Source organism: Petromyzon marinus, unplaced genomic scaffold (genome assembly GCF_048934315.1).
Source record: "Petromyzon marinus isolate PM22_M1 ecotype Great Lakes invasive population unplaced genomic scaffold, UKy_Petmar_22M1.pri1.0 PM_Scaffold_34, whole genome shotgun sequence".
Taxonomy (NCBI): Eukaryota; Metazoa; Chordata; class Hyperoartia; order Petromyzontiformes; family Petromyzontidae; genus Petromyzon; species Petromyzon marinus.
The window spans coordinates 39,145-111,233 of record NW_027423324.1 but is presented as its reverse complement, the minus strand read 5'-3'; the positions used below and the strand labels follow the sequence as shown (position 1 = coordinate 111,233).

At 44.6% G+C, this 72,089-nt stretch overlaps 1 protein-coding gene across 2 annotated transcripts; it reads left to right on the top strand.

Moving 5' to 3' along the window:
- The first annotated feature begins 22,659 nt into the window (after positions 1-22,659).
- Positions 22,660-55,918, top strand: LOC116938257 (uncharacterized). 2 transcript variants are annotated; one of them, XM_076064147.1, is made up of 17 exons: positions 22,660-22,827; positions 26,784-26,977; positions 29,915-30,008; positions 30,466-30,594; positions 32,318-32,431; positions 35,340-35,450; positions 37,981-38,048; positions 38,173-38,458; positions 39,576-39,851; positions 42,398-42,465; positions 42,590-42,875; positions 43,993-44,268; positions 46,482-46,549; positions 46,694-46,967; positions 47,189-47,464; positions 48,272-48,450; positions 49,128-55,918. In XM_076064147.1, the coding sequence occupies exons 2-17, from the start codon at positions 26,921-26,923 to the stop codon at positions 49,284-49,286; spliced, it is 2,721 nt and encodes a 906-aa protein (XP_075920262.1). In that variant the 5' UTR covers positions 22,660-22,827; positions 26,784-26,920; the 3' UTR covers positions 49,287-55,918. The 2 variants fall into 2 exon arrangements, with proteins under 2 accessions (XP_075920262.1, XP_075920263.1); XM_076064148.1 differs by having other exon boundaries at positions 22,661-22,827; positions 47,189-47,332.
- Positions 55,919-72,089: the final 16,171 nt, after the last annotated feature.

Below are 72,089 nucleotides of genomic sequence, written 5' to 3'. Positions count from 1 at the left end.
CACTAACTCACTCTCTCTAAATAGCTCACTGTCTCTCACTAACTCACTGTCTCTCACTAACTCACTAACTCACTGTCTCTCACTAACTCACTGTCTCTCACTAACTCACTAACTCACTGTCTCTCACTAACTCACTGTCTCACTATCTCACTAACTCACTGTCTCTCACTAACTTACTGTCTCACTAACTCACTGTCTCTCACTAATTCACTGTCTCTCGCTAACTCACTGTCTATCACTAATTCTTTGTCTCTCACTAACTCACTGTCTCTCACTAATTCACTGTCTCTGACTAACTCACTGTCTCACTAACTCACTGTCTCACTGTGTCTCACTAACTCACTGTCTCACTAACTCTCTCTCTCAATAACTCTCTCTCACTAACTCTCTCTCACTAACTCACTAACTCACTGTCTCACTAACTCACTCTCTCTCACTAACTCACTATCTTCACTAGCTCACTGTCTCTCACTAACTCACTGTCTCTCACTAACTCACTCTCTCACTAACTCTCTCTCTCTCACTAACTCACTGTCCCACTAACTCACTCTCTCTAACTCAATGTCTCTCACTAACTCACTGTCTCACTAACTCACTCTCTCACTAACGTACTCTCACTAACTCACTCTCTCACTAACTCACTCTCTCACTAACTCACTGTCTCTCACTAACTCACTGTCTCTCACTAACTCACTGTCTCACTAACTCACTATCTCACTGTCTCTCACTTACTCACTGTCGCACTAACTCTCTCTCTCAATAACTCTCACTAACTCTCTCTCACTAACTCACTAACTCACTGTCTCAATAACTCACTCTCTCACTCTCACTAACTCACTCTCTCTTACTAGCTCACTGTCTCTCACTAACTCACTGTCTCTCACTAACTCACTGTCTCTCACTAACTTACTGTCTCACTAACTCACTAACTCACTGTCTCTCACTAACTTACTGTCTCACTAACTCACTAACTCACTGTCTCTCACTAATTCACTGTCTCTCGCTAACTCACTGTCTATCACTAATTCACTGTCTCTCGCTAACTCACTGTCTATCACTAATTCACTGTCTCTCAGTAACTCACTGTCTATCACTAATTAACTGTCTCTCACGAACTCACTGTCTCACTAACTCACTGTCTCACTGTCTCTCACTAACTCACTGACTCTCTCTCTCAATAACTCTCTCTCACTAACTCTCTCTCACTAACTCACTATCTCACTAACTCACTGTCTTTCACTAACTCACTCTCACTAACTCACTGTCTCTCAATAACTCACTGTCTCTCACTTACTCACTGTCTTACTAACTCACTATCTCACTGGCTCTCACTAACTCACTGTCTCACTAACTCTCTCTCACTAACTCTCTCTCACTAACTCACTATCTCACTAACTCACTGTCTCTCACTAACTCACTGTCTCACTAACTCACTCTCTCTCTCACTATCTCACTGTCTCTCACTAACTCACTGTCTCACTAACTCTCTCTCTCTCTCACTAACTCACTCTCTCTCACTAACTCTCTCTCACTAACTCACTCTCTGACTAACTCACTCTCACTAAATCACTGTCTCTCCCTAACCAACTCCCTCACTCACTATATCTCACTAACTCACTGTCTCTCACTAACTCACTGTCTCTCACTAACTCACTGTCTCACTAATTATCTCTCACTAATTTACCCTCTCTCACTAACTCAGTCTCTCTCACTAACTCACCCTCTCCCTAACTCACTCCCTCACTTACTCACTATTTCTCACTAACTCAGTGTCTCTCACTAACTCACTGTCTCTCACTTACTCTCTCTCTCACTAACTCACTGTCTCTCACTAACTCACTGTCTCACTAACTCTCTCTCTCACTAACTCACTGTCTCTCACTAACTCACTGTCTCTCACTAACTCACTGTCTCTCCGTAACTCACTCCCTCACTTACTCACTATCTCTCACTAACTCAGTCTCTCACTAACTCATTGTCTCTCATTCTATCACACTCACTGACTCACTCTGCCACACTCACTCCAGCTCTAACCCACTCACTCACTCACACCCACTCACTCAATCTCTCAAAGATTCACCCACCCACTCAATCTCACACCCACTCACTCTGCCACACTCTCTCTCACTAACTCACTGTCTCTCACTAACTCACTGTCTCACTAACTCTCTCTCACTAACTCACTCTCTCTCACTAACTCACTCTCTCCCTAACTCACTCCCTCACTTACTCACTATCTCTCACTAACTCACTGTCTCTCACTAACTCACTGTATCTCACGAACTCACTGTCTCACTAGCTCACTCTCTCTCACTAACTCACTGTCTCTCACTAACTCATTGTCTCACTCTCTCTCTCAATTACTCAATCTCTCTCACTAACTCACTGTCTCTCCCTAACTCACTGTCTCTCACTAACTCACTGTCTTTTACTAACTCACTGTCTCTCACTAATTCACTGTCTTTCACTAACTCACTACCTCACTAACTCACTGTCTCTCCCTAACTCACTGTCTCTCACTAACTCACTGTCTCTCACTAACGCACTGTCTCACTAACTCACTCTCTCACTAACTCACTGTCTCTCACTAAGTCACTCTCTCTCACTAACTCACTCTCTCACTAACTCACTCTCTCACTAATTCACTCTATCTCACTTACTCACTGTCTCAATATCTCACTAACTCACTCTCTCTCACTAACTCACTCTCTCTCACTAACTCACTGTCTCACTATCTCACTAACTCACGCTCTCTCACTAACTCACTGTCTTTCAGTAACTCACTATCTCACTAACTCACTGTCTCTCACTAACTCACTCTCTCAGTAACTCACTCTCTCACTAACTCACTGTCTCTCACTAACTCACTGTCTCACTAACTCTCTCTCACTAACTCACTCTATCTCACTAACTCACTCTCTCACTAATTCACTCTCACTAACTCACTGTCTCTCCCTAACTCACACCCTCACACACTAACTCAGACTAACTCACTGTCTCTCACTAACTCACTGTCTCTCACTAACTCACTGTCTCACTAATTATCTCTCTCACTAACTTACTCTCTCTCACTAACTCACTCCTCTCACTAACTCACTCTCTCCCTAACTCACTCCCTCTTACTCACTATTTCTCACTATCTCACTGTCTCTCACTAACTCACTGTCTCACTAACTCTCTCTCTCTCTCTCACTAACTCACTGTCTCTCACTAACTCACTGTCTCTCCCTCACTCACTCCCTCACTTACTGACTATCTCTCACTAAATCAGTCTCTCACTAACTCACTGTCTCTCATTCTATCACACTCACTGACTCACTCTGCCACACTCACTCCAGCTCTAACCCACTCAATCACTCACTCACACCCACTCACTCAATCTCTCAACGATTCACCCACCCACTCAATCTCACACCCACTCACTCTGCCACATTCTCTCTCACTAACTCACTGTCTCTCACTAACTCACTGTCTCACTAACTCTCTCTCACTAACTCACTCTCTCACTAACTCACTAACTCACTCTCTCACTAACTCACTCTCTCACTAACTCACTGTCTCTCACTAACTCACTGTCTCTCACTAACTCACTGTCTCACTAACTCACTATCTCACTGTCTCTCACTAACTCACTGTCTCACTAACTCTCTCTCTCTCAATAACTCTCACTAATTCTCTCTCACTAACTCACTATCTCACTAACTCACTGTCTCAATAACTCACTCTCTCTCTCACTAACTCACTCTCTCTTACTAGCTCACTGTCTCTCACTAACTCACTGTCTCTCACTAACTCACTAACTCACTGTCTCTCACTAACTCACTGTCTCATTATCTCACTAACTCACTGTCTCTCACTAACTTACTGTCTCACTAACTCACTAACTCACTGTCTCTCACTAATTCACTGTCTCTCGCTAACTCACTGTCTATCACTAATTCTCTGTCTCTCACTAACTCACTGTCTCTTGTTGTATATATAGGTGTTATGAAAATTGATGAAAATAATGAAAATTAAATGAAATTTGAGATTTGCATAATTTATCCGAAATTATGTTAATCAGTGTAATTATGCGCATAAATTATGCTGATTCGAGAGATAATCGTATTAATTTATGCGAGTGGGCGTGGTTATGATGATGCAGGTCGTTATGGATTATAAGGTCGAGCCTCGGTGACGAGGATTGTGTTATGAATTGGAATGACGCAATTGATCGTATGCAGTGACGCAGGCGTTGTGAGCGTGAATGAGAGAGAGTCGATTCGACTCTGCTCTTTAATTCCGTATTATCGATAAGGATACGATTACTCTCGATTGAACATTACGAATTATGTGTGTTATGGATTATGTGTGGTGATAGTGTGCTTATGATAGGTCCCCAGGATTCAGATCTCATACGCAGAACAATATTATGCAGAATTTCAGGAAGAATCACACACAAACCTTCTGCTTTGATCAATTTTATTTTCTAGCTAACTTTAATTTTTGGCTAATATGAAAACTCTCGACCTTGGAATTTCAACACAGCGTTAACATGATACCATCACGATTGCGTTGTTTCACCTCGATAGCGGCACCTGTGGTTAATTCCCGACGCGTAACACAATCAATCGGTTGTCGAGAGAGAGATTAAAACATGCAACTATTCTATCAAAACCTTAACCTTATAATATGTAAATTCGTGTTTAAACATTGCCCACACAGTACCACATCCATTCATAGACCTTCAAGTCAATTCGTATCACGTTGTTAACAGGACGATTGGTTATTATGCAACTCAATGACAGCAGTATTTTCTTTTATGAATTGATTTTTAATGCACCACCTTGGAGTGGCACCCTTCTTGATTATCCCGATATGCGTATCGTGTGTCTTCTTTATCACTGGTTCAATTCTTTGCGTAAAGCAGACGCCGAGGTTAGCATCTCTTGTGTCCAAAATGTGTTTCCTGTGTGTTGCGGCGCGGTGGGGGAGTGAGGGGGAGAGTGTGGAGGAGGGGTTGCATACGACCGGCTGCCAGTTTCTGTCCACCGCTGGTTGGATGAGTCAGCACGACGCTCGCCGTCGTCGCGCCGATCGGTGTTGAGTGCGGGGCCGCTGCCCTCTCAGCGCTGGTGACGCGAAGTTGCGCACTGTGGCACGCTGGTGGCACGCTGGTGGCACGCTGCTGGCACGCGCTGGTGCTGATGGCACGCTGGTGGCACGCGCTCCCTCTCCTTGAAGATGCGCGAACGCGCCCGTGCTGGTTCGCTGATAGCAGTTTCTCTCCACTGCTGGCTGAGCTGCTGCACGCTCTTGCTTGGCGTTGCTGGCTGCGCTCTTTCTCCTTGAAGATGCGCGAAAGCGCCCGTGCTGATTCGCTGACAGCAGTTTCCTCCACTGCTGGATGAGCTACGCCGGCGCGCGCTCTTTCCGCTGCTGTAGTATCTGACGCTGCGCTCGCGAGCGACAGGTCAAGTTTTTCTTCTGCTGAGTGAGCCGAGTCGCACGCGCTCTCTTTGTTGAGGTTGCTGGCGGCTCTCTGACAGCAGGTTTCCTCCACTGCTGTATGACTCAAGTCGCACGCGCTTGGTCACTGGTTTGCTGAAGTTGTTGGCGGCTGCCCAAGCTTTTCCGCTGCTGGTTGAGCCACGTTGCACGTGCTTGCTTTGTGGAGATGCTCGAGCGCTCTCAGCGCTGATTCGCTGATACTTTGTTGGCGGCTGGCCAAGCTTTTTCTTCAGTTGAGTGAGTTGAGTCGCACGTGCTCTCTCTGTTGAAGTGCGCGAACGCGCCCGTGCTGGTTCACTGACAGCAGGTTTCCTCCACTGCTGTATGACTCACTTTTGTTGATACATCGCGACTCAGCGATCCTCGCTACTCAGCGAGGCTCGGAGCCAGCCGCTCCATGCGACTGCTCGTCCTGTGGACGTCTTGACTCGCTGATCTGTCTTGACTCTTGACTTAACTTCACTGACTTTTGAAAAATGCGGCTGACCGTTATATTCAAAGACAATTCTCTCTGCGCAGTGGAAAAGGGGGGGGCGGGGTCTGTGTGTGTGAGTTCGTGTGTGTGTGTACAGATGGCTCCTGCGATAACGATCTGTTTGCCCTGACGTGAAATTCCTCTCTCGCGCTCTTCGAGAGAGACAAAGGTGGTCGGGAGCACCTATCTCTTTATACTTTCGACTTATATTTCTCAAATACCATTTGGTCCCATGTTCGCCACGACTCGTGTTTGTAACTACGTCCTCCCGACACCTCTCGGTTTACCGAGGTTCGAAATGTTATGATGGAATTATTAAAAAGAAAAATAATTTTCATCCTGAGTTTAAGAGGTCCGTTTCCAGATTGTTGGAATCCATATCCCTTGGTTCTGTAAGGTTCTATAATGGAATATCGTTTAAGGTTAACACATTATTATTAATGTTATTTTGCAATTTCTTTAAAACTTGTTTGTCTGGTTGCCGTGTGTGGGGTGGGGTGTGTCTCCTCATCAAATCCGGCTGGCTTTTCCAGATGGCCCCTTGTGATAAGGTTTAATTCCTGCTTCTCTGCGCTGTGAGAGAGACAAAGGTGGTCGGGGTTGCTTGGGATATTGTTTAAACTCTTTCGTAAGTTTGCCCGTTCGCCTCATTCCTTCTCGATAACCTTTGATGTGACTCGGTATTTTGTCTCCAAGCTTTGTTTTAACAGTAAAAGTATTAAAGGTGAAAATCATTTGATAGCGAATTAATTATTGGATAATAATTCACTGATGTATCTGGTGGCCTGGTCTTGATTGGAGTGAGCGCGAGGACCGCTAACTTTAGCTCATTCTTGTTATTGCATTTTAAATTTGAACCGTTGTTTTAAAAAAAATAGTTTAACCCGTGGGCGTCCTCATTTCTGGCTTGCGGGAGGGCTTCCCTCTGCTTGACCTCCCTTAGGGCACATCAAACTCTTGTTCATCTGGAGATCTTCGCAGATAGCTGCTAACATCCTCGCCTCGAGAGTTTTATTATTTCTTTATTTATTAATGGCCTGTTTATGACCGACACCTGTTTTTTTGTGTGCCGGGCTTACGGGTTTTATTAATTATTTTGTTTCGTTTGTTAAAAAAAATATGATATATATAACGGCAAATATTATTGTTAATATCAATTTTGGAAAAGGTTCATATACAACACTCTCACTAATTCACTGTCTCTCACTAACTCACTGTCTCACTAACTCACTGTCTCACTGTGTCTCACTAACTCACTGTCTCACTAACTCTCTCTCTCAATAACTCTCTCTCACTAACTCTCTCTCACTAACTCACTAACTCACTGTCTCACTAACTCACTCTCTCTCACTAACTCACTATCTTTCACTAGCTCACTGTCTCTCACTAACTCACTGTCTCTCACTAACTCACTCTCTCACTAACTCTCTCTCTCTCTCACTAACTCACTGTCCCACTAACTCACTCTCTCTAACTCAATGTCTCTCACTAACTCACTGTCTCACTAACTCACTCTCTCACTAACGCACTCTCACTAACTCACTCTCTCACTAACTCACTCTCTCACTAACTCACTGTCTCTCACTAACTCACTGTCTCTCACTAACTCACTCTCTCCCTAACTCACTCCCTCACTTACTCACTATTTCTCACTATCTCACTGTCTCTCACTAACTCACTGTCTCACTAACTCTCTCTCTCTCTCACTAACTCACTGTCTCTCACTAACTCACTGTCTCTCCCTAACTCACTCCCTCACTTACTGACTATCTCTCACTAAATCAGTCTCTCACTAACTCACTGTCTCTCATTCTATCACACTCACTGACTCACTCTGCCACACTCACTCCAGCTCTAACCCACTCAATCACTCACTCACACCCACTCACTCAATCTCTCAACGATTCACCCACCCACTCAATCTCACACCCACTCACTCTGCCACATTCTCTCTCACTAACTCACTGTCTCTCACTAACTCACTGTCTCACTAACTCTCTCTCACTAACTCACTCTCTCACTAACTCACTAACTCACTCTCTCACTAACTCACTCTCTCACTAACTCACTGTCTCTCACTAACTCACTGTCTCTCACTAACTCACTGTCTCACTAACTCACTATCTCACTGTCTCTCACTAACTCACTGTCTCACTAACTCTCTCTCTCAATAACTCTCACTAATTCTCTCTCACTAACTCACTATCTCACTAACTCACTGTCTCAATAAATCACTCTCTCTCTCTCACTAACTCACTCTCTCTTAATAGCTCACTGTCTCTCACTAACTCACTGTCTCTCACTAACTCACTAACTCACTGTCTCTCACTAACTCACTGTCTCTCACTAACTCACTAACTCACTGTCTCTCACTAACTCACTGTCTCACTATCTCACTAACTCACTGTCTCTCACTAACTTACTGTCTCACTAACTCACTGTCTCTCACTAATTCACTGTATCTCGCTAACTCACTGTCTATCACTAATTCTTTGTCTCTCACTAACTCACTGTCTCTCACTAATTCACTGTCTCTGACTAACTCACTGTCTCACTAACTCACTGTCTCACTGTGTCTCACTAACTCACTGTCTCACTAACTCTCTCTCTCAATAACTCTCTCTCACTAACTCTCTCTCACTAACTCACTAACTCACTGTCTCACTAACTCACTCTCTCTCACTAACTCACTATCTTCACTAGCTCACTGTCTCTCACTAACTCACTGTCTCTCACTAACTCACTCTCTCACTAACTCTCTCTCTCTCACTAACTCACTGTCCCACTAACTCACTCTCTCTAACTCAATGTCTCTCACTAACTCACTGTCTCACTAACTCACTCTCTCACTAACGCACTCTCACTAACTCACTCTCTCACTAACTCACTCTCTCACTAACTCACTGTCTCTCACTAACTCACTGTCTCTCACTAACTCACTGTCTCACTAACTCACTATCTCACTGTCTCTCACTAACTCACTGTCGCACTAACTCTCTCTCTCAATAACTCTCACTAACTCTCTCTCACTAACTCACTATCTCACTAACTCACTGTCTCAATAACTCACTCTCTCACTCTCACTAACTCACTCTCTCTTACTAGCTCACTGTCTCTCACTAACTCACTGTCTCTCACTAACTCACTGTCTCTCACTAACTTACTGTCTCACTAACTCACTAACTCACTGTCTCTCACTAACTTACTGTCTCACTAACTCACTAACTCACTGTCTCTCACTAATTCACTGTCTCTCGCTAACTCACTGTCTATCACTAATTCACTGTCTCTCGCTAACTCACTGTCTATCACTAATTCACTGTCTCTCAGTAACTCACTGTCTATCACTAATTAACTGTCTCTCACGAACTCACTGTCTCACTAACTCACTGTCTCACTGTCTCTCACTAACTCACTGACTCTCTCTCTCAATAACTCTCTCTCACTAACTCTCTCTCACTAACTCACTATCTCACTAACTCACTATCTCACTAACTCACTGTCTCTCACTAACTCACTATCTCACTAACTCACTATCTCACTAACTCACTCTCTCACTAATTCACTGTCTCTCACTAATTCACTGTCTCTCGCTAACTCACTGTCTCTCCCTAACTCACTGTCTCTCGCTAACCCACTGTCTCTCACTAACTCACTGTCTCTCACTAACTCACTCTCTCATTAACTCACTGTCTCTCACTAAGTCACTCTCTCTCACTAACTCACTCTCGCTCTCACTAACTCACTGTCTCACTATCTCACTAACTCACGCTCTCTCACTAACTCACTGTCTCTCCCTAACTCACTGTCTCACTAACTCACTGCCTCTCCCTAACTCACTGTCTCTCACAAACTCACTGTCTTTCAGTAACTCACTATCTCACTAACTCACTGTCTCTCACTAACTCACTGTCTCTCATTAACTCACTGTCTCTCACTAACTCACTGTGTCTCACTAATTCACTGTCTCTCACTAACTCACTCTCTCACTAACTCACTATCTCCCTAACTCACTCCCTCACTCACTATCTCTGACTAACTCACTGTCTTTCACTAACTCACTATCTTACTAACTCACTGTCTCTCACTAACTCACTCTCTCTCACTAACTCACTATCTCACTAACTCACTGTCTTTCACTAACTCACTCTCACTAACTCACTGTCTCTCAATAACTCACTGTCTCTCACTTACTCACTGTCTCACTAACTCACTATCTCACTGTCTCTCACTAACTCACTGTCTCACTAACTCTCTCTCACTAACTCTCTCTCACTAACTCACTATCTCACTAACTCACTGTCTCTCACTAACTCACTGTCTCACTAACTCACTCTCTCTCACTAACTCACTGTCTCTCACTAACTCACTGTCTCACTAACTCTCTCTCACTAACTCACTCTCTCACTAACTCACTAACTCACTCTCTCACTAACTCACTCTCTCACTAACTCACTGTCTCTCACTAACTCACTGTCTCTCACTAACTCACTGTCTCACTAACTCACTATCTCACTGTCTCTCACTAACTCACTGTCTCACTAACTCTCTCTCTCAATAACTCTCACTAATTCTCTCTCACTAACTCACTATCTCACTAACTCACTGTCTCAATAAATCACTCTCTCTCTCTCACTAACTCACTCTCTCTTAATAGCTCACTGTCTCTCACTAACTCACTGTCTCTCACTAACTCACTAACTCACTGTCTCTCACTAACTCACTGTCTCTCACTAACTCACTAACTCACTGTCTCTCACTAACTCACTGTCTCACTATCTCACTAACTCACTGTCTCTCACTAACTTACTGTCTCACTAACTCACTGTCTCTCACTAATTCACTGTCTCTCGCTAACTCACTGTCTATCACTAATTCTTTGTCTCTCACTAACTCACTGTCTCTCACTAATTCACTGTCTCTGACTAACTCACTGTCTCACTAACTCACTGTCTCACTGTGTCTCACTAACTCACTGTCTCACTAACTCTCTCTCTCAATAACTCTCTCTCACTAACTCTCTCTCACTAACTCACTAACTCACTGTCTCACTAACTCACTCTCTCTCACTAACTCACTATCTTCACTAGCTCACTGTCTCTCACTAACTCACTGTCTCTCACTAACTCACTCTCTCACTAACTCTCTCTCTCTCACTAACTCACTGTCCCACTAACTCACTCTCTCTAACTCAATGTCTCTCACTAACTCACTGTCTCACTAACTCACTCTCTCACTAACGCACTCTCACTAACTCACTCTCTCACTAACTCACTCTCTCACTAACTCACTGTCTCTCACTAACTCACTGTCTCTCACTAACTCACTGTCTCACTAACTCACTATCTCACTGTCTCTCACTAACTCACTGTCGCACTAACTCTCTCTCTCAATAACTCTCACTAACTCTCTCTCACTAACTCACTATCTCACTAACTCACTGTCTCAATAACTCACTCTCTCACTCTCACTAACTCACTCTCTCTTACTAGCTCACTGTCTCTCACTAACTCACTGTCTCTCACTAACTCACTGTCTCTCACTAACTTACTGTCTCACTAACTCACTAACTCACTGTCTCTCACTAACTCACTGTCTCACTAACTCACTATCTCACTGTCTCTCACTAACTCACTGTCTCACTAACTCTCTCTCTCAATAACTCTCACTAATTCTCTCTCACTAACTCACTATCTCACTAACTCACTGTCTCAATAAATCACTCTCTCTCTCTCACTAACTCACTCTCTCTTAATAGCTCACTGTCTCTCACTAACTCACTGTCTCTCACTAACTCACTAACTCACTGTCTCTCACTAACTCACTGTCTCTCACTAACTCACTAACTCACTGTCTCTCACTAACTCACTGTCTCACTATCTCACTAACTCACTGTCTCTCACTAACTTACTGTCTCACTAACTCACTGTCTCTCACTAATTCACTGTATCTCGCTAACTCACTGTCTATCACTAATTCTTTGTCTCTCACTAACTCACTGTCTCTCACTAATTCACTGTCTCTGACTAACTCACTGTCTCACTAACTCACTGTCTCACTGTGTCTCACTAACTCACTGTCTCACTAACTCTCTCTCTCAATAACTCTCTCTCACTAACTCTCTCTCACTAACTCACTAACTCACTGTCTCACTAACTCACTCTCTCTCACTAACTCACTATCTTCACTAGCTCACTGTCTCTCACTAACTCACTGTCTCTCACTAACTCACTCTCTCACTAACTCTCTCTCTCTCACTAACTCACTGTCCCACTAACTCACTCTCTCTAACTCAATGTCTCTCACTAACTCACTGTCTCACTAACTCACTCTCTCACTAACGCACTCTCACTAACTCACTCTCTCACTAACTCACTCTCTCACTAACTCACTGTCTCTCACTAACTCACTGTCTCTCACTAACTCACTGTCTCACTAACTCACTATCTCACTGTCTCTCACTAACTCACTGTCGCACTAACTCTCTCTCTCAATAACTCTCACTAACTCTCTCTCACTAACTCACTATCTCACTAACTCACTGTCTCAATAACTCACTCTCTCACTCTCACTAACTCACTCTCTCTTACTAGCTCACTGTCTCTCACTAACTCACTGTCTCTCACTAACTCACTGTCTCTCACTAACTTACTGTCTCACTAACTCACTAACTCACTGTCTCTCACTAACTTACTGTCTCACTAACTCACTAACTCACTGTCTCTCACTAATTCACTGTCTCTCGCTAACTCACTGTCTATCACTAATTCACTGTCTCTCGCTAACTCACTGTCTATCACTAATTCACTGTCTCTCAGTAACTCACTGTCTATCACTAATTAACTGTCTCTCACGAACTCACTGTCTCACTAACTCACTGTCTCACTGTCTCTCACTAACTCACTGACTCTCTCTCTCAATAACTCTCTCTCACTAACTCTCTCTCACTAACTCACTATCTCACTAACTCACTATCTCACTAACTCACTGTCTCTCACTAACTCACTATCTCACTAACTCACTATCTCACTAACTCACTCTCTCACTAATTCACTGTCTCTCACTAATTCACTGTCTCTCGCTAACTCACTGTCTCTCCCTAACTCACTGTCTCTCGCTAACCCACTGTCTCTCACTAACTCACTGTCTCTCACTAACTCACTCTCTCATTAACTCACTGTCTCTCACTAAGTCACTCTCTCTCACTAACTCACTCTCGCTCTCACTAACTCACTGTCTCACTATCTCACTAACTCACGCTCTCTCACTAACTCACTGTCTCTCCCTAACTCACTGTCTCACTAACTCACTGCCTCTCCCTAACTCACTGTCTCTCACAAACTCACTGTCTTTCAGTAACTCACTATCTCACTAACTCACTGTCTCTCACTAACTCACTGTCTCTCATTAACTCACTGTCTCTCACTAACTCACTGTGTCTCACTAATTCACTGTCTCTCACTAACTCACTCTCTCACTAACTCACTATCTCCCTAACTCACTCCCTCACTCACTATCTCTGACTAACTCACTGTCTTTCACTAACTCACTATCTTACTAACTCACTGTCTCTCACTAACTCACTCTCTCTCACTAACTCACTATCTCACTAACTCACTGTCTTTCACTAACTCACTCTCACTAACTCACTGTCTCTCAATAACTCACTGTCTCTCACTTACTCACTGTCTCACTAACTCACTATCTCACTGTCTCTCACTAACTCACTGTCTCACTAACTCTCTCTCACTAACTCTCTCTCACTAACTCACTATCTCACTAACTCACTGTCTCTCACTAACTCACTGTCTCACTAACTCACTCTCTCTCACTAACTCACTGTCTCTCACTAACTCACTGTCTCACTAACTCTCTCTCACTAACTCACTCTCTCACTAACTCACTAACTCACTCTCTCACTAACTCACTCTCTCACTAACTCACTGTCTCTCACTAACTCACTGTCTCTCACTAACTCACTGTCTCACTAACTCACTATCTCACTGTCTCTCACTAACTCACTGTCTCACTAACTCTCTCTCTCAATAACTCTCACTAATTCTCTCTCACTAACTCACTATCTCACTAACTCACTGTCTCAATAAATCACTCTCTCTCTCTCACTAACTCACTCTCTCTTAATAGCTCACTGTCTCTCACTAACTCACTGTCTCTCACTAACTCACTAACTCACTGTCTCTCACTAACTCACTGTCTCTCACTAACTCACTAACTCACTGTCTCTCACTAACTCACTGTCTCACTATCTCACTAACTCACTGTCTCTCACTAACTTACTGTCTCACTAACTCACTGTCTCTCACTAATTCACTGTCTCTCGCTAACTCACTGTCTATCACTAATTCTTTGTCTCTCACTAACTCACTGTCTCTCACTAATTCACTGTCTCTGACTAACTCACTGTCTCACTAACTCACTGTCTCACTGTGTCTCACTAACTCACTGTCTCACTAACTCTCTCTCTCAATAACTCTCTCTCACTAACTCTCTCTCACTAACTCACTAACTCACTGTCTCACTAACTCACTCTCTCTCACTAACTCACTATCTTCACTAGCTCACTGTCTCTCACTAACTCACTGTCTCTCACTAACTCACTCTCTCACTAACTCTCTCTCTCTCACTAACTCACTGTCCCACTAACTCACTCTCTCTAACTCAATGTCTCTCACTAACTCACTGTCTCACTAACTCACTCTCTCACTAACGCACTCTCACTAACTCACTCTCTCACTAACTCACTCTCTCACTAACTCACTGTCTCTCACTAACTCACTGTCTCTCACTAACTCACTGTCTCACTAACTCACTATCTCACTGTCTCTCACTAACTCACTGTCGCACTAACTCTCTCTCTCAATAACTCTCACTAACTCTCTCTCACTAACTCACTATCTCACTAACTCACTGTCTCAATAACTCACTCTCTCACTCTCACTAACTCACTCTCTCTTACTAGCTCACTGTCTCTCACTAACTCACTGTCTCTCACTAACTCACTGTCTCTCACTAACTTACTGTCTCACTAACTCACTAACTCACTGTCTCTCACTAACTTACTGTCTCACTAACTCACTAACTCACTGTCTCTCACTAATTCACTGTCTCTCGCTAACTCACTGTCTATCACTAATTCACTGTCTCTCGCTAACTCACTGTCTATCACTAATTCGCTGTCTCTCAGTAACTCACTGTCTATCACTAATTAACTGTCTCTCACGAACTCACTGTCTCACTAACTCACTGTCTCACTGTCTCTCACTAACTCACTGACTCTCTCTCTCAATAACTCTCTCTCACTAACTCTCTCTCACTAACTCACTATCTCACTAACTCACTATCTCACTAACTCACTGTCTCTCACTAACTCACTATCTCACTAACTCACTATCTCACTAACTCACTCTCTCACTAATTCACTGTCTCTCACTAATTCACTGTCTCTCGCTAACTCACTGTCTCTCCCTAACTCACTGTCTCTCGCTAACCCACTGTCTCTCACTAACTCACTGTCTCTCACTAACTCACTCTCTCATTAACTCACTGTCTCTCACTAAGTCACTCTCTCTCACTAACTCACTCTCGCTCTCACTAACTCACTGTCTCACTATCTCACTAACTCACGCTCTCTCACTAACTCACTGTCTCTCCCTAACTCACTGTCTCACTAACTCACTGCCTCTCCCTAACTCAATGTCTCTCACAAACTCACTGTCTTTCAGTAACTCACTATCTCACTAACTCACTGTCTCTCACTAACTCACTGTCTCTCATTAACTCACTGTCTCTCACTAACTCACTGTGTCTCACTAATTCACTGTCTCTCACTAACTCACTCTATCACTAACTCACTATCTCCCTAACTCACTCCCTCACTCACTATCTCTGACTAACTCACTGTCTCTCACTAACTCACTATCTTACTAACTCACTGTCTCTCACTAACTCACTCTCTCTCACTAACTCACTATCTCACTAACTCACTGTCTTTCACTAACTCACTCTCACTAACTCACTGTCTCTCAATAACTCACTGTCTCTCACTTACTCACTGTCTCACTAACTCACTATCTCACTGTCTCTCACTAACTCACTGTCTCACTAACTCTCTCTCACTAACTCTCTCTCACTAACTCACTATCTCACTAACTCACTGTCTCTCACTAACTCACTGTCTCACTAACTCACTCTCTCTCTCACTAACTCACTGTCTCTCACTAACTCACTGTCTCACTAACTCTCTCTCACTAACTCACTCTCTCTCACTAACTCTCTCTCACTAACTCACTCTCTCACTAACTCACTCTCACTAACTCACTGTCTCTCCCTAACCAACTCCCTCACTCACTATATCTCACTAACTCACTGTCTCTCACTAACTCACTGTCTCTCACTAACTCACTGTCTCACTAATTATCTCTCACTAACTTACTCTCTCTCACTAACTCACTCTCTCTCACTAACTCACTCTCTCCCTAACTCACTCCCTCACTTACTCACTATTTCTCACTAACTCACTGTCTCTCACTAACTCACTGTCTCTCACTAAGTCACTGTCTCTCACTTACTCTCTCTCACTAACTCACTATCTCTCACTAACTCACTGTCTCACTAACTCTCTCACTAACTCACTGTCTCTCACTAACTCACTCTCACTAACTCACTGTCTCTTACTAACTCACTGTCTCTCACTTACCCTCTCTCTCACTAACTCACTGTCTCTTACTAACTCACTGTCTCTCACTTACCCTCTCTCTCACTAACTCACTGTCTCTCACTAACTCACTGTCTCTTACTAACTCACTGTCTCTCCCTAACTCACTCCCTCACTTACTCACTATCTCTCACTAAATCAGTCTCTCACTACCTCACTGTCTCTCATTCTATCACACTCACTGACTCACTCTGCCACACTCACTCCAGCTCTAACCCACTCAATCGCTCACTCACACCCACTCACTCAATCTCTCAACGATTCACCCACTCAATCTCACACCCACTCACTCTGCCACATTCTCTCTCACTAACTCACTGTCTCTCACTAACTCACTGTCTCACTAACTCTCTCTCACTAACTCACTCTCTCACTAACTCACTAACTCACTCTCTCACTAACTCACTCTCTCAGTAACTCACTGTCTATCACTAATTCACTGTCTCTCACGAACTCACTGTCTCACTAACTCACTGTCTCACTGTCTCTCACTAACTCACTGTCTCACTGACTCTCTCTCTCAATAACTTTCTCTCACTAACTCTCTCTCACTAACTCACTATCTCACTAACTCACTATCTCACTAACTCACTGTCTCTCACTAACTCACTATCTCACTAACTCACTGTCTCTCACTAACTCACTATCTCACTAACTCACTATCTCACTAACTCACTCTCTCACTAATTCACTGTCTCTCACTAATTCACTGTCTCTCGCTAACTCACTGTCTCTCCCTAACTCACTGTCTCTCGCTAACCCACTGTCTCTCACTAACTCACTGTATCTCACTAACTCACTCTCTCATTAACTCACTGTCTCTCACTAAGTCACTCTCTCTCACTAACTCACTCTCTCTCTCACTAACTCACTGTCTCACTATCTCACTAACTCACGCTCTCTCACTAACTCACTGTCTCTCCCTAACTCACTGTCTCACTAACTCACTGCCTCTCCCTAACTCACTGTCTCTCACAAACTCACTGTCTTTCAGTAACTCACTATCTCACTAACTCACTGTCTCTCACTAACTCACTGTCTCTCATTAACTCACTGTCTCTCACTAACTCACTGTGTCTCACTAATTCACTGTCTCTCGCTAACTCACTCTCTCTCACTAACTCACTATCTCCCTAACTCACTCCCTCACTCACTATCTCTGACTAACTCACTGTCTCTCACTAACTCACTATCTTACTAACTCACTGTCTCTCACTAACTCACTCTCTCTCACTAACTCACTATCTCACTAACTCACTGTCTTTCACTAACTCACTCTCACTAACTCACTGTCCCTCAATAACTCACTGTCTCTCACTTACTCACTGTCTCACTAACTCACTATCTCACTGTCTCTCACTAACTCACTGTCTCACTAACTCTCTCTCACTATCTCTCTCTCACTAACTCACTATCTCACTAACTCACTGTCTCTCACTAACTCACTGTCTCACTAACTCACTCTCTCTCTCTCTCACTAACTCACTGTCTCTCACTAACTCACTGTCTCACTAACTCTCTCTCTCTCTCTCACTAACTCACTCTCTCTCACTAACTCTCTCTCACTAACTCACTCTCTCACTAACTCACTCTCACTAACTCACTGTCTCTCCCTAACCAACTCCCTCACTCACTATATCTCACTAACTCACTGTCTCTCACTAACTCACTGTCTCTCACTAACTCACTGTCTCACTAATTATCTCTCTCACTAACTTACTCTCTCTCACTAACTCACTCTCTCTCACTAACTCACTCTCTCCCTAACTCACTCCCTCACTTACTCACTATTTCTCACTAACTCACTGTCTCTCACTAACTCACTGTCTCTCACTAAGTCACTGTCTCTCACTTACTCTCTCTCTCACTAACTCACTGTCTCTCACTAACTCACTGTCTCACTAACTCTCTCACTAACTCACTGTCTCTCACTAACTCACTCTCACTAACTCACTGTCTCTTACTAACTCACTGTCTCTCACTTACCCTCTCTCTCACTAACTCACTGTCTCTTACTAACTCACTGTCTCTCACTTACCCTCTCTCTCACTAACTCACTGTCTCTCACTAACTCACTGTCTCTTACTAACTCACTGTCTCTCCCTAACTCACTCCCTCACTTACTCACTATCTCTCACTAAATCAGTCTCTCACTACCTCACTGTCTCTCATTCTATCACACTCACTGACTCACTCTGCCACACTCACTCCAGCTCTAACCCACTCAATCACTCACTCACACCCACTCACTCAATCTCTAAAAGATTCACCCACCCACTCAATCTCACACCCGCTCACTCTGCCACACTCTCTCTCACTAACTCACTGGCTCTCACTAACTCACTGTCTCACTAACTCTCTCTCACTAACTCACTCTCTCTCACTAACTCACTCTCTCCCTAACTCACTCCCTCACTTACTCACTATCTCTCACTAACTCACTGTCTCTCACTAACTCACTGTATCTCACGAACTCACTGTCTCTCACTTACTCACTCTCTCTCTCTCACTAACTCACTGTCTCTCACTAACTCACTGTCTCACTAGCTCACTCTCTCTCACCAACTCACTCTCTCTCACTAACTCATTGTCTCACTCTCTCTCTCTCACTAACTCAATCTCTCTCACTAACTCACTGTCTCTTACTAACTCACCGTCTCTCCCTAACTCACTCCCTCATTTACTCACTATCTCTCACTAACTCACTGTCTCACTAACTCACTTTGTATTGAACCGGACCAGGATCTTGTGTTTGTTTAGAATTTTGGAAATCTTTTTAGTAAACAAACACAAGATCCAGGTCCGGTTCAATACAGTACACAAAATTCGTGATCTGATCCCATCCGTGAAGGATGTCATTCCTGATTTACAGTACCCCGGGGTTTACAAATTGAGTCATTAACTCACTGTCTCTCACTAAGTCACTCTCTCTCACTAACTCACTCTCTCTCTCACTAACTCACTGTCTCACTATCTCACTAACTCACGCTCTCTCACTAACTCACTGTCTCTCCCTAACTCACTGTCTCACTAACTCACTGCCTCTCCCTAACTCACTGTCTCTCACAAACTCACTGTCTTTCAGTAACTCACTATCTCACTAACTCACTGTCTCTCACTAACTCACTGTCTCTCATTAACTCACTGTCTCTCACTAACTCACTGTGTCTCACTAATTCACTGTCTCTCGCTAACTCACTCTCTCTCACTAACTCACTATCTCCCTAACTCACTCCCTCACTCACTATCTCTGACTAACTCACTGTCTCTCACTAACTCACTATCTTACTAACTCACTGTCTCTCACTAACTCACTCTCTCTCACTAACTCACTATCTCACTAACTCACTGTCTTTCACTAACTCACTCTCACTAACTCACTGTCCCTCAATAACTCACTGTCTCTCACTTACTCACTGTCTCACTAACTCACTATCTCACTGTCTCTCACTAACTCACTGTCTCACTAACTCTCTCTCACTAACTCTCTCTCACTAACTCACTATCTCACTAACTCACTGTCTCTCACTAACTCACTGTCTCACTAACTCACTCTCTCTCTCACTAACTCACTGTCTCTCACTAACTCACTGTCTCACTAACTCTCTCTCTCTCTCACTAACTCACTCTCTCTCACTAACTCTCTCTCACTAACTCACTCTCTCACTAACTCTCTCTCACTAACTCACTGTCTCTCCCTAACCAACTCCCTCACTCACTATATCTCACTAACTCACTGTCTCTCACTAACTCACTGTCTCTCACTAACTCACTGTCTCACTAATTATCTCTCTCACTAACTTACTCTCTCTCACTAACTCACTCTCTCTCACTAACTCACTCTCTCCCTAACTCACTCCCTCACTTACTCACTATTTCTCACTAACTCACTGTCTCTCACTAACTCACTGTCTCTCACTAAGTCACTGTCTCTCACTTACTCTCTCTCTCACTAACTCACTGTCTCTCACTAACTTACTGTCTCACTAACTCTCTCACTAACTCACTGTCTCTCACTAACTCACTCTCACTAACTCACTGTCTCTTACTAACTCACTGTCTCTCACTTACCCTCTCTCTCACTAACTCACTGTCTCTTACTAACTCACTGTCTCTCACTTACCCTCTCTCTCACTAACTCACTGTCTCTCACTAACTCACTGTCTCTTACTAACTCACTGTCTCTCCCTAACTCACTCCCTCACTTACTCACTATCTCTCACTAAATCAGTCTCTCACTACCTCACTGTCTCTCATTCTATCACACTCACTGACTCACTCTGCCACACTCACTCCAGCTCTAACCCACTCAATCACTCACTCACACCCACTCACTCAATCTCTAAAAGATTCACCCACCCACTCAATCTCACACCCGCTCACTCTGCCACACTCTCTCTCACTAACTCACTGTCTCTAACTAACTCACTGTCTCACTAACTCTCTCTCACTAACTCACTCTCTCTCACTAACTCACTCTCTCCCTAACTCACTTACTCACTATCTCTCACTAACTCACTGTCTCTCACTAACTCACTGTATCTCACGAACTCACTGTCTCTCACTTACTCACTCTCTCTCTCTCACTAACTCACTGTCTCTCACTAACTCACTGTCTCACTAGCTCACTCTCTCTCACCAACTCACTCTCTCTCACTAACTCATTGTCTCACTCTCTCTCTCTCACTAACTCAATCTCTCTCACTAACTCACTGTCTCTTACTAACTCACCGTCTCTCCCTAACTCACTCCCTCATTTACTCACTATCTCTCACTAACTCACTGTCTCACTAACTCACTTTGTATTGAACCGGACCAGGATCTTGTGTTTGTTTAGAATTTTGGAAATCTTTTTAGTAAACAAACACAAGATCCAGGTCCGGTTCAATACAGTACACAAAATTCGTGATCTGATCCCATCCGTGAAGGATGTCATTCCTGATTTACAGTACCCCGGGGTTTACAAATTGAGTTGTACCTGCGGCGATTGCTATATCGGGGAGACTAAGGGACATGTCTCTGACCGAATTCGCGAGCACAAATCAGATTTGAAACACGGCAGAACGAATTCTTCTGCCGTAGCTGATCACTGTTACAACGCTGTGGGTGATCACGATATAATTTTCTCCGATACCAAGGTTCTTTGCAAACCCACGGGTTTTATCAGAGATTTGTTGACGAGGCAATTCAGATTTACAAATACAGACACAATTTCAACCGAGAAGATGGTTTCAAATTAAGCAACCATTGGAAAGATGTTCTAAATCGAACCAAACATTAAACTAATTTTCAATGGTACAGTATATTTTTTTTCAAGTAGTGGTACCCCAAACATTCGCAGCTCTTAAAATTCCCTTTTCACACCATCGAAGTGTATACCCAGTTGCTGTTAATAGCTCAGCTTATTGAAGAATATATTGAGTACATTTATTATATTGATGTAATTTAGACTTAGTTTTTTCACATCGGTTTACTGTATGATAGTTGGGTAGCGCAGCCCCTTTGGCGCCCATGTACTAGGTGCTTCTGTGGATGTGTAAACTTTGACTTGAACATAGCTATTTCTGTAACCAGTCACAAGCTAATCCCTCAGGTATTTCAATGCTAAATTCTCATGTTTGATATGTAAACTCCTTTAACAAAGTGCCTCACTTCTCTCACCCAGCTTAAAAAGACGCCACGAATCTTAGCAGCGTTCATTGAAGCTCTGTCGTCCCGACAGTTCTGTTCCTTCACCTGAAGAAGGCTACTTGTGTTGTGGCTGAAACGTCGTGATTTTTGTTGTTTTATTTTTTACCTACGTGACTTTACCGAAGAGAACCAAAGAGTATGGATCCTTGCAGTCACGAAAGCTTCAAATCTAGAACCTGTGTAATATTTACACAACCCATCGGCACTCGCCCACACCCTCATGAAATGTGGGGAAAAATCCCACAGAACCGGTTTGGCCGTTGAAAGGGAGAGGTGTCAGTCGTTTCTCGACGCCTCTCTACACAGCAGCAGCAGCGTTCTGCAATGCGAGGCTCTTTTGAGTGTCGCAGCGCCGTACAACTCCAAAGTACGTGAGGCAACCAAGAACAAAATAAGTCTGAGAGGAGATGGAGCGATGAAATCATCCCGTGTGCAGGTACTGGGAGGATTCTCGCGTCGCAGATCCGTGAGAGATGGTTATGGCTCTGGGAAGTCTTCATCCAGCAGTTGATCGCTCATGGCATGTGATGGTTAATGTTACGTCTCATGTTCTTAGCACGACACGTGTTGGAGTGACATGGGGCAGCACGTTTTAACACGTAGTCTTTCGCGACCAATATCATCCATAATAGAGTTTTTTTGGGGTTAGATGGCATAACTATATAAATGTGTCGTTAAAACTTGCCACCACCCGACACATCCAACTAGTAAGGTTTGTCACGGAAACAAAACGTGGCCAATTCGTCACTAGTACAGCACACCGGTGTGTTGGAGTACTCAGATTAGATAGTTGTAATTACTGGCGAAACGTTGTACTTAGATTGTAAATGTTGTGGCTTGGCTCTCCAACACACCGGTGTGTGGTACTATTGACGAATTGCCATGTTTACGTAACAACCCTTACAAGTTGGCTGTGTTGGGTGGTGGCGGATTTTAACAACACATTTATATATTTATGCGATCTAACCAAAAAAACCTCTTATTGTTTAAAGCTTCCGTGACTGTGAGGATTCATCTTCTTTGGTTCTTTCGGTAAAGTCACGTAGAATGAGAATAAAATAATAAATTGATAAAATAAAATAACACAATGATATTCTCACGACGTTTCAGCCACAACACAAGCGGCCTTCATCAGGTGAAGGGGACGAGACTGTCTGGAGGACACCACTCCAGCGCTGTCCTCCAGACAGTCTCGTCCCCTTCACCTGATGAAGGCCGCTTGTGTTGTGGCCGAAACGTCGTGAGAATATTATTGTGTTATTTTATTTTATCAATTTATTATTTTATTTTCATTCTACGTGACTTTACCGAAAGAACCAAAGAAGATGAACCTCTTATGGGTCAGCACGTTATTTATTTGGGTATAAGCACATTTCAGGGGTTGAATAAAGGATGCGTGCATATGCATTTTAACTATATATTTTATACTGCTGTGAAGAAGGTGCAGTGGTACAGCAATGGAGAAGGTCTAGTGGTACAGCAGAAGAGAATGTGTTGTGGTACAGCAGTAGAGAATGTGTAGTGTTACAGCAGTAGAGACCGTGTAGTGGTACAGCAGTGTAGAAGGTGAAGTGGTACAGCAGTAGAGAAGGTGTAGTGGTACAGCAGTAGAGAAGGTGTAGTGGCACAGCAGTGGAGAAGGTGTAGTGGTACAGCAGTGGAGAAGGTGTAGTGGTACAGCAGTAGAGAAGGTGTAGTGGTACAGCAGTGGAGAAGGTGTAGTGGTACAGCAGTAGAGAAGATGTAGTGGTACAGCAGGAGAGAAGGTGTAGTGGTACAGCAGTAGAGATGGTGTAGTGGTACAGCAGTGGAGAAGGTGTAGTGGTACAGCAGTGGAGAAGGTGTAGTGGTACAGCAGGAGAGAAGGTGTAGTGGTACAGCAGTAGAGCAGGTGTAGTGGTACAGCAGTGGAGAAGGTGTAGTGGTACAGCAGTAGAGAAGATGTAGTGGTACAGCAGGAGAGAAGGTGTAGTGGTACAGCAGTAGAGATGGTGTAGTGGTACAGCATTAGAGAAGGTGTAGCGTTACAGCAGTAGAGAAGGTGTAGTGGTACAACAGTAGAGAAGGTGTAGTGGTACAGCAGTAGAGAAGGTGTAGTGGTACAGCAGTAGAGAAGGTGTACTGGTACAGCAGTAGAGAAGGTGTAGTGGTACAGCAGTAGAGACCGTTTAGTGGTACAGCAGTGTAGAAGGTGTAGTGGTACAGCAGTAGAGAAGGTGTACTGGTACAGCAGTGGAGAAGGTGTAGTGGTACAACAGCAGAGAAGGTGTAGTGGTACAGCAGTAGAGAAGGTGTACTGGTACAGCAGTAGAGAAGGTGAAGTGGTACAGCAGTAGAGAAGGTGTAGTGGTACAGCAGTAGAGAAGGTGTAGTGGTACAGCAGTAGAGAAGGTGTAGTGGTACAGCAGTAGAGAAGGTGTAGTGGTACAGCAGTAGAGAAGGTGTAGTGGTACAGCAGTAGAGAAGGTGTAGTAGTACAACAGAAGAGAAGGTGTAGTGGTACAGCAGTAGAGAAGGTGTAGTGGTACAGCAGTGGAGAAGGTGTGGTGGTATTGCAGTGTAGAAGGTGTAGTGGTACAGCAGTAGAGAAGGTGTAGTGGTACAGCAGTGGAGAAGGTGTAGTGGTACAGCAAAGGTGTAGTGGTATTGCAGTAGAGAAGGTGTAGTGGTACAGCAGTGGAGAAGGCGTAGTGGTACAGCAGTGGAGTAGGTGCAGTGGTACAGCAGTGTAGAAGATGCAGTGGTACAGCAGTAGAGACGATGTAGTGGTACAGCAGTAGAGAAGGTGTGGTGGTACAGCAGTAAAGAAGGTGTAGTGGTACAGCAGTAGAGAAGGTATAGTGTGTGTGACAGTCCATATGTGTGCGCGTCGATATGTGTCTGTGTACGTCCATGTGTGTGTGTAGATCCATGTGTCTGTGTGTGAGTCAATGTGTATGTGTCAGTTCATGTGTGTGTGTAAGTCCATGTGTCTTTTAGTCGATATGTGTGTCTTTGTAAGTCCATATGTGTGTGGAGGTCAATGTGTGTGTCAGTCTATGTATGTGTGTTTGTGAGTCCATATGTGTGTGTAAGTCGACGTGTGTGTGTGTGAGTCGATTTGTGTGTGTAACTAAATGTGTGTCTCTTAAGTCGATGTCTGTGTGTGTGAGTCCATATGTGTGTGTGTGTGTGCGTGTAAGTCGATGGGTTTCTATGTGTGTGTGTAGATGTCTGTGTGTAAGTCAATGTGTGTGTGTGTGCCTTTTTCGCCCGGGCAACGCCGGGTACTTACCGCTAGTTTCATATAAATGGCAACAATATCAAGTAAAGTCAATGATATAATGCAATACTCGCATCCATCATGTTTAACAATAATATATATTTTATTATTTTATTGTTTCCCTTCAACGTGACTTTACCGAAAGAGCTAAGAATAATAATATTCATATCCACTAATATGGTTGACACAACAATCCTACTTCCGATTGAGCACGGTTGGCTACATACGATGCAAAACAATTTCAACATACTCATATACGAGGCAACAAAGCCTTTATTTTCCGTGCCACATTCTTTTTGTAAATCGGAAACAATGATTACTGTACAAAGTACAAATTCGGCCAAATTTGGAATTGTCACATTTGGGTTGGAGCTCTCAGTTCCTGCTTTACTCGTCAGTCACCTCCGTATCACTCTTCTATCGCTACCACTATCATTTTTAGTGTTCCCGTGAACTTCACTCATCGATCCTTCCATCCATGTTGAGGTCTCGGTCTACCAGAATGCCCCTGTTGTCTCATCCGTTCCCTCTTCAATCACCACACTGCAGGTCACACTCACTCAACGACCCACTCAAGGCAGATGTCATGACCATAGATGAAACATCTGTTACATCGTGTTCACGATGTAATTTTGAAATATATTAACCATCATTACGAGCATTGAGTCTTTGCTAGCCCGTTCATCTGGGCCCTCTGGCTACTTGATTCCATACTCTTTGGTTCTATTCGGTAAAGTCACGTAACTTTACCGAATAGAACCAAAGAGTATGGATCCTTGCAGTCACGAAAGCTTCAAATCTAGACTTGATTCCATGTACCTATAGACTTGCCAATGATCTATAGTCGCCTCATCGGATGAACTTTCCTTCTATTACTCTTTTTCATGATTTTATTGGGCGTTCTGCTACCCAACCATGATTCCTTGACTGAGGAGGCATGGTTTATCCCCCTTTAGTTATCAACAAATTACAGTCTCACTATGGTATTGTTGGCAACCTATTGGGATATTGGGCATGTGCTCAACAACACAATCATTTAAAACTACTTCATTTGCAACCACCATCAAGCGTTGTCTTGACCTGATCCAATAATTCGAAATAATAATCCAGAGTGATTTTCTTTTCAACAGATGCTTGCAAAGAATGCAGCAAAACGTCGAGGCCGGTAAATTAAGGTCGCACTGTCTGGATTCACATTGAGAGCTGGACACGAGCTGGACAAGCGACGGAGGAGTTTGAGCATCTGCGGCGTGGAGAGCGGAGTATCATGACCTCGCGGAGAAACCCAACGGGGCTCACGATGGGAGTAAAACTTCTCCTCATGGTGAGGACGACCACTCACATTGTCTCAGTCATTTGTCAGTTAAAGGGTTCACGTGTCGCTGAGGTCCTGGGTTCATATCAAGGTTTCAGCCACCTGCGGTTTAACCGGATACTCAAGCCCTGTCACCAACGACTTATATCGAAATCTGTATTTCTATATTGAGATCCATATATTCGCACAGAGACACAAAGATTCACAACAAAATGCTTGGGCTCACACAAAGATGCATACTCGCACGGATACCTATGCCCTTCTATGGAGACCCATAGAGTGACATAGAGTCACATAAACTCAGAGAGTGACACAGAGGAATACAATTATACAGAGACACCGACTCGCATAGAGACAAATATAGGCTGAACTGTGACTAAACCAGGTTTTCAACTCACCTCCATACATGACCACTCCCTTCCACACAGCACCAATCACCTCTACACCCCATCACTCATCAGCATACAGCAACACCCTCTTCCACACCCCACCAGTCACATACACTCACCACCACAGCACCACTGACCTCCCATACGGTCCCCAAATGTCTCCATACCCACCCTACATCAACTTGTAGCACCACTACCCTATCAACGCGTTGTACATTGCAATTGAGAGTTGACTGCATGTTATTAAAATTTATGGCACCACACAGCCGCCTGTGAATGGCCAATAAGTTTCCACTACACCACGGTAGCTCCTTCAATTGTCGGTTATAAAAGTAAAACTGTTTTGATTATTTTTCAAGACATTTATGCGTTTGGTAATCCAGTAACTTTTTTATTCATCCATTTACTGGTAATGGAAAAATAACTGATTTTAATTAGGCTAATATAGAGAGAGCTGACGTACATCTAGGAGACGGTCTACTGAGATGTAATACCTATTGGCTTGTTCTTGTACCATATGGCAAGACAGTAAATTATACGTTCAGTGTTAAGTTTGTGAACTTCAGGAAGAGAGATGGGAGTGCAGAGGTAGGAGAGTGGTTTGATGGGAGGTAGGAGACTGCATGGAGGGGAGAAATGGTGAGATGAGTAGGGACGAGTAGGAGAGTGCGTGGCGATGAACATAGTGAGATGAGAGGGAAGAGGTAAGAGACAGGGGCAAGATCATGACGAATAGAACAACAGTCACTGCAATATTTCAGTGAATCTGAGATTTGGCAGAAAGCCAGTGGAGAGAATGCAGTATTGGCGTGATGCGACCACGTTTGTGTCTATGGTTGAGGAGCTTTAGAGAATCATTCTGAATCATCTGTAACCTGGACCATGGAAGAATGAGTCACAGTAGTCCAAGCAAGAATAACGGCATGGATGAGAGTCTCAGCAGGCAGTGGATCTAGACAATGCTGCATGAGTGCAATGTTCAGTGGTCAGAAAATAATGTGGCTCCTCAGAGCGCAGCAAGTTTGTCTCTCTGCACACAACAATCTCTGTGTAATCCACCAATCATAATTGGTATGGAAAGCCAATAGGCCAATAGACTAAACCGTTACAATAGTTTTACATCAATGTGAAAAGAGATTGTAGCTTTGTGTATCGTTGCGTTTATCTTTAATGTTTCATGCCAATTCATGATGAGGGTATACACTTCATTAGTTATTGTGTTGACCAGGGCCCAATAGTTTATATGTAGTATATTGCTCCATTTGTTAAAAAGCCTGCCTGCTGATGTTAACCAGAAGTTCAAACCGCTCCACAGTGTTCTTGCTTTAACAAATACAACTGGGTAGAATTTATCTTCTTTGGTTCTTTCGGTAAAGTCACGTAGAATGAGAATAAAATAATAAAATAAAACAATAAAATTCTCACGACGTTTCGGCCACAACACAAGTGGCCTTCTTCAAGTGAAAGGAGCAAACCTGTCGGGACGACAGAGCTACAATGGGTTTGCTCCTTTCACCTGAAGATGGCCACTTGTGTTGTGGCCGAAACGTCGTGATAATTTTATTTTTTATCTTATTATTTTATTCTCATTCTACGTGACTTTACTGAAAGAACCAAATAAGATGAATCCTTGCAGTCAAGCTTTAAAAGGATATAATTTGTCTGAAGAGCCAACAGGCTGATGGATCTTAATATATTTGCTGAATTTGTGAGGGAAATTAGGGTATTTGTTGCATTCCTGGTAACTGCTAAAACATAAAATAACTGATTGTCACTTTGCAACAAATATATAAATGTCAAGGGCACGAAGATTTGTACTTTTTTAACTGATAAAATAAGGGGGCTGTCATGGTGTAGTCGTGAGCACACTGAACATTCCATACAGTGGTCTGTGGCTCAATTTAAATCTACACCACCACCTCTGTCCACCCAGCAGTGTAAATGAGTTCATCGCAGTTAAGTCTGATCGTCAGGTCTCAAGTTATTCATAAGACGATATATACACATCCTTGATAGGAAAAAGATGATGTGATGGGTTGAATTGGGAATTCCCCTACCTCTTCCAAGACGTTTGGTGAGCATGGAAGAGTCGACAAATACCCCCTGGAGCTCCCAGTAGTTGAGGCCCTTCCACCAGCCGTGACAAGGACAGGCGTGAAATTGCAAGATATAGAAAAACATGACAGGAGTGTAAATTATAGGCAACATAAACACATCACAAGGTAACTCAGCACCTGGCCTACAAATGGGCATTAGTTTGTCAGTCGGGGGCAATGATTGGTGCTTTCCCCAATTGAGTATAGCAGGTAATTTACATTTGGTAAATTTAGATTGTGGCACGTCATACAATGGCCGGTTCCTTTCAAATTACGTATGTTGGTTGAACTTCTTTTACACCCTACGCATCCAACCGTGCTAATTGAAGGTGCGAATGTCAGGGCATCTTTAATATGAGTGAAGCAGACGGCGCATATTTATGATTCATTTAGCTGGATCGTATTGCTGTTCAGTTCCTCCGCCTGATTGCCCAACCATTCTGTATGGATCCGTTCTGCAGATCTCTTTACTGCACAAATTGTCTCTTGCCAAGGAGTGCGGTGATGGATTCTACAAATCACAACGAGGCATCTGTTGTGAGCTGTGCCCTGCAGGTAAAGCAACACAGACGTGGCCATCCAGGGTCATAACACTTCCCTCCCCTTGACATTCGATTGTCACGATAACATTGAAAACAGCAGAAGTCCGTGGAGAACTTTTCATGACTATGCAGACAGGTTGAGAACCGTTGCCCTACCCCTACTGCTGTGTGAAACAAAAAGCATGGCACTCAGGTGCCTGTTTGGTGGCCAGGTTGACGCACTACAGATGTGTGAAGGAACTCCAATTGGTAGTGCCATTCCAGTGGCCCCACCAGACGGGTTAATTTGTAATAAATAAAAAAAACACAACAATATGCATCGAGTTGATGCATTGTTCCTAAAAGGAGCGTGCTTAAAGTTTGTCCACTCTGTCTCCCAAAGAATCAGTTCCTGCTTGGACGTTTAGTCCAGCACCAATACAAAAGTGAAGTATTTTGTCTTGGCCTGCTCACGCTGCGTTGTCCTCCAGGGACATACAAGATGTTCGACTGTGCAGCTAATAAAAGGAACGCGGGGTGTGATCTATGCCCTGAGGGCAGCTTCATGAGCAGAGTCAACCATGAGGAGAAGTGTGCACCGTGCAGCAGTTGCGGACAAGGTAAATGACAGCACAGCAAGTAGGTTACTGCCATATCTGCATTGTGTGTTTTTGAGATTTATCTCTTTGTATGCATTATATTTCAATAGTGCCATCAGCATCTTGTAATAAGGCAGATAAGTTATATTTGGGGTGTACAGTGAAGAAACAAAACAGGATATCAAACAGACCAAGATATCAGCAGTGCTGATATCCTGGTTTGTGAATCTGTAGCAATTAATAATGTCCTGCCAATGACACATTCTCGGGTATGTAACTGATCTCATCAGATATCAGAAGCTAAACAAGTTTCAGGCTGGAAAGTGCTTAAGTGGGGGTCAACCATGCATATAACTCGTGATATAGACCGCTACAGGGCTACGTACTGAGGAGTGCAGCAAAATCAATTGGACTGTATTATTTCTGTAGTATTTTCCTACATCTATGTTCCTCACCTTTACCAACCTGCTCTGTGTGGTGAAGTATGAACAAACAACCTCAACAGGGGACAAAGAGGACTATATTTCTTGGATTTTTTCTCAGGTACATATTGGATAACATGAATAGAACCTCTGAAAATGGTCAAATCACAGTCGTCTGCATTCCGCCAAGGGTTGTCAAATCAAAACTGGTAACTATTTTAGCAATTAATTACCAGATATGTGGCCTACTCTTCCAAGAAGACCAGCTATCTTGGAAGAGGTTAGCATACTATTTTGTTATTGCCCACGACAGCCCCTCTAGAGGGTATTTGGCCGACTGCCACACTGCCCAGACGTCTTGGAAGAGGTATTCCACCTCTCAATGGTAACTCCAAGGGTGTTAGCATGAAACACCAGCCTATCAGTTTAACTATTTTACGTTTTGTATTTTTAATAAGTAATTTTTCTTAAGTTGAATAGTCAATGTGAGAATATATTGATGTCTCACGATACATGGCATTGTGCGGGGTGGACAGAGGCATTTTGTTTTTACATTTGTAATAAACCACTATCACGACAACTGTTGATTGGCGTCTTTTTAGTTATAGAATCTCTGCACATCTCCACTCTCTCTTCCTCTCTCCTTTCCCTTTCTCTCTCTACTGCCGTTGACGAGCCGTTCTATGTCCACCGTCGTGGCACGCCTCCCTCTCTCTCCGATACTGCCGCTGGCTGTCGGCGTGCCGGGAGGAGCGGCTGCTTCACTGGGAGTTCGCCACATGGTCGTCGGCGAGGAGAGGTTGAGCAGCGATGCAGTCCTGACCCGACGCTTCCCACACCGACCCCGAGTCCTCTCCTGCCTCCGCTTATATCCCTCTTGGCGGAGCTAAGCTCCACCTTCAGCCACGCCCCCTCGTGGAACCCTCCCGATGGTTCCCGTTTATTCTCTCCAACTCTGCCCGTTACCTTTGGCCCAGATGGAATCCCCGCTTAGGATTGGATACCGGTTACCCAGCGGTGGCCATGCAGGAACCCCTTGTAACCTCCTAGATGGCGCTCTCTAATTCCACAATGATAATTATTAATGTAACCAGTGACCTCTGGCTTACAAGTTCAGTGTGCTAACCTTACACAGCAGTGGTTACTTTTCTTTCCCAGTCTTAAATGATATGCTTATTGTTATAGATATTTCTATATGTGCAGCAAACTGGCAACCATTGTTTCCTCTCATTTAGTGACTGATGATGCAAAAACAAAACTATTAAATTGACTTTGGTTTGAATGGAGAGGTTAGTGGTTTGATGTGATGCTTCTCATTGCAGATGAGGAGGTGGCTCACACCTGCTCCGTGGCCCAGGACACCGTGTGTCAGTGCATTCAGGGGCTCAAGAGAGACCCTGGCTCAGGGATTTGTCTCCATGAAAATCCCCACACAGGTGAGCTAACCAGCCACTGGAACCGGTGCCATCAGTTATGCAGTAGAGACGTTGATTTGTTATCTTGACAGTCAAAGCAACAACAGTCTGGTAACTGAAATAGCAGACGCTCGCTGCATAGGAATGAAGGCAAAATACAGACTCGTGTTTGAATGTGAATATGACCAAGAGTAACTGTAAAATTATCTTTTTTGAAAGGTGAAATCCAAAACAGGATTCATTGTGCACGTTTCATTTACAACTCACAACTTTGAGACAGCATAATCATCATACCTAGCATCGTCTTTATCACTATCAGTAGCAGAATCAGTGGAACCAAAATGCAGCGACCTCAGGCATACGCTGGGTATTGAATGCCTTATTTAAATCAGGTGAGCATTGCTATTATTTAACTATTAGGAACCCGCAGAATGTCTATGGTAAGAAGATGGCAAATATGTACAGACTCTGATGATTTCGTAAACTGATTATTTCATACAGAAATATAGATTTTTATCTCTGTTAAACTGTATCCGGAAAAGAAATGACAATTATTCACCCCCTCTCCCTGCTGCACCCAAATCCCGCGTGGCGTCATAAACCCTTCTACTCACCACCCCGACGTCTCATGACATCACCGCCTCTCCTCACCAACTCACGTCAATCTTAATTTGAATGGCTAAGTGGTAATGCGTCGTTGCAGAAGTTCAGGGTTCGAATCCAGCAACCACATTAATTAATATTATGGGTATATTATCCATAAATACTACATTGCATATTGTTCACACTGAACATTAGAGATCCGTGATATTGTTCCTAAAAGAGTGTGCCAAGTGTGTTGGCTTCCAATTACGCAAAATTTGAGGTACACAGAAAAACCCTCTCTCTATTCACGAGGGATTTGTTCTTGAAAATGCACCCGATTGCAGAATTCGCTCATGCAGAAACCTAGTTCCAATCGGAAAAATGGGGTGACGTTCATTGTACGAGTGGTCACCCCAGTGGTTCCTTGCCTGGTATACGTAAGGTCGGGGGTTCGATCCCAACCCAGACACCTGTATATTTGGAGTTTGGATGTTCTCCCCGTGGTCAGATGGATTTTTCTCTGGGTACTCAGGTTTTTCACCTCCACATTTAGAAACATGCATTTAGATGATTTGGCTGCGTTAAATTACCCCTCGATAAGCCACTCCATTGAGCTATCATTTGTGGCCAAGTCATATCTGACAAGTGGGCCTTACCTGGAAAAAAAATAGTTATAAACAACCATGTGTTTTTTGTAACTACCTTGGATGATGATTTTACTCTGATGGAGGGTGGTGGTGATGTTGATGAGCTTAGGAGGTTGACTCAGTAGATGCAGGTGTTTGATAGCAATGCACAGTTATCATTTTGGAGAACACGAGCCACAACACTTTCCTGAATTTTATGCAACTCAGTCGACTTGTTCATACCTAAATGTATAAACGAGTGGATTGTAAGTATAAAGTAAACCTGCACAATAGCGAGTTCCTAGTGGGATCACTGCATGACTTGAGGACTAAGTGGGTAGCCGAGGAGGTATTGGTGGTCTGGCACCATGTACACTCGCAAATACTGAAGTCCAGTGGGTCACGGATAGGGAATTATTATACATTTGTAGTGACATTACTGGATGTCTCAATGCTGTGGGTGCAGTACCGGCCCTAGAGGAGCACGGTGTGTGCTGCATAAGAGCCCTGGATGGCACCACGCTTTAAGTGCAATGGCAACCCTGCAGGATAGGGTGTGTGGGTGCCGACTGAAGGATAGGGTTGTGTGAGGCCATAGCATTTTGGTTGACCCCGGAGGACACGTGACCGGCTAAGTTGACAGAGGGGCCCCAAGAGGGGCCTAGGGGGGGTCACGTGGTTGGGACCCAGAACCTCCCAATAATTCTGGAAGGTGGACGTGGCCAAGGGCGAAACTGGCCATGACACAGAGAATATAAGCCGGGTCCCAAGAGGGATCAGGGTTGTTGTTCATCCAGGAAAAAAACCCTTCATCTACAATCTCCATCCAACGAGTCTCCAACACGTGGACCCGGGCCGAAGTCGTTGGTCCTGGTCCATAGTAGCAGTTACGTAATCATGAGTGTAGTTAGCCAGGTGGTCACCACATAAGGTTGTTATTCTGTTAAGGGGAAGTTATCCCATGTGTTGGAACTAAATAAATGTATTGCCTCCAAAGTCTACATCTGCGACTCAGTTGAACCCATTACACATTTGTAATGACGACTTGGCACACTTCTCTTGAGATGGGACTTTATTCAAGACACGTTCACTTGACATCAGGCAACAGCCCCGAGTCTCCTGAGCATCTCCTTTATATACAAACCGAGGCCACGCCCCCCTTCTCGATCATTCTCGCTCACTCTGGATGCTAGCTCCACAGCAGACTCTACTGTCCTCTTTCGTGACCTGACCATGCTCCCTTCTCAATCATTCCCGTAGCCACCAGTCCCTTCACACTCAACTGATACCCCTGTCATTACCTCCCGTGGCCGCCAGTGCATTCACACTGTAGGCTGATTCCCCTGTCATTATCTCCCATGGCCAATAGTCCACTCACACCGCATGCAGGCTTTATTGTCATTATACATTTAGTTACTCGCGAAACCCACGGATTCAGAACTCGCGAATAGTGAGTGTTTACTGTACCCACAATTGAGTTAAGTGCATGAAGCCACATAGCAGCTTCGCTCCCTATTGAGAACGTATTGCAGACAGTGTCTATGAAACACCGCACCTTCCTTCATGAGAGTCTTGCAAAAAAAGAATGGTGCGAATAATAAATGTACACATAATGTGATCTGATATGTGTCATCAGCAGGTGTGGATTAGACTTCAAATGTTCTGGTTTTGACAGATGTTTGTTTCTCATCCTTTGGGAAACTACACTGCACCTGCAGCAGCTATAGTTTTGGGGTCTATCCTTGGACTGGTACTGTCTGCATTTAGTCTCTTTCTACTCAAGAAAAAACGGAAATGGCTGACTTTGAAAAAAACATCGGAGCATTATGGTAAGTATAGTGTTCCATTATTATATCCAAAACGGGATGAATCTATAAAAATGTATTCTTATGCTACCATGGCGACACCGCTTGAGATCTTCCAGGTGCATGCTCTAAGTAATGATATTCAGAGACAAACTGTTACATACTAAGATAATTGTTAAGTCATTTCTCACCATACATATTTTGACACAAAAGAGTAAGGTGTTCCCTATATTTGATTGTTAAAATACACCATACCCATGTACTTTACTATCTCATTATGCGAGACCAGAACTTAATGAGCCATCTTGCATCAGTTTAATTGTTGTATATTTGCAGCCACTGCAACATTAATCTCAATTTCGTGCCACAAAACAAGACTCCAAATTCTGAGTTCTTAATGCGTGCATATTCACAATCAGTAGTTTAGTCAACGACATGAATCTCATATTCTTGGTCCTTTCGGTAAAGTCACGTAGAAGGAAAACAATAAAATGATAAAAATATAAAACAATAAAATTATCACGACGTTTCGACTGCAACACAAGCAAGCATCATCAGGTGTGAAAACCACAGCAAAATGATTGCTTGTGTTACAGTCGAAACGTCGTGAGAATTGTATTGTTTATTATTTTTATTATTTTATTGTTTCCCTTCTACGTGGCTTTACTGAAAGAATCAAGAATATGAATCCCTGCATTCACGAAAGCTTTAAATCAAAATACATGAATCTCACTCAATACTCTGCCAATGAAATTACCAGAATTTTTACGATGTTAAACGCTTTCAAAACAAATGCAGTTAACTCTTGATCAGCGTCTAGTTAATCGCAGCTCACCTTGAGGGAACTGTTCATCACTCTAATAGACAAGCGCACCTCTACCAAACACGCTCAGTGATAGTGTTGAACAAGAGAAAGTATAAATAGTAACATGATGCAGGATCTGATGAAGAATCAGATACAAACTGAGAGAGCACTTCATGTATTGGAGACTTGTAGGAATCTAATAAGGCCTAGAATATTAGATGAGATTACAATTTGACTAATGTTTCCATCATAAAAGTTTCCTTTAAAATGTTACTAACTTGCAAATCCAGATATTATGAAAATTGTAATTGTCTATCGTTCTGCCACTATGCCATGTGTGTTCCGGAATTACAATGTCTGTGCCTCCAATATATTTGGACATTTTTCTTCAATAAATAATATTTGTTTTCATAGGAAATGAATGCCTTAACCTTCAATATAAACATTTTAGCAGCACGTAGGCTTTCCCGATCAATATGAATAATCTCAGATCTAATGTATCCTAATCATAGGTTTCGGGGAGGGACAACAACGTGAACATAAACTCATTCCACTATGTTACCTGTGAATAACCCAACTAATAATTGGTAATGCATATTCTCAGGTTAACATGATCCATTGTAATTTATATTACTACATTAAACCCCCTATAGTCTTGGCACCTGATATGCTCACAATGATGGCTTCACATTTACTCTCTTTACGACTGAAACAGGAAGACTTCTTCACAATTTTTGATGATCACCTGACAAAGCTGGTTGTAATCACCAGCGAAACGTCATATTCAAATTGTAAATATTGTGGGTTTAAGGTCCAACACAGCAGTGTGCTGAATTAGTAACTAATTGGCATATTTTGTGAACTTAACAAACCTTGCTAATTGGCTGTGTCAGGTGTCGGGTTTAACGAAACATTTATATCAATCTAACCCAAAATTATTTTTATGGACAGCTATGTTTGTTGACTATGAGCTGAGATTTTTGGTGGCCATCGAAAATTTTCCTACCTTTGACAACATGTTAGAGGTTCCCAAATCCATATTTTTCAACAGGCTTTGTTCTTTAAAAAAACCCCTTTACACATTTGCTCAGATAAACCGGTTAGACCTATTATATGAGGTTATATTTATTACTTGTCCTTTACTAAGAGATCATGGAATTGCGGTAGAAAAGAAGATGGTTATATGATGCTTGCAATAACGTGAGATTAATATTTGTTTAGGAAGATACAAGGAATATCATATTCGGAAGAACTGTTCAGCAGTGGCAGGTGTAGAGATAAGCCAGAAGGCTACTACAGGGAATGATGAACGTAGATCATTGCTGAGGAGTCGAGTGGAAACGGCAAGGGAACGGGAGAAAATCAATTTGTGGTGGAGACACTAAAAATGCTTTTTAACACCGGGACACTGATTAGCGTCCATCAGCACAATGTGGGGAACGACTTTGCTGCTTTCTTGGTCTGCAGTTTCACAGCACTCTGCTACACTTCTATTTTAGTTGTTTTCTACTGATTACTTCTGATTGGACACTAACGTTCAATACTACTTTTCATTCGGCAACACTGCAGCCACTTATTTGTGACATTTTCAAAACAGTATTAAAATGTTCGTAGTATAAATGACCACTTTGAATTGAATATGGGTTCCAATAATTGAATGTTTTGCTCTGCTACCAGAAGGAAATTATCAACCATATGAAGTATTAAGTGAATCGTTTGTAACTTAATTTTACGGCATTTATTTCACAGGCACTACTTATAGAAAGAATAATGATAAAGGCGAAGAACTTGCTGCTCTTGTGTTCATTGAAGTTCAGGTACAATGAACGCAGCATGTTTACACATTGACTCCAACATTCATTATTCATTGTGTAGGCTTACTCACAAGGACAGCTGTGGGCTTCATCCCTCATTAATCAGATCCCGTGTTCTCCACTACAGGGGAGCCAGAAGAGTGAAACAATGAAACTCATCCGAGAGAACCAAGATAATCTCAAGGCCTGGATCGGAGTAGATCCCTCACACCTCCTGGAGCATCTCAAGGACTATGAGTGGATTCCTCACCACGTTTACAACGCAGCCAGGAAGAGGCATGGAGAGGAGTGTGTGGAGCACATACTGAACCACTTCTTAAAAAAAGGAGACACAGGCTGTAAGGAACTGTGGGAAGCACTCTTCTTTGTGAGGAAGCACTATTTGCAGCTGTGGAGGTGGCTTCACAACCGAGGTATGACCCACGTTCATTATAACAAGAGTTGCGTACTGGCAGTGAATTGATTTTGTATGGCTTTTGTTACAATTGTAGTGAATCTTTTCAGAGACGCGATTTATGATGCAACAACGTTAATTCTACACTTCGTGCAACACCGTTACACACGAGACTAAATACACCTATCTCTCTTGTTACACATAGGACCACAATACACCTATTTCTCTCGCATACAGGATAACTATAATCGGGTCAGAGCAACCAACGTGCTGCCTGACCCACGATGTCGAAGACAAAGACGTAGATATATCACTTGGGTTCCACTTTACCTGCAGACAGCCCCAATATACGATCGGAGCTCCCCTTTTATCCTTCCCAGCGCGGCCTGGCTCCACCCTCGGCCCCGCCTACCTCTGGAATTACACCACACCTGTTCCCTCTCTGGCTCTGCTCTTAACCACGCCCCCTTCGGGAACTCTCTAGAGTCTAGACGTTTCTCAGCTCCTCTTTCCGTGTCCCGTCGTTCACCCTTGGCCCACATTCCTCACCCCAGCCCATCACGTGCTTAACCCGCTGATGGGGTGACTCGTCCTCGCATGCCCCCCCCCTGCCGCCAGCCACCCCCACCACACTCCCCCAGTGACCGACTCTGTGGCGATTACCTGCGGCGCTGGCAGAGGCTGTTATCCCCTACTCTGTCGGTAGTACTCATCTGGCTTCCTTCTGCTAGCACCCAGTACCATGCCCCTAGTGGCGCATTGAATGGTACTGCATGGTGTGTGAGGCTCTGTGCCCATTTCTGCAGCACTCGGCGCTACGCGCCATAGTGATCCATTTAACATCACTACACAATGAACAAGGAATAAAAGTCATTCATATGCTTGGATTCCGTACAACTTTGCAGCTTGTGCTTGCCCTTTCAAATAATTAATCAGTTATGTTCCGTGCCACAAAACAAGATGGCACTCACCAAGTGGCATGTGACTGAACAGCTTCATGTTAAACGCCGTAATGCTTGAGTACAATTATGAACCCATCTCTGCTTCGCCTCTTGATTCTTTTAGCACACTTGTGGTAAAAGTCAAGAGCAATGAAAAAAATACCCGTGACATTTATTCAACGCTGTCAATCACAGGTGACGCAATGCAGTGCATTCGAGAGAATAAGTCAGCTCTGAAGCTGTGGATCAGTAGGGACCCACACCATCTTCTAGAGCATCTGAAGAGTCAAACATTCATCTCTAATGCCGTCTTGGCTAAAGCCAAGGGCATGAATGGCGGCGAGAAGTGTGCAGAGCTACTTCTAAATTACTTCATCAATAGAGGCAATGATGATTGCCTCCAGCTGCTGATTTCTCTGCAAGCCGTGCAAGATGAGTATCCTGAAGTCAAACAGTGGCTGGGCTCTCTTGGTAAGTTATTATTTTATTTAAAATGCCTTACACCTCTTTCATGTAAACAACGGGAAAGATGATAATTTGGAGGACAAGCAGACAATCGTAACTCTGCCACAGCAGCCCTGTAATCTTAACACGTAGGTTTTTGCAACATCATGATTCATAATTCATTTTTGGGTTGGGCCACGGAATAATAGCACCAAATCTGTGTCGTTAGATCTGTGTACTAGCGATTAATATGCCAATTATTATTGATTCATCTCACTGATAAGTTGTAGAGCAATCCTCAAGACCAAACTCATCAATTCGATTTAACATTATTAAAAACAGCAAACATCATCAAGACAATGTTCGGGAAGTCATACACGCAATGTCACCTTATCCAGCTCGGTATCATGACCATTGAGGTTTTTGGGTTAGATCATCTAGATATAAATGTGCCGTTAAACCTGCCACCACCCGATGCAGCCAATTTAGTAAGGTTTGTCACATTTACAAAACATGCCAATTCGTTACAACTTCAGCACACCGGTGTGTTGGAGAGTAAACCCACATTATACTTATGCAGTACAACTACTCATGAAGTTTGTGGATGTTTGGTCATTCATAGATCCTATAAAGTTTTGATTCTTTGGTTTAATCATGGATGAATGACACAAAGTTGACTTTAAGAACGTGGTAGTTTTATCCAAACAATTTTTTTTACTTGCAAAAAATATCTAATGCACACGTTGAGATTGATAAAATGTACATAATACATATTTGAGCTGATAAGTTGTGTGGCTTGGCATATATACATGTGAAAATCCCGTGTAATATTCAACAAATCTATTATACCAATTGTAACACTTAGTTTAAAGCTTTAGTGACCATATAATGCTATCCTTCTGCAGGCTAAATCTTGGCTTAAAGCTTTCGTGACGGCAGGAATTCATATTATTTTGGTATTTTGGTCAAGTCACGTAGATATGGTCAAAGAAAATAATAAAAATCACAAAAAACTACGACGTTTCGATCACAACACAAGCGATTGTCATCAGGAGGAAAAAAAAGATGACGATCGCTTGTGTTGTGATCGCAACGTTGTAGTATCTTGTATTTTTGTTGTTAACTTCTTTGAACCTACTGTATCTACGTGACTTTACCGAGAGACCCAAATAATATACTTCTGCAGGCTAGCATATTCTTGAGTATCTTTTAACCTGTTGAGACAGTGCTTAGCTACACTTCTATTTTAGTTATGTTTAACTTCGGTTTAGCACTGTCTAGAAGTGAGATTTCCTTGGTCGTTGAGAATGCTCTGCTCTCCAGAAAAAAAAACTCCATGTCCTTTTTGTGAAAGATGGGCAACATCATGAGTGACCTTTCTGTTACCTGTGAATAACCCAACTAATAATTGGTAATGCATATTCTCAGGTTAACATGATCCATTGTAATTTATATTACTACATTAAACCCCCTATAGTCTTGGCACCTGATATGCTCACAATGATGGCTTCACATTTACTCTCTTTACGACTGAAACAGGAAGACTTCTTCACAATTTTTGATGATCACCTGACAAAGCTGGTTGTAATCACCAGCGAAACGTCATATTCAAATTGTAAATATTGTGGGTTTAAGGTCCAACACAGCAGTGTGCTGAATTAGTAACTAATTGGCATATTTTGTGAACTTAACAAACCTTGCTAATTGGCTGTGTCAGGTGTCGGGTTTAACGAAACATTTATATCAATCTAACCCAAAATTATTTTTATGGACAGCTATGTTTGTTGACTATGAGCTGAGATTTTTGGTGGCCATCGAAAATTTTCCTACCTTTGACAACATGTTAGAGGTTCCCAAATCCATATTTTTCAACAGGCTTTGTTCTTTAAAAAAACCCCTTTACACATTTGCTCAGATAAACCGGTTAGACCTATTATATGAGGTTATATTTATTACTTGTCCTTTACTAAGAGATCATGGAATTGCGGTAGAAAAGAAGATGGTTATATGATGCTTGCAATAACGTGAGATTAATATTTGTTTAGGAAGATACAAGGAATATCATATTCGGAAGAACTGTTCAGCAGTGGCAGGTGTAGAGATAAGCCAGAAGGCTACTACAGGGAATGATGAACGTAGATCATTGCTGAGGAGTCGAGTGGAAACGGCAAGGGAACGGGAGAAAATCAATTTGTGGTGGAGACACTAAAAATGCTTTTTAACACCGGGACACTGATTAGCGTCCATCAGCACAATGTGGGGAACGACTTTGCTGCTTTCTTGGTCTGCAGTTTCACAGCACTCTGCTACACTTCTATTTTAGTTGTTTTCTACTGATTACTTCTGATTGGACACTAACGTTCAATACTACTTTTCATTCGGCAACACTGCAGCCACTTATTTGTGACATTTTCAAAACAGTATTAAAATGTTCGTAGTATAAATGACCACTTTGAATTGAATATGGGTTCCAATAATTGAATGTTTTGCTCTGCTACCAGAAGGAAATTATCAACCATATGAAGTATTAAGTGAATCGTTTGTAACTTAATTTTACGGCATTTATTTCACAGGCACTACTTATAGAAAGAATAATGATAAAGGCGAAGAACTTGCTGCTCTTGTGTTCATTGAAGTTCAGGTACAATGAACGCAGCATGTTTACACATTGACTCCAACATTCATTATTCATTGTGTAGGCTTACTCACAAGGACAGCTGTGGGCTTCATCCCTCATTAATCAGATCCCGTGTTCTCCACTACAGGGGAGCCAGAAGAGTGAAACAATGAAACTCATCCGAGAGAACCAAGATAATCTCAAGGCCTGGATCGGAGTAGATCCCTCACACCTCCTGGAGCATCTCAAGGACTATGAGTGGATTCCTCACCACGTTTACAACGCAGCCAGGAAGAGGCATGGAGAGGAGTGTGTGGAGCACATACTGAACCACTTCTTAAAAAAAGGAGACACAGGCTGTAAGGAACTGTGGGAAGCACTCTTCTTTGTGAGGAAGCACTATTTGCAGCTGTGGAGGTGGCTTCACAACCGAGGTATGACCCACGTTCATTATAACAAGAGTTGCGTACTGGCAGTGAATTGATTTTGTATGGCTTTTGTTACAATTGTAGTGAATCTTTTCAGAGACGCGATTTATGATGCAACAACGTTAATTCTACACTTCGTGCAACACCGTTACACACGAGACTAAATACACCTATCTCTCTTGTTACACATAGGACCACAATACACCTATTTCTCTCGCATACAGGATAACTATAATCGGGTCAGAGCAACCAACGTGCTGCCTGACCCACGATGTCGAAGACAAAGACGTAGATATATCACTTGGGTTCCACTTTACCTGCAGACAGCCCCAATATACGATCGGAGCTCCCCTTTTATCCTTCCCAGCGCGGCCTGGCTCCACCCTTGGCCCCGCCTACCTCTGGAATTACACCACACCTGTTCCCTCTCTGGCTCTGCTCTTAACCACGCCCCCTTCGGGAACTCTCTAGAGTCTAGACGTTTCTCAGCTCCTCTTTCCGTGTCCCGTCGTTCACCCTTGGCCCACATTCCTCACCCCAGCCCATCACGTGCTTAACCCGCTGATGGGGTGACTCGTCCTCGCATGCCCCCCCCCTGCCGCCAGCCACCCCCACCACACTCCCCCAGTGACCGACTCTGTGGCGATTACCTGCGGCGCTGGCAGAGGCTGTTATCCCCTACTCTGTCGGTAGTACTCATCTGGCTTCCTTCTGCTAGCACCCAGTACCATGCCCCTAGTGGCGCATTGAATGGTACTGCATGGTGTGTGAGGCTCTGTGCCCATTTCTGCAGCACTCGGCGCTACGCGCCATAGTGATCCATTTAACATCACTACACAATGAACAAGGAATAAAAGTCATTCATATGCTTGGATTCCGTACAACTTTGCAGCTTGTGCTTGCCCTTTCAAATAATTAATCAGTTATGTTCCGTGCCACAAAACAAGATGGCACTCACCAAGTGGCATGTGACTGAACAGCTTCATGTTAAACGCCGTAATGCTTGAGTACAATTATGAACCCATCTCTGCTTCGCCTCTTGATTCTTTTAGCACACTTGTGGTAAAAGTCAAGAGCAATGAAAAAAATACCCGTGACATTTATTCAACGCTGTCAATCACAGGTGACGCAATGCAGTGCATTCGAGAGAATAAGTCAGCTCTGAAGCTGTGGATCAGTAGGGACCCACACCATCTTCTAGAGCATCTGAAGAGTCAAACATTCATCTCTAATGCCGTCTTGGCTAAAGCCAAGGGCATGAATGGCGGCGAGAAGTGTGCAGAGCTACTTCTAAATTACTTCATCAATAGAGGCAATGATGATTGCCTCCAGCTGCTGATTTCTCTGCAAGCCGTGCAAGATGAGTATCCTGAAGTCAAACAGTGGCTGGGCTCTCTTGGTAAGTTATTATTTTATTTAAAATGCCTTACACCTCTTTCATGTAAACAACGGGAAAGATGATAATTTGGAGGACAAGCAGACAATCGTAACTCTGCCACAGCAGCCCTGTAATCTTAACACGTAGGTTTTTGCAACATCATGATTCATAATTCATTTTTGGGTTGGGCCACGGAATAATAGCACCAAATCTGTGTCGTTAGATCTGTGTACTAGCGATTAATATGCCAATTATTATTGATTCATCTCACTGATAAGTTGTAGAGCAATCCTCAAGACCAAACTCATCAATTCGATTTAACATTATTAAAAACAGCAAACATCATCAAGACAATGTTCGGGAAGTCATACACGCAATGTCACCTTATCCAGCTCGGTATCATGACCATTGAGGTTTTTGGGTTAGATCATCTAGATATAAATGTGCCGTTAAACCTGCCACCACCCGATGCAGCCAATTTAGTAAGGTTTGTCACATTTACAAAACATGCCAATTCGTTACAACTTCAGCACACCGGTGTGTTGGAGAGTAAACCCACATTATACTTATGCAGTACAACTACTCATGAAGTTTGTGGATGTTTGGTCATTCATAGATCCTATAAAGTTTTGATTCTTTGGTTTAATCATGGATGAATGACACAAAGTTGACTTTAAGAACGTGGTAGTTTTATCCAAACAATTTTTTTTACTTGCAAAAAATATCTAATGCACACGTTGAGATTGATAAAATGTACATAATACATATTTGAGCTGATAAGTTGTGTGGCTTGGCATATATACATGTGAAAATCCCGTGTAATATTCAACAAATCTATTATACCAATTGTAACACTTAGTTTAAAGCTTTAGTGACCATATAATGCTATCCTTCTGCAGGCTAAATCTTGGCTTAAAGCTTTCGTGACGGCAGGAATTCATATTATTTTGGTATTTTGGTCAAGTCACGTAGATATGGTCAAAGAAAATAATAAAAATCACAAAAAACTACGACGTTTCGATCACAACACAAGCGATTGTCATCAGGAGGAAAAAAAAGATGACGATCGCTTGTGTTGTGATCGCAACGTTGTAGTATCTTGTATTTTTGTTGTTAACTTCTTTGAACCTACTGTATCTACGTGACTTTACCGAGAGACCCAAATAATATACTTCTGCAGGCTAGCATATTCTTGAGTATCTTTTAACCTGTTGAGACAGTGCTTAGCTACACTTCTATTTTAGTTATGTTTAACTTCGGTTTAGCACTGTCTAGAAGTGAGATTTCCTTGGTCGTTGAGAATGCTCTGCTCTCCAGAAAAAAAAACTCCATGTCCTTGTTGTGGAAGATGGGCAACATCATGAGTGACCTTTCTGGAAGTGATGGCTACAGAGATCGGTTTCATGAGTGTGGGACATTTTTGTAGTCTTAACTCTACCTTCATACAGATGATGATCACGAGAGACAATGTTGTCCACAACAGGGCACTGGGAGCCTTGGTAATGTGGCTTACTAGAGGCAGATGAGATTCAGATGCCAATGGAACGTGCACACAATGGAAAAGGAGCAATTACCACGTGATGCCATGTCCCAGCAACCACACCATGATAGTGATGACAAACATTACTTCCAGTTTGAAAATAAGATTATGTTGCAATTTGATCACAAATGTACGAGTGATTCTAGAAAGGTATTGAAAAGATAGCATAAGCAATGCATTAGTTGGCAAGAGAACATGATCTGTAAGCGGTTTAGATATCGTTAGATAAACACGTTTGCGCTGAGTGGGACGTGTGTACACAATGGGTCATGGCCAATCGTTCAGAAAGGCATTGGCGTGGTCTCCAGAAGTGTAACAACAAAGGGAAGACCGACGTGTAGATAGTGAGATAAAGTTTAAGCAGATCTTGAGGTCGCTTATCAACTGTGTAGCAACTGCATGATTTGGCAGAGGGTTGAATGTACTGGGGATGCGTGGTAGCATCAAGAGACATCTTGATCTTTATTGCAATTGTTCAAACTAAATTCCTGTTCATGTCTGTAGAACATTTTATAAAGTTTGTAATGTAAATATCCTCCATCACTCTCATCTCAGTGTCTCACATTCTGTGTTTATCATCATTATTATTCAGTTCTAATAAGGTAATTTGCTGCTATGAAGTGAGAAAATATTTAACCATACCAACTGTCCACTTTAATCAATGGTAACCTAGTAGTATTATATTTATTCACAGGTAGTACCAAAACAAAGAGCAATGGAATCAGTGTGCCACGTGTTGATGTGCTTTCAAATGGAATTCAGGTAAACTAGATGCAGTTTGCATGCACATTGAACACTCTTCATTTGTTTAGTATATATGCTTAGGATGAAGCGTGCTTTGGAATCCATTGCATATATAAATAACAAACTTAACTCCCATGTTCTCTAATTCACGACCACAATCAGAGTGACACATTGAAACTCATCCAAGAAAACAAGGGGAATTTCAGGGAATGGATTGGAGTGGATACATCGCACTTCCTGAAATTTTTTGACGAATCACATTCTATTCCACACGAAGTTTGCCAAGCAGCCAAGAACAAGCATGGAGAGGAGTGTGTGGATGTTATACTAGATCACTTCTTTAACCAAGAAGAGACGGCGTTGTGGGAACTGTGGAAAGGTCTCTACTATGTGAGGAGGAACTACGAGCCACTAAAGAGCTGGTTTCAGAAGCACGGTATGATCCACACTAATAATACATCGTGCATATGCACGGATACTGTACAACTGTACAATTTTCCAATGTTTATTTTCAAAATGGTTGAATACTGTAGTAAAAAAATGTTGCCTGCTCCTTTATTCTTTTGGCACATTTTGGAATAACAGGATAGTTAAACGAAAAGACAATGCATATGAAAAGATAAATGTAAAATGCATCCAAAGTTCTGTTTGTCACAGGTGAGTCCGTGCGGTCCATTAAAGAGAAGAAGTTGGATCTGAAGTTGTGGATCGCTAAAGACCCCCGACATCTCCTGCTGCAGCTGACGAGTCGAGTACAAATTCCCAATAAGATCTTCACTCAAGCCAAGGGCATGAATAATGGTGAGAAGTCTGCAGAGGCACTGCTCAACTACTTCATATCCAGAGGCAATGACGACTGCCTCCAGCTGCTGTTTGCTCTGCAAGCCGTGCAGGACAAGTATCCTGAAGTCACGCAGTGGCTGGGCTCTCTTGGTGAGAAATTACTACATTTTAAACGCCTTCCTGCTTTTTTATGTAAATAACGGCCAATTGAACACTGGGTGACCAAGTGGCCAGCACACTCACGAAGGAGTCGGTTGTCAACGAGTCGACAGTTTTAACCCTGCTTAATAGCCCTGTAATCGATTTCTATGAGGCATCCTCACCTATATTCTATCCACTGCTGAATGAATGCATCCCCAAGCCACTGTTAATCCACATAGTCATGTGATACATTCCATATAGCTCCAGAACCTTAGCCAATTCAACGCCTCCAACTCAACGCTGTGCACACCCTTTGGTGCATTCCCTCCTCTGTCTGCCACTCCATCGCTAGTCTCCACCACCAGGCTCCCAATCCTCCTAGTGACCTGTCTCAACAAAGCCTAATTAATTTTCTCAGCAGTCTAAAACATTGCATCTTCTTCCAAAATTGTATGCGTGTATGTTTAACTTCTTTCGGACCATACGCATACATGTATGTTGAACGTCTTTCAGACCATACACAGCTTTTGTTATTTTCAGTTTATTTTTTTAATTTTACATTTATTATTTTTATTTTCTATCTCCGTGACTTTACCGAAAGAACCAAGAATATGCATACATGTGTTCCACTTTCTGTCTATGTCCATGTGTCAGATCCATGTCATGTCAGGTAATGTACAATTAATTAAATTGTTATTCTTCAGGAAAATGGGTGCTACTTTTCAGGATTGAGTTCCGTTCTCCAAAAGCACTCCAACCTCAACTTGTCCATCTCTAAGGCTGAAACAGCATTAACTTTGTCTTTTTTTACTGCAGTGTTTTTTAAAAGGCTTTGCAAGAAGACGAGCTTGTTTCTGAACACGTATACCAACTATTCGCTGCAAGAAAAAATTCGATCTTATAAACGGGAGCTGATCCAGGCACTGCACTCCAACGTGATACCCCTGCTGTCTCAACTACAGAGCCGAAATATATTCACTTACTTGAATGTGCAGGTATGTCCATGGTCTGGTGTAGTAATTAAAGGGGGATCAGGATCAAATTGAAAATGTTAAAATACAAGGTGAGAGAGTAGAATGGTGTGCAGTCTGCCCTTAACATGAAGATACGACGGCCCTCATTAACATGTTCCATGTAGGTGATCCAAGTATTCTATGAACATGTCTAACGTGTGTCCTCGGAAGTGTTTCATTATAAAAAATAACATCACATTCCTATCTGCAGAATAAAAAAAAATTCACACGGCACATGATGGGTAACATTCTGAGATAACCTCACGCATGATGACGTCATTGGATCGCAAATGGGGAGGTGCCTTGTCAGCGAGGCCAGATGCAAAGTGAAGCCTTTTGGCACTAGCTGCCTCCAACTCTATGGTGACTCTTTAATCAATTTGGCCAACATCCTTCAAGACGAGTCCCTAATAGCAGCGAAACTTTATAATAAACTCTTGCTCACATTGATTTGTGCCCCCAGTTGGATAATTTTAACATCATCAACGGATTGTGTTGTCATCGATGCACAAGCATCAAACGAAGTCAAACCTTTGCCATTAGCACTGCCATTTAACTGAAACACACACAGAGTAGCCTGGCAGTGGATCTGAAAATTTACTAATGCCTGGAACATCGCCCTGTTCTAAGCAACACGCTTTGTGCCTGTGTCGGTGTAGGAAGCGAAAGAAAGGGAGCAGTGGCAAGGCAGCGAGAAGGCGACTGAATACGTGCTGGAGCTGGTTTGCGTGAAAATACATGTCAAACAATTCTGGATGGTGCTGTGGAATCTCCGTGAAACCTACCCACAATTGAAGGACATTTTTGAGCAATTCTAACTGGGGTGCAGGAAAAATGTGGTGCAGTAGTTAGAGCACATCGTTACTCATGGAATTTTGAACCCAATGTTGTTTAAATCTTTTTTCCCTCACACTACCTGTCTGTGGAATACCCCACCATCTTCTATTTACTCAAGTTCTTGTACAAACCGTTACCAATATGTAGTGACATCGGGGATGTCACTGTATGGTGCTGGCCCAGAAGGGCCGTCCTATGCGATGTTCCTACATCATGGACCGTGTGGGTGGCTGTGTGAGGCCGGTTCTAGCAGAGCATGGCATGCGATGCACCGTTATGGCGTACACCCCATAGGTGGGTGTAGTACCAGCCCTAGCGGGGCTTGGTGAGCGCTGGGATAGCGCAGACACCACGCAAAAATCACAAGGTGGAGCGGGAGAATGTCGGGACAGGGTTGCCCTGGGCCACGGCACTCTGGTTGACCGCGTAGACACGTGATCCGGAGTGTCCACAGAGAGGGTCCCAGATGGGGGGGCTTAAGGGTGATCACGTGTTCGGGGAGAGCTCTCGAGGGGGATTAAGAGCGAGCTAGAATGCTCGCAAAGGTAGATGGGCTGAGGGCGGAGCCGGCCCTGACCCGGGAGGATATAAGGTGGGTCCCTCGGAGGGACTGGGGTCGCTGCATTCTACAAGCTGGAAGCTCTACATCCTACAAGGCTTCAACACGTGGTCGGGGGCCCGAGTGAGGGTCCGACCCTTCGTAGCTGTAACTCCTATGTATAGTGTAGTTGCCTGGGTGGTCACCACCCTAGGCTGTATCTGGTAAAGGGGCAGTTACCCCTTTGTGTATACGTGTTACAGATAAATGTGGTGCCTCTATGGAACAAGGTCTGCGACTCAGGTGGACTCACTGCAAATCCATCATGAGACCTGATCTACGTAGTGTGTGGGCGACAGTGCCGAAGGTTGACGCGTCCAGCCTTGCTAGAAGACTGTGCCGTGAGCACAACTTTCTGGATACCTTAAGCTGTTGAAGGAATGCCAGACTCCTCTCCAACATAACTCCAAGGAAGAAAGGCTCTGCATCATACATTAGCAACCGGGCATTCAGATGCAGTTTGAGCTCGTAGTTGTCTTCAACGTTGTGTAGGTGAAACACACTGGAAACTGTCTTGCTTGTGCTTGGCCGACGTGTCAATTTCTTGCAGTACTGTAGTCTGCTACCATGGCCAGGTGACTAATCAAGGTACATTCAAGGCTGCCAAAATCACAGGCTTGGGTTGTGATGCAGATGTAATCCACGTACATAAATCGTCATAACTTTGCAGAGGTAATTGATTATTTTGCATTGGCAAACTGCTGACCTTGTTGGTGGACACTCAGAAGCAGCCATCTTGAGAGGCTCAATGCTGCCCACTTCTGACCTTAGCAGGGCTGGGGACAATATTCTTTGGGTCTTTGGGTGAAGTCACGTAGATAGGTTAAAAAGAAAAATAACTAAAAACTACAACGTTTTGTCATTGCAACACAAGCGACACAAAGAATATGGATTCCTGCAGTCACGAAAGCTTTAAGTCAAGATTTGACTGGGGATAAGTTGAGCAGAAGTAATTTAGTACACTTGTCATGCACACATCTCGGCTATCACAAAGGCACTAAGTTTCACAGATACAGGTTGCAATATTTTCACAGCAGGGGGTGATGTTACTGTGTAATTTTTTGGTATTTTTTGGGTAATTTTTAGACTTGGAATGTGAACAAAACAGCCGGCACACAATGATCTGCTCCTGATTGATACCAGGGGATATTTAATGTCCAGGGAAGCGGACGGCACAGAGTCGTATTTACGGTTTATAAACACTGCAGCTATAATGCTGGCAGGTCGCCCGGCTCAATCTGCAATTCTCTAACAAGGCCATGAACCGCGACTGCTGGGCCACGTCACTGCCTGCTGGCAGTTCATCGCAGCTACATTGGGTAAATGAAGTTGCTGTAAAGATGTTACTGTTGTTGTGCAATTGTTCGTACACTAGACTTGCAATCCAAGGGGCATGGGTTCTATTCCATTCCTAGGTAAAATGGTAGCTTCAATTATCAGCAGTATAAACCAGGTGCACCACAGTCGATCAGCAAGTCGCGTGTAGCGGGATCAATATGGAAGAGTTTGTGAACAATGCACCCAAGTTGGAACTCTGAATATTTCCCTCGTGAGGGTTTTTTGACAATACATTGCAGAGATGCAAATTACCTATTATTGTGGTAGGGCCATTGAAATTCCCTCACTTCTACAGTCGACCCTTCCACATCGCGGGGGTTAGGGGCGCAGGCCCCCCGCGATCTAGAAAAAAACACGTAAAATGTTTTGGTCCCCTTGGTGAGTAGAGCGAGCACCTCCTGCCGGGGGGTTTAAGATATCTCTACATATCCAGCCTTTGCGTGTCGTCTACTGGCTTTTGCGTTCTTTTCGCAAACTTAAACTTTTACAAAATATTCCTTTTAAAAAATGTGGGTATATTTATGGTATTAAAAGATCAAATGCATTAATATTATACAGTACTGTACATATGTTTTATGCATTTATGAGTTACTAAACGTTTTGTGTGTCGTCTGCTAGCCTTCGCGTGTTGTCTGTGGCCTTCGCAAAACTCCCCAAAATTTCCCATAAAATGTTCTTATGCCGACCCCGCGATATATCGAAAACGTCATGGGAAAAGTCGCGATGCAGAAAGGTCGATTGAATTACATTGTCCTCGAATTACATGACACAATGGCTGGCTCGTTTCTAATGACGTCAGGGATCTTTGACGTCCACTCTGAATCAGACGAGGCGTAATATTGCATACACCCGCAGTGATAAACAGGACGGCCTGCCGGATGCAAACCGCCAACCTCAACAAGTGGTGAACGTGCTGCTGCTGGGCCCAGTCACCTGAACAATGATCCCCTGTGACGTCCTTTGATTGATGTTAACGTGGCCATTACGTTATGCCACATGCGACAAGCCAGTGTTCCTAACCCGTGCTTCAATCAGTAGGGAAAGCAAACTCAGACGAATATTTTACACATTTACCTTTTTAGTCTGAGAAACTCGATGTACATTGAAAATATGACGGCAATTTACGCTAACACAAATATTTTAATAAAGCTAGGTATTGAACAATAAAACTGAGACCTTTGCCAGGAGCAAAATATAATAATATGTTTTTACCCTTTTACCTGGCAACAAAACTGATACCTTTTTACAAGGGATTATGCTTGCATTAACCGCAACACTTGCGGTCAAAATGCAAACAAAAAGACAACACTGATAATGTATGCACTGTCCTTGCAATTGATTGGTACACACCCGAGACAGCTTTTCTTAGTACCCAGTCTTACATGGTGTTGGACCAGATGACGCCAAAAGGCACACACCTCAAAGACAATGCACCATCAGTATTGAGAGCTCGGGATAAGCTTGTGTGCAAGTATGTCAACAAAGGATCTGACATAGCTATCTTGGGCCTCACAACAGATGGCACAGTGCATCATGAGGTTCAACAACTTTGAATTGGGTAGACACATCAGCACCAATGAAGCCATATTGAGAATCCTCAACTTCCCCATTCACGAGCGACATCCCACTGTGTTTTGTCTCAGCGTGCACCTTGAGAATGGGAAAAGAGTCTTCTTCATGGACACATGCACATACGCGAGCCCAAGTCCCACAACACACAACTCTCACTGCTTTCTTCCTTCACTGTAGGGATGATGCTTTGATCAGACACTGCTTTATCATGAGGTACCCAAGTGCTATACATGGAATGTTGCGAGAAAAGTAGGTGCACCGCAATATTGGACAAAATGTGTCAAATTACCCACAAAAAAAACAGTGAAGCACTTGGCCGTGTTTACACTTACATCCCAACAATTTTAAATGCTTGTACCTCAGACTGCTTCTACATGAGGCCAAACGGCCTAAGTCATTTGAAGAGCTGCGAACAGGTGATGGCACCATCTGTGATACTTACCAATATGCTTGCCAACTCCGAGGCCTGCTAGAGGATGATGAGCAATGGAACAGCACTTTGGACGAGGCAGCTGCAACTCTGTCACCAGCAATGGTGTGGAACCTATTTGCCATCATGCTGCACACATGTGCCGTGTCTAATCCTCTGCAACTATGGCACGACCACAAGGAGAATCTGGCAGAGGACATTCTACACCAGGCACGTGCGAAATTCAAACCTCCTACATCACTACAATGATGCCATCTTCAATCAGGCTCTTATTATCATTGAAGATAAGTTCAGGATTTAGGTGGATCTAGCCTCTAAACTTTTGCCCTTCCTGAACCAGAACAAAACAAAGATAATAATGTGCCACATAGCCTTTTGCGAGAACCCAACTAAAACAAGCAGCAGCTTACTGAATACATCGTACTGCATGAGCAAAGTCTGCTTCCAAGCCACAGAGAAGGCTTCAACAAAATTACTATTGCTGTTTTCACGGCCAGTGGTGCCATTTTATTTCTGCCAAAACTTTATTTATAAATCTTCTTTTGGCCAAAATCCGGCAGAGCAACATTATCTCCAATACAGTTGCATTATTATACATTGCTGTCACTATTGACAGGATTGAAGAACAGCTCAATCTGTCTTCAAATTGAACTTTAATTTGGATAACGCAGAGGCACCTACCTGCAACATTACCAGGACCACTGGCAAATCCACAGTTTGCTGTAAGTCTGCTCAAAACGGGCAATGACAATGCAGATAGAAGTTTCTCTCTGACCAACATTGGCACAACAGTTGCAACACTTCAGTAACTTGATAAGTTGTCTTTGGTGATGTTTCGCCACTTACATGACCACAATTGGCTATGCAAAAGAGGCATCCTCGCACCAAAAAATGGCGCTGTGAATATCACTAACAACGACCTCCTTTCTGAATTACCAGGTATTTCTCATACATACAGGTCAATTGACACTGTACTGGACACTAATGAGGCAGCCAATTACCCTACAGAATTTCTCAACTCTCTGCAACCACCTGGTGTGCCTCCACACAAACCCAACCTCAATATTGGCACACCCATCATGCTTCTTAGGAATCTAGACCCACCAACACTTTGCAATGGTACGCGATTATCTGTGAAGAAAATTATGCCCCGTGTAATTGAATCGACCATCATGACTGACCATGCAGCAGGATTAATTCCACGCATTCCAGCCATTACCTCTGACCTGCTCTTTCAATTTAAACTCCTTCAATTCCCTGTCCAGCTCAGTTTTGCATTTAGCATCAACAAGGCACAGGGTCAATCACTCAAAGTTGTTAGCTTAAGCCTGCTAAGCCCATGTTTCTCTCATTCCAACTCTATGTTGGTCGCTCCAGAGTTGGCAATGTGAAAAAAATTCATATTGGCACTAGATGACAATACATCCAATATTGTATATCCTGAAGCTCTCCAATGTTAACACATTTTAAAGCTGTCCTCATATCAAACAAACAAATCATGTGACTGTATCACACAATAAAAACAACCGTAACAAAATACACGTTTACCGACTTCATTTGCAGCATTAAATTATTCTAGGACAACATGCCAAGACATTACTCTTACATTTGATTACTGAGACCCATGCGAAGCCGGATAACTTAGCTCGTTACTTATAATATTGAGAATATTGGCCTCATGCTCAGCTTGGCCTCAAGTTCAGCTTGATAATTCTTGGTACACGTTATTGAAGATCAAGGAGCATCGTGTGTTCAATGAGTGTTGTGAATGGATTCGTTATATTAATGTGCATCACGCCTTTTTCAAGTGCGTACATCCATTTGTTTGCCTTTACCACAGCACACTGGTTCAGATACTCATTCTCATTTGTGAAATATCTCTCATACTCGCCCCTAGGATCCATATATCCTTTATTCTTAACTTTGCCTTCCATGCACTTTGCATTCAACTGTTGTGTCGACGTTGTTTCATCAATTTATTTAAGGACACTCGTGTTGATAAGGGTGCATCTCGACAACAACGGTGATTTGTTATATTCAATCAACCAAAATTATTATAATTGCTGTCATGAACGTTACATAATCATCTGAATGGTATATCTTGAAAGTGTGGTTTATAATACCGTAAGACAGCAAAGATGATCATCAGTTTCCAGGCAGTAGCAGACGGCCTCCCGTGTGTATGTCCACTCATGTGTCTGATTGTACACTGCTGTGTATGTATGTAGCGGCATAGCACTGTCTGCTGGCAGATAAGGAGATCTGAGGCGTACGGCAGTCCTCACGTCAGCAGGCCAGGATATACACAAGACAAGGATCTAGGGGAAAGGTCACAGAAGGGGCCCACCAGGAACCCGCTATTAGGCTACAGAAAGGGGGCGTGGCCGGGACGGAGCCAGGCCACGCTGACAGTATAAGAGGGGTCCCTGTGGGGCACCTCGGGGCTGTTGTTGGAGTGAGATTCCTGTCGTGCTGCTGAAGTCCATCGTCGACATTCTTCTCTTCGTCTTCACCATTCTTCTCGTCGTCGTCTCTGTCTCTACCTTCTCGGGGCGCCGCTCATCAGGCAGCCTACCAACTGCCCTGCCTGAGTAACATCGCCGACAATAGACGGACTAAATATTACGTTTGTTAACCCCGATGGTGCTCGTTAATAAAGAAGTGCTTCCAAGTCTTATCGTCTCCGAGTTATTCACTACATGTACACTCGTGTGTCTATGTACGCAAGTGTGTATGTGTGAAATATTTTTCATGTGTTTTCACGGTAATTGCATTGAGGGTGAAGGGGTAACCGGTCCTTCGCACTCATCTAGAGACCGCGTGGGCGGCTGTGGTTACCATGCAGAACCGCTGAGGAGGTCGGGGGTTGTTTTTATGGTACTTTACTCGTGGAAGGGAAATGCCAAACAACAGGGAGTGGCTCACCAAGAATGAAGGGGGTGTGGGAACGTGGCGGTAAGGTGTGTGGACCTGTAAGCCCCAGGCTACTGTGGGCTCGCATCCCCATCAACCGGAGGCGAGGAATGGTGGTTGCTCATGCCTCCACCGAAGGTAAACATCAGTGGAGGGATGCAGGAAAAGTCGATGAGTCTGATGCCTTCTATGACTTCCTGTATTAGACTCTCACTATGTTCGTATGTAGGCATGTTATATGTATGTATGTGTAGAGAATCCACCGTTCTAAGGCAGAGGGGCCACACTATACTTTATTTATTGTGAGGTGCACGTTGGACGCATCCACCCTACTCCGTTTCCCTATCCGCCACACCTCTTCAAATGATGCCCCCCCCCCCTCTCTCTGGGCGTTCTCTCTTTTTCTCTTCCCGCCGTCTCTCTCCTTTCCATTGTGACGACATCCTCCCACTGTAACCTCGGATCATGTAATTATTTATACCTTCGGATCACGTAAGAAATAGGACTACATCACGCCCCCCCTTCCCCCCTGAAAAAAACGTCATCCTCGACTAAACCACATCCTGTACGAATCCAACGGAATGAAAGAAAAATACACTATTTTTGGTCAATAAACAAGCAATGTCAAACTCAACGAGAGAACTGTTACTTTGTGTTTGTGTAGGGATTAAAAATGTGTGTATACAGAACAGTATTTAAGATAATAGTAAATGAATAACTTGTAAGACAAGACAGTACATACAAAGGGTCAATCGGACCTTAAAATGTGAACAACCGACGAACAACCTCCGGTGTGAAAAAACGACAGTGTCATATTTATACGCGGTCCCGTTGTCTTGCATTCATTGGCTGTCTATCACCATGGAAGCATCGCCCAGGCCCATGCCCGGGCAACCGGGCCATGTAGCTGTGGCAACAGCGGATGCTGCTGCACCTCCCTCGTCATCGGCAGTCCTGGGAAAGGATGGAATCCTTCTTGAGGTTGGGGCGTCATGGCAAGTGACTTCCCCGACCTCGGCAGTGATCATGAAGGGGAGTGAAGAGGTGAAGGTGTAGGTAGTCCGGGAAAAACAACCTCCTACCTCCTCGTTGGTGCCAGACAGCAACGCTGTGGTGGGCAGTCCCGTTGGGGGAGAGCCAATTTAGATTGGCCATTCCCCTCATGGCGTTTGTAACCACCACAGCGGCCAAATAGGGGCTCTGGACGGGTGCGAGGGGCTAGTACCCCTCCACCTTCAATTAATTATTACTAAACCACGATTTAAAACTTAAATTAAGCTTGTGCCGGAGGCCACGGGGGGACAGGCGTCTATGACGTCTCCTGGCCAAATGCCATTTGGCAAAGCCAGAAGACTGAATCCTTACTCTCGGGGCTCGTCCAGAATCAACAAAAAACCACTACGGGTGAGTCAGATGCCTTCTATAACCTCCTGTCACAGGTGCTAGCTAAAGTGGCCCCTCGGGATAAAGTCATCTTGTTGGGTGACTTCAATACCCAAAAGTCGGTCATGATGCTGGCACCTGGTCTGGAGTGATTGGAAGTAATGGGCCAGATCAGCTCAATAACAACGGCAGGAGGCTGCTAGATTTTTGTGCAGTCCATGAACTTGTAATTACCAACACGCTGTTCCGGCATCAGCCCATCCATACAACATCATGGATGCATGCCAAGTCCAAGCAAGCACATCTGCTGGACTACATAGTGACGGAATAGCGGATGCAGGCCCATGTCCTTGACACCAGGACCTACCGTGGAGCTAATCTGCCCACTGACCATCGACTTGTCATCTGTAAGATGTCTGCCATTCTTCTACTCCGGTGGTAGGTGTACACCCAGGACCCCATTCAAACCCATAGTGGCATGGTCTCAGCTAGCTGATGAAAGTTGCAAGCGAGATTTCATCATCGCTTGCGGCTGGGGTTGGCATCTTCCCCGACTCCTGATGTCGAGGGGAAATGGGCGAGGTTTAGGACTGTGGCTCATGCAGCTGCAATGGCTGCTTGTGGTACACGGTCCAGACCTCCACAGAGACCCTGGCTGACAGAGGAGGTGTTCAGTCTGGCTGCAAAAAAGCGACAGGCCCACTCTCATCGTCTACAGCATCCCACGTCAGGGAATGAGGAGGCTTACCACAGCCTTCGCTTGGAGGTTTGGAGAGCTGCGAGGCACTGCAAGGATGGTCGCAGGTTGCTGAGAAGATGGAGTCTGCCTCAATGGCCCACGATCACAAATCACTCTTTAACTCCATCAAAAAAGTAACCTGCAGCACCACACCTATTACCAATCTCCGACCCCAAGGAACAGATTTTCAGATTTGCTGAGCATTTCTGTGAGGTCCTGGGGGAGGGGAAATCCCTCATCCTGTAAAACATCGTGGGACAAAGTGGGGATGACCTTGCTGAGGCTGCGGTGCCTCAAATATTGGAAGTCACCGCATGTGAGTGGCTGGCTGAGGTGCCATCTGTTGAGGAAGTACTGAAGGCGATCCAGAGTCTGAGACCAGGAAAGGCACTGGGCAGAGATGATCTCCCAAGTGAAATGCTAAGAGAGGGTGGCATTTGTGCACAGGCGGTCCTATATGGCATCGTAACACAAATCTGGACTACTGGACGGATTCCGCACGATGGCAAGGATGCCCCGGTGGTCCCCATCTTTAAGAAGGGGGACCGCACAGACTGTACCAACTACAGGGGCATCTCACTCCTCAGTGTGCCATCAAAGGTCCTGGCAATGATTATTGAACATCGCCTTTCCAGGCACACTGAGGAGAGGGTTGCAGAGCTCAGATGCAGTTTCAGATGCCATATTTTCTGTCCGTCTGCTACAGCAGAGGTGTAGGGAATTTCAAGAAGACCTATATCTCTGCTTTATTGACCTGGTCAAGGCCTATGATACCATCAATAGGTCTGGGATCTGGGTTGTCCTTCGTGCTTTTGGAGTTCCTGACCCTCTGTTCACGATCATTAAGGACCTTCATGATGGTGAGCGGGCCCGTGTAAAACTACGTAACCGCGAGTTGGAGCCATTCCCTTTTCACCTTTGGGTGCAACAGCGATGTCCTCTGGCTCCCACGTTATTTAACATTTATTTCGACCACGCAGTTCATGAAGCCTTCAATAGCTTACCGGAGGAATTTCCATCTGTTACAGATACAATGGGAGGCTGATTGATGCCCGGGTGTGGTCAAGGGATGGCTCCCTATTGCTCAACCACGTCAGGTATGCCGGTGATCTGATAATTGCTGCTCACTCAGAGGAATTGGAGGCGATTCTGCTGAACCTGGAGCTTGCCACAAAGAGGTGGGGCCTTACGGTCAGCACCACCAAAACTAAGCACCTTCCCGGGTATTTTGTACCATCGGACACTCCACCCCCACAACTCCCAATTGGCGATGGGCAGTTGTGGAGAGAGTGGAGAGTTTCCAATACCTGGGCAGTGTGCTTATGACCGGCTCTGGTTTGGCAGCAGAGGTCTCACTCCGAATCAGTCGAGTGGCATTATATTTTAATCAGATGCATAATTCTGTGTGAAAGCTACCTGGTCTGTCACTCCACACAAAGCTTCAGGTCTTCTCGGTCACAGTCATTCCCTCCCTTCTCTACGCTTGCGAAACGTGGACACCCCCGAATGGAACATCTTTGCCGGTTAGAAACATTTAGGCTGGCCTGCCTACGATCTGTCCTGGGTTTAATCAGGCTGGATTGTGTGAGGAGCTCACAAATCCTTGAAAGATCTGGACAAAGTCTCATCGGTGAGCTACTCCGGCAGGCGAGGCTGCGTTGGCTAAGTAATGTAGCCCGCATGCCCAGCCACCGCATGCCTAAACAGCTTTTGTTTGGCCAGATCGAGGGGGCTAAATGGGTGCGGCATGGGATAGAGAAGAGATTAAGTGATGTGGTACAGGAGGATGTGGAGCTGAGTGGACTTGCCGATGGCTGGTAGCAGTGATGTCAAGATCTGCCTCTGTGGAGGAGGCTCGTGAAGGACGCTACTGGGCAGTTGGAGGCAGTCGCCCTGCAACAACAATGGAGGGCGGAGGAGCGACGCTCACAACAACGAGCGGAGCGCCGGGTGGCTAAAGCACAGCAAGTTGGCACAGAAGGGGGCACAAGTTGTGCATGATCCAGTCGTCTCAGTCGACCCGTGGCACCTGGGTCTGCCCCATGTCCTCGTGCCAGCGGGCGTTCGACACTTCACGTTGCTTCAATGTGCACATCGCCTGGCACAAGCGTCATTTTGACATCACCGCCACTTAGTGGCGAATGGCGGTTGTTGTTGAAGGTGTAGATGTTCGCGGTGACACGGTTTTTGGTGCATGTAATGGGTGGTCTTGCGGGTGGAGTACCACGTCCATGTTAGGCCTCGACCGGTCCAGCTTTAGACGGGTGGGATGTAGATATCAGTGCCGGCATCCCAATTGGACCCACACACATTGGGGCCTTTACAGGGCTTGCCATGGACGGTGCAGTTTGGGCGAGGTCCCCAAGGGGACCTGTGGGCAGTGTTGCCTGCGACAGATGTGCCACGTACATTGGGGGCAGGCAGTGCCCCCACGTCCAGCCCTGGGAAAGCAGATGGTGCTCGGGCCATGAGTGAGCTTCTGTAGGCCTAAAGCTGATTCTCCTTCCTCCCGCCAACGGTTCTGGAATAATCTTTTAGCGCTGGATAGTGGGTCAAAAATCACTCCATCTCTCGGTAAGCTGCTTGCAGGGTGTTGTTTTTTCTCCGCCGGTATGGAGGAGTATATTATAATTAAAGCATCGTCACTAAGGGCCATGGGAAGAGCCTTCAGTGCCTCGTGCTCTATCCATTCTAAAACAAAAAAAGCACTAATATAGACTGTAGCCTGGTTCTTTATCGTAGTGAGTATACTGTCAGTCTATGATGTAGACTTTAGCAATGGTTTTTAAGCTGGCCTCAAATCGGCGAACAAATGCTCCCCAGTCCCCTCGTTTAGCCACAAACTTCTGACCATTGCCAAACTTGCGTGGTCGATTGGCGCCCTCCCCTCGTCACTGTTCTGATCCCCCGGGCTGAATAAATTCCGCGCCTGGGCTACGGATGCCTTGCACCTCTGACCATTGTACCAGCACCCTCCCACATGGCTCCAATGCTCCACCCCTAAAGCTTGTAGCGGTCATTACCGCTGGGCCAAGGGGGTGTTTTGTCGCCGCTCCTCCAATGGCAGCTAGCGGTGTCAGCCCCACTAAGATTGACTTTAAATCCTCCTGAGGTAACTCTTCAACATCTCTCAGTGGTTTCGACGCTGCCAATTTAAATCGTGGAGCCTCCGATGGACCTGCTGGCCCCGTGAGAATGGAGCCCATTGGTCGTGGTGCCATGCTCTCACCCATCCCCGGTATTGTCGTCTCCAGTGGTCTGTCTTGGGCGGTGACCAACCCCACCGTGGCTGTTGCCCATGGCGTCCCCACAGTAGGTTTTCCCGGTCGGACCCCATGGGTGGCGTCGGCGCCGCCGGGCTAGCAGCCACCTTGTCCTCCCTCAACTGTTACAGGAGTAGCATGACTGCCTCTGTGAGCTGATCAACCCAGACCACCCAGGGCTCCCTTCCGTCATGGGGTCGAGGGCTCTCGGATATGTCGTTCCTCGCTCACCACCATCATCTCACGGTTCGGGGGGCCCTTCCGACCACACCTACAGATTGTGCTGTCTTTGGATCACGGCCGTCCGGAGCGCTTGGAGTAGAGACAAGTTCCTCCCCTTCTTCGCTGGGGTCTCTGTTGGGGTCCTTCCTGTTACCGCGTCGAGGCATCATATGATCCCACCGCTGCCAACAGTTTTAGTGAGTCCACCAATCGAAGTCAGAGGGGCCACACTATATTTTATTTCTCACGAGCTCACAGCATACGTGTCCACCCTGCTCCGATTCCCACCAAGAAGTGCCCCGTTGACCCCGCCTCTTCCGGTGACATCTCCTTCTCTCTCTGGGTGTTCTCTCTCCCTCTCTTGCCCCGCCATCTCTCTATTTTCCCTAGTGACGTCATCCTCCCACCCTAACCTTGGATCATGTAAGTATTTATATCCTCGGATCACGTAAGTATATGCGAATCCGGGGACGGATATGTGAACTAGGGGCTTAGGGATTAGGACTGTATTAGAATTATTAGAATCACATTGTGGTTGTATTAGAATCACACTGTGCTGGTATATGTATGGTAAAAGTAAATGCGTTTGTCACTCTTTGGTTCCAGCTTAGATGCAGTATAATTATGTTGCAATATATTGCGGGTGTAAATACCCTATCTCTGCCAATCTGTTTTAATGTCCAAATCTCGCAGGCATACAAAGGTGTACTGAATACACACATTCTTAAGATGTTCAGTTTGGTTTTGTAGCTGATTTGCTTGCTGATTGTCATTGAATTCTCCCATTAGTCATTTTATTCCATCTTCACAGACACCAGAGAACACACACGGGTGATAAGCCGTTCAATCGTTCTACGCGTTCGAAGGCATTAGCACCGTCATTGCATCTTCACATGTATCATACGGTACAGAATGATAGGGATGTTAAATCAAAATAGTAAATTCAAAGTGCTGTATTAACTGCTGAAGAAATTCCACTTGTGATCCCATGCATTTGGATCCCAAGAGATGGCTGGATGCAATGTAGTGGCTGAAAAGTCAAACAGAAAGTATAGGGGAACTGGAACAAATAATGTTGCATGTGGTTATACCTTTTAAGCCATATTGAGTGGATATGTTAACAGTTGAATTTATAGAATGTGTATGTTCGTGTCTGTTAGATCAAGTAATATGTAACAATTATGTCCAAGCAAGAGTGATTTTTTGAATGCTGTACACCGTGTTGACATTGTCATTTTTCTTTTGACTTCTGCGGGGGCTGTCTTTAGGGGAAACTAAGAGTTACCTCTGCTTAGTGCGTTAGTTGGTTCATTGGGGCTGTATATTGTGTGGTGTGTATGATGGACAGTACTAAGTTTTGTCTTCATCGCACAACTACTAAAGTGGGTGTCCTACCTTGTTTTAAGATGTTTATTCTTGTCATTAGTTTTCTTGTGGTGTTTTGTATAAAATTCTAACACTTCAATGTTGTAGTTTTTGTGGAGACTTCGTCACATAAACGTGATCATCTTATCAGACTAATTGTTGAAGTGGTATGATGCGCAGTGGTTGAGGGTTCAATTCCTGATTTTACCATAGTGGTTAAGTGGTCCTTTGAGCTAAAGTTGGAAAGCATCTGTGATCAGAATATTTTAAATTTTCTGTTATGTTTAAGTACTACTTCAGATGATCAATTTCAGGATGTACATGGATGTCACATTTGTGGGGGCTACCGTCCCCCGCCATCACTGAATTGTCGGGGCCGTTGCCCACCGACTCCCCCGTTCCATTCATACCGCTACCCCCCGGCTGCTCTGTCAGGTCCAGACTACCGACCCCTAATGTCTCGCCCCCCTGTACCTCTGCCTGGGATGTCGACCGCGTTTGCATAGCTTAATTAGCGGCTCGTACGCTTTGTGCTTGCGATGCGCTACACTGTTCAATGGCGGCGTGCCGCGGTGAGCGTGCTTGCAAAGTAAAATCCCGTCCTGCACGGGAATAAACAGGTGCGGCGCGCTGCCGTGGGATTCCCTCCCACCCACGCTCCACACGCTTTAAGCAAATACAAACACGCCGCGATTACTTTGCTCCGATTTAACGGGCCGTTTACACAGCTGCGTATTCGCGCACGCCAAGCACTTAATTCGCTACCTCGCTATTACACAATCGCGCGGGTGCGCGACCGCCACCCCGTCACACAGGCAAGCGAGCGCTAAACACCACCGAAACCAGTCGCTTAGGCACGCGCACACTGAACAGCCCACCTCGTGTTAACCAACTGCGAATGCACGTGAACACCTAGCACGCTCATAAACAGCCGCGTAGGCACACACACGCTAAGCGCTCCGCCTCGATGTAAACAACCGTGCGTGCGCGCGATCACCAGACGCTGCACTCCTGTATTCGCCGCAAACAGCCACGTATGCGCGCGAGCACAAAACACTCCGCCTCCCTCGTACTCACATCGACCACGATGCAGTTTTATCCTCTATTAGCGGTTTTATTCCCCGCGAGTATCCCGCTAACTACGTGTGTCTGTGCGAGTCAGCCGGCCCTCCTAGCCTATCCCTTGAGGATCCCAGATTCAGCTTATCCTGCCTATCGCTCCGCTTTCTACCGTCGATTAAATAGCCCAAACTTACCTCTCCTCTACTTACGATTACTTCCACTCTGCTGCGCTGAACGCTGTAGAAAGGCGATCCTTTGAGTCGTCTCCGTAGCAGATCGTGCCTGGCTGCGCTGAAACTCGTCACACGGACGATCCGAACGGCCGGCTCCAAGCTCCGTGGGCCGCGATTATGTTGAAGAAGAACTCTCTCTTGCTACACTAAGCTTCCGTATTTTATACACCCTAAAGGCATTCCGTTGCTCTGGCGCCTGCCCACCCGTGCTCCTTCATATTCAGATCTGTAATATTATTTATGACAAAGGCGTACCGTGGTTCCCACGCTCCGTACCGCCCTGTCCATTCAGAGGCTGAGTTATTTTCGTCCTTTTTCACATGCTGATCCGTGACCATTTCTAGAACAATGTCATTCAGATGCTTCCGCCCCGCGCCGCCCTGTCTATGCAGAGGCCTGAATGCTCCTATCCTGTTGTTATTTGGACCCGGGAGCTCACCTATAATCAAGGGCATTCAGTTCTTAATCCCATATATAACAACAGGCATTCAGTTCCTAATTCCATCTATAACCACAGGCATATCGCGGTTCCTACGCCCCATGCCGTGTGTGTGCGGTTTCGTTCGCGGTGGCGCAACGGCCTCCGCCGTGACCACGCAACTTTAATGTCAGGTCACGGTGCCGCGGTGCGTGTCAGTCTCTGGGGTGGATCGCCCAATTTCCCGGCCGCGGGAAACCATGAAGCTTGATCCCATTAGGGGCTTCTGGATAAAAACCTGTCGGCCAGGTGACCTTCCCTCCCGGCCCTACGTGGGGTGTGTGTATACATGTGGGGGGGGGGGGGGGCGAGGGGCGCTCCGCGTCGGCGTCGTCACTCCCCGGTGGCGGTGTCACAGTGGTGAATACGGCCGCCGACGGAGCTGCTCCGCCACGGTGGTACCACACATTCGTTGGTTACAAACTGAGTTGTACCTGCGGTGGCAGGGTGGCAGTTACATTGAGGAAACGAAACGACATGTCTCGGACCGTGTTCACGAACACAAAACAGATCTGAAACACGGCAGAACCAATACCTCTGCCGTGGCTGACCATTGTTATAATGCTGTGGGCTCGCATGATATTGTTGCTTCTGAGACCAAGGTACTCTGCAAACCTACGGGCTACTATGAAAGGTTTGTTCATGAAGCCATCCAGATATATAAACATAGACCAAACTTCAACCGAGAAGATGGATACAAATTGAGCAATCATTGGAAGGGTGTTAGTAACCAGGTACAACTTTAACTGTTTATGGTTGTTCCATCATATCTGCTGGGTACTAGTCTGTTTTTCCGAGTTAATTCCCCCCCCCCCCGCATCCCCAGCGTTTGGCATTTCTGCCGCATTAGCATTGTTGCTGCATTGGCATTGTTGCTGCATTGGCATTGTTGCTGCATTGGCACTCGTGCACCACCCGTGCATCTGCTGTTGTTGTTGGTGCACTTGGGCTACGCCAATCCCAAAACCCTTATAAAAAGTTTGCCTTTAGAGGCTGACTCCTTTGTCTGATGACGACCGCTTGTGTTGTGATCGAAAAATCGTGATTTGTTTTATTTTCTTTTATTTCTAACTAAGTGACTTTACCAAAAGAACCAAAGAGCATGGATTCCTGCAGTTACGAAAGCTTTAAATCAAGGGTGAATTGGTTCTACATTGGAAAATTGTCAAGGGGGGGGGGGGGAGTAAAAATAAGTCTTAGTCCAATGAAGCATGAAACGCTTCAGTGCATGACAACTTTATAATTAAAAACTCAAATTCAGGATACCATATCAAGGTTTATTCATCTATTGATATAAGATTTTGTTGATAAACTCCAATGCATATTAGTGTTGCCCACGTTATATCTTATTTAGTCTATTTTTTATCTCTTTGCTTTCTCTGCTATAAGCCTTAAACCAATAATTGCTGGACAGTATAGGGTATAAAGATAAGGCACTGCTATATATAAACCTTTAAAAGCTATAATAAGGCGGTGATATATGTAAATATATAAACGATCTGAGAATAAGGCACTGCTATATATCAATCTATATAAAATATGCGAATAGGCTCTGCTGTATATAAATCTATATAAAATATAACAATAAGGCACTGACATATATAGAGGATATAAGAAAAAGGTGCTGCTATATAAGTTACTGGAATACCACAATTTATGTATAGCAGCCCCTTATTCTTATAGTTTATATTAATGACTACATAGCAGCGCCTTAATCTAAGGTGTTTTACAGCAGTTATTAAATTGTACATGAGATGATAGTGGTTGAGATAATAAATACGGGGGATTAAAAGTGGTGGTTGTGTGGTTATGGTGACAGGAGAACAGGCGGGAGTGGTTAAGGAGCAGTTGGGGTAGTGATAGGGGTTGGGGTAGTGTTAGTAGGGGTAGTGATAGGGGTTGGGGTAGTGTTAGTAGGGGTAGTGATAGGGGTTGGGATAGTGTTAGTAGGGGTAGTGATAGGGGTTTGGGTAGTGTTAGTAGGGGTAGTAATAGGGGTTGGGGTAGTGTTAGTAGGGGTAGTGATAGGGATTTGGGTAGTGTTAGTAGGGGTAGTGATAGGGGTTTGGGGTAGTGTTAGTAGGGGTTCTGATAGGGGTTTGGGTAGTGTCAGTAGGGGTAGTGATAGGGGTTTGGGTAGTGATAGGGGTAGTGATAGGGGTTGGGGTAGTGATCGGGGTTGAGGTAGTGATAGGGGTTGGCGTAGTTATAGGGTGTGTGATAAGAGTAGGGGTAATCATAGAGAGTGTGGTAGGGGTAGTGATAGGGGTTGGCGTAGGCCTGTTCATAGCTGGGAGCCGGTGGCAGAGAGTGGCAGTAGCAGCAGGAGGACGATGATGATGATGGACTAGGGGAGAAAAGAAAGGTATTCAAGGGAGGACCAGATTCGACACCGGTATAAACCGGCTGGGTCGTGCCAGAGTGGGGATCCAGGATAAGCATCTGCAGGAAAGGTGGCATTCCGGTAGCTCCCAAAAACTTCCAGTGCCCCGTGGCCTGCAGTCGACAGCCGGCTTGATACGAACGCGTGCCAGGCAACTTTTTAGCTCCTCATGTGGTGCAGCAAGGAGACTTCAACCAATGTAGTCATTACGACTGCACAGGTTTCAGTGGCTGTGCTGTGCAGCTCTCCAGTATGAGTTTGTGAATTGCACGATGTCCAACGTTTTGACCCATATGCCTTCCATCACGTGTGAATGAACATTGAGTGGGAGCGGAGTCGCCTCTTCTGAGCTAATTGAAGAAAGCCTTCATGGTTTCCTGCGGCCGGGCAATTGGGCGATCTAGCCCCGAGGCTGACATGCACCGCAGCGCCGTGACCTGATATTAAAGTTACGTGGTCACGGCAGAGGCCGTTGAGCCACCGCGAGTGAAACCGCACACACACAAGCACGAGTCAGGAGGCCAAGGGGGGTACGGATCGGAATGCCTTTGTTAGGATTAGGGATCTAGATAGCAATGGGACAAGAATAGCCAGGCCTCTGAATGGACAGACGGCAAGGGTGTGGAAGCATCTGAATGCCTTTTGTTATAGGTGAGATTACGGATCCAAACAACAACGGGACAGGGGCATTCCGACATCTGAATGGACAGGGCAGCACGGGTTGTGGGAACAGCGGAACGCCTTTGTTCTAGGCAGAATTAGGGATCTAGATAACAAAGGGACAAGAATAGCCAAGCCCCTGAATGGACAGGGTGGCACGGGTGCGGAAGCATCTGAATGCCTTTTGTTATAGGTGAGATTTCGGATTCAAATAACGGGACAGGAGCATTCCGACATCTGAATGGATAGGGCGGCATGGGGTGTGGGAACAGCGGAAAGCCTTTGTTATAGGCAGAATTAGGGATCTAGATAACAAAGGGACAAGAATAGCCAAGCCTCTGAATGGACAGGGTGGCACGGGTGCGGAAGCATCTGAATGCCTTTTGTCATAGGTGGTATTATAGACCCGAATATGAAAGGGCACGGGTGGGCGAGTACGAGCACCACGGAATGCCTTCGTGATAGGGTGGATAAAATGCGGAGGCAGAGTTCTTCAAATCATCGGGGTCCACGGAGCAGGAGAGTCAGCCGTTCGAGACGTCCGTGTGACGAGCTTCAGCGCAGCGAGGCTGAACCCCCTACGGAGACGACCGACAGCCTCGCCCGTCTACAGCTTTCAGCGCAGCAGAGTGGAAGTAAGCGTAAGTAAGAGAGAGGTGAGTGTGAACAATTTAATCGAGGGAAAAGAGCAGAGTGATAGGCAGGATAAATTGAGCCTAGGATTCCCGAAGGATAGGCTAGGAGGGCCTGCTGACTCACACAATCACGCGTAGTTTAACGGGTTACTCGCGGTAAATAAAATAACTAGTAGGGGGATAAACTGTGTCGTGTGGTCTTTGGGAGTGTGAAGAGGAGGGTAGAGCGTGCTTGGTGTTCGCGTGCATGTGCGGTTGCTTACCACGAGGCGGAGTGTTCAGCGTGCGCATGCCTACGCGACGGTTTTCGGTAGTGTTTAGCGCTCGCATACATGTGTGATTGTTTACAGTAGCACTTAGCGCTCGCGTGCCTGTGTGACTGTGTTGCGGTCGCGAGCCTGTGCAATTGTCTATAGCGAGGTAGCGAGCTAAGCGCCTGGCGTGCGCATATTCGCGCGGCTGTTTAAACGGTCCTTTAAATCGGAGCGAAGTGACCCCCTCCAATCAGCAGCACGCGCACGGCAGACACCCCTGGCCTCCCACCCCCGACTCCCCACTCCCTCGCGTGTGATTGGTGCACGGGGCTCGGCAGGTAGCAGCGTCGTGTTTGTTATTGCCTGAGCGCGTAGAGCGTGTGTGTGAGGGAATCACGCATCGGCGCGCCGTACCTGTTTGTTCACGTGCGGGACGGGGTTTTACTTTGCGAGCACGCTCACCGCAGCACGCCGCCACTGAACAGCGTAGCGCGTCGTTAGCGTAGAGCAGGCGGCCTCACCGATTGAAACATGCCGACGCGGTCAGCAACCAAGTTGGGGGTACAGGGGGGCGAGGAAGTGGAGGCCGGTAGCCCGGACCTCACAGAACAGCCGGGGGGTAGTGGGACGAATGTAGCGGGGGAGTCGGGAGACAATGGCCCCGACAATTCAATGATGGCGGGGGACGGTAGCCCCCACAAATCTCGCGGTCAACCGTCAATGGTCGAGCCGCCACAGGGGTGCAATTGGCCGACCTCTGTACCTCGATAAACTTGGCACGAAACCGCGAGAATATTCAGCACTAAATTCACAATGGGAACAAATAACTCCAGCCATTTTAGATAAATCAATTGATCGTGTATTATAGCAAAGAAACACAACCTCTTCAATAAAACTGTATCACTCATCCCTCAATGATAATCACCAAAGCAATTATTAAATTAACCCTATTAATAACCAATTAACACTAAACTAAAGTCATACTGGCATTAAAACGTCAGCTTTATAACAAACAATACACTTCAATATAATCACAAACCACTAACCTAACCTGCCAATCACAGCCAATCAGCCAGCAATCAACTCTGATTATTGTTCGTTATTTCAGCAAGTTTTTGAGCCAGATGGCCAGGATTGGGCAACACTTTTCACCAAGGAAACTGGAGAGCAGAACAGACTAACTCCGTGTTACTAACCTAACATCAAAACTTAGAAAACATGTTTAAGAATGACAGTTCAGAGACAATAAACAGCATATACGGTTGAACATCAAAAATAAAATAGCTTTTTCTTAAATCTCATTAATGGTCCCCAAAATCTATCCGGGCCACTGTTGTTGCAGTGCCTAAGTTGGCTATTATTGTTAGTTAATTTTAAAAGCACCGTGAGGCACCAACTGAATATCGTAAAGAAAATGGTTACACTTTAAAAGCAGTAACCTTGAACGCCATTGATAATGGGAAAGACAAATGGAAGGTAAATTTTCCCTCCAGATGACAACAAAATATTGATCATATTCAATATTGTGTAGAGAGGATAGAGTTCCTTTTTCTCCGATCTGCTGAAGGAAATTTTATTTTAGTGAGCTCATCACGGTGCTTCGTGGAATGAGGTAGCCTGGCATCTGAGATAAAACGGGAGATAATAATAAAAGTTACATCATGATTATTCAAGGCCCTGACTTGTGACGCATTGATAAAAATAGATCAGAATGTACCACATGGCTGTCATTGTGACGTCATGGCACATACTGACTGACGTGGATCTGGAAGCTGTTTCACGCGAAAAAGAGCTGCTGTGTATGTCTCATTATGCCGTGTGCAATCTCCAACGAAACGTGGGGAATAAAAAAAAAAATCCCAGTTGGGGCGCCGCGGTGGCAAGGTAGATGTTATCTCCCTCGCCTGGTATGCAGGAGGTCGTGGGTTCAATCCCGTCCCTGAAGCCTGTTGTATATGTCGAGTTTGCGAGAGTGTCTCTCCCTGTCCCTGTTGTGGTCGGGTGAATTTTTCTCCGGTTTTTCCCTCCACATTTAGAATCAAAATTACACGTTCAGAGTATTTGGCTGCTATAAACTTCCACGTGATGATAAGCCACTTGGTTGAGCTATCATTTGTGGTCAGGTAGCTTCTAAAAAAGAGCTACATAGCTCAGTGTCCCTTAGCTGGGAAAATAGTTTTAGTTTAAAGTTGGCCAACAACTTCCTTGATTTGATCTCCTCTACTGTCGGGTGGCGATGGAGGGTTATAGTTTAACTTATTTTTGTACTTTATATCTACACAAGAAGATCTCACCCACAATAAACTGGTTAAGCTGGAATCACAATACAGCACTGGTCGTGAGAGTATAATCTTGGAATTAAAACCAAAATTTAACATCGTGCTTAAAAAAATGAGTGAAAAACAAAACAAAAACTCTTCGGAGAGCTTGAATGCAGCGGTTGTATCACAGGTAGTTAGTCCATTACAAAGACAAATAGACCCCGTGTAGCCTTCAACAGACTGTTGGGATAAGTGGTGTTGGTGAGTAGCACGTATGAGGACCAGCATGAGGACAAGCACGGCACATGAAGGAGTGGGTGAGCACCACATCAGCCGCCTTTGTCTCCCTGGTGGAAGTATTTATACACCACACCAGGTACTCAATTGAGACTGCGTCAACCTACGGGAGGCCGAGGACCAGTTCAAATAATCATCACTGATGGTGGCCTTGAGCGGGAATCGAACCTTGGTCGCCGGGTTCGTAATTTAGGTCGTTAACCGCTACAATACCGCTCCCCACAGTTTGTTATACTATTACCAATACCCGCCATTCGCCACAAACTGATGGTGATGTCACCATGGCGCCTGTTCCAGGCCAGGTGCACTGTAAGGCCACGTGAAGTGTTGAAGGCTCGCAGGTGCCATGGGTTGAATGACTGAGATAATTGGAAGATGTATACTGTGCCATCTTGCTGCATTTAAGCCGCCCGGCGCTCTGCTTGTTGTTGTGAGCATCGCTCCTCTGTCCTCCGTTGTTGTTTGAGGGCAACTGCCTCCAACTGCCCAATAGCATCCTTCACTAGCCTCTTCTATCGAGGCCGATCTTAACACTGCTGGCACAAGTCTTTGGCAAGTCCAATCAGTGCAACATCATCCCGAACCGCATTAGTGCATCTCTTCTCCAGGCCGTGAAATGCTCGTTGAGCCTCCTCTATCTGGTCAAACAGAAGTTTCTTGGCCATGCGGTGGCTGGGCATTTGGACTACGTAAGTCAA

Coding starts and splice junctions, on each gene's coding strand:
- LOC116938257 (XM_076064147.1), top strand. CDS start 26,921: ATGACCTCGCGGAGAAACCCAACGGGGCTCACGATGGGAGTAAAACTT. Junction 30,009..30,465: donor TTGTGAGCTGTGCCCTGCAG/GTAAAGCAACAC, acceptor GTTGTCCTCCAG/GGACATACAAGATGTTCGAC. Junction 32,432..35,339: donor CCATGAAAATCCCCACACAG/GTGAGCTAACCA, acceptor CTGCACCTGCAG/CAGCTATAGTTTTGGGGTCT.